The following is a 72,089-nucleotide window of genomic DNA, read 5'->3' as shown; positions in this document are numbered from 1 at the left end:
CTCCTAATTCCTCTGATTGAAATATTGGCTCCTGTGGTTGAATATCTTCCTGTGGTATTACTTTTTTCACTCGTGTTTTAGTTTTTTCTTTTTTTTCCTGTTGTTTTCTTTCTTTTTCTTGCTGTTTTCTTTCTTCCTTTTCCTGCCGTTTTCTTTCTTTCTCTTGCTGTTTTCTTTCTTCCTTTTCCTGTTGTTTTCTGTCTTTCTCCTGTTGTTTTCTGTCTTTCTCCCTTTGTGCAATATCTCTTTGTGTATCTCTTGCTGTTCCTAAAAATCTTCTGTAACGCGGATCCGTTGTCTTCCTTATTGATGTTGTTTGTGTGTAAATTTTATATACCATATCGTACCAACTATCGCGAGTTGCATATCTTTTTTTTCCCACTGCAGTCAAAAATTCAGTTCGACTACTAAAATATTCCTCCGCAAATTGGCCAATCTCATCTATATTATACAATGTCGAGAGGGGCTGCGATATTATTTCCCATCCCTCATCGGTGAAATTTTCTCTTAAATTATCGATATTAAACTTCCCTTTTATCATTGAGATTTTTCTTTCTCCCGGTTTTCCATCTCCAGGTTTTCCTCCATCAGCAATTGCAAGTTGTTGCGCCGCTGCTGCTATTGCTAATCGCTCGGGTAATGTTCGTGATTGATCCTCAATACCTTTCAACATAGGAAAGATTCCCTTTTTCCTGGTATCTGGATCTTTTTCGTCACCATATACAACCTGTTCAATTGTTCCAGTCACTGGCTTCAACCATTTTGCCGAAGTTTCGGAAATTCCATGTTGCATATCCTCGTAACCACGAACATTTTTCTTAAATAATCGCTTCGTCGGAATTAGCTTCTTTAATGCCGCTAATTGCTCTCGCGCTAATCTGGCAGAATGAGGCTCTCCAACTCTACTAACTTTCCGACTCATCTTATTTTCAATGATATTGTTTTATTGTGAAGTAAAATTAACATTTGCAGCCCAATCTTGCAATCGCACATATAATTTTACTACCCCCCCCCTAAATTTTGTTGTTTTTTTTTATGCCTGAAAATGCATCCTGGGGCGAATTTTCGCGGATTAATTTACGTAGGAAGGTTTATTTTTGAAATCTGAGGCTTCTACGGAGAAATGTTTGGTGGGAGGCTTAAATTTATCTGAGCCACCTGGTCTGTACGACTTCCCTGCTGCTAGGTGTGTGTGTGTGTGTCTGTGTGTGTGTGTGTGTGCGTGTGTGTGTGATTTGAATTTTTAACGTAGATTTAACAATTTTTCAGTCATATCGCTACGATGTCTGCAGTGTGGCCGTTGATAGTGATGCCTAGCACTGGGCATCATGTCGCAGACATGTAGCATGATGTCCCACCCAGTCACATTATCCTGACGCCAGGCCGACCAGTCCTAACCCTAACCTCTTAATGCTGAGCGACAAGCGAGGCAGATGCTATTACCCACGACCTCCAGCAGCCAAGGCGGACGCTCTAACCACTAGGCCACCGGAGCGGTCCGAAGCCATAAGACCATATATATATATATATATATATATATATATATATATATATATATATATATATATATATATATATATATATATATATATATATATATATATATATATATAATAACATTCGACAACACATATAAGATATAAAACATATAATGATATGATTACAAAAACAAACACGATGAAATTAGAAAACATAAATAAAACATGCTAAGAATATTTAATTTAGGAAACATTATTAGGTTTTTAAGTTTATTCTTGCAGTCGACATAAGTGAGTTTTTAGAGCCCTCTTGAATGTGATGACTGTATCTTTGTGTCTGAGTTCACTGGGCAATTCATTCCACGTTGTTGGGCCCTGGTATGCAAAAGAATGCTGTTCATATGACTTTGTTTTCATAGTGGAAATAATGAGCATACGATTGTCAGAAGAGGAGCGTAAATATCTTGCTGGTGTGTACACATGGGTGAGGTCAGATAGGTATGTTGGACTAGAGTCCGACAGGGAAATGTGGCAAAGGGAACAAATTTTGTGCTTGATTCTGGCTCGAATTGATAGTTAGTGTAGGATCCAGAGCAGCGGGGAGGTGTGCTCTGATCGTGGTACTCTAAGTATGATACGAGCAGCTGTGTTTTGAACCTTTTGACGTTTCTGGAGTAGATATTAAGATGAACCAGACAGAGATGAGTTACAATAGTCCAGTCTTGAAAGTACTAATAAACACACAAGTGTTTTAGTGGCATCAACTGAAAGATATTTGCGAATTGAGCTGATGCGTCTCAGCTCAAGATATGCAGCCTTGCATATGTTCATGAAATGTTGGAGCAATGTGAGAGTACTGTCCAGAGTAACACCTAGGTTTCGTACTGACTGTGTGAACTTAATGTTGGTGTTGCTGATATTTATTGTTTGAGGTAAAGGATGTGAATGAGAAAGTCTTTGTGTTGTAATCAGAATGGCCTCAGTTGTATCATCATTCGTCTGCAGCTTGTTCATGTCATCCATGATTTCACATCAGAAATGCACCTCTCTACACCTTGGATGGTAGCATCAACTTCAGTTGGGTGGCTAGATTTGTATATTTGGGTGTCATCAGCGTACAATTGGTGAGTCACTGGATGATGATGTATGACACTTGAGAGCGACTGAGTGTATATAATGAAGAGAACAGGTCCAAGAATAGACCGCTGTGGAACACCACAACATTGATCAATTGGGCTGGAGTGTATTCCATTTGCAGATACAATTTGTGTCCTTTTGACCAAGTAGGACTTGAACCACAGTAAGGCTATATCATGAATGCCAAATACATGCTGGAGACAGTGAAGTAATATATCATGGTCTTTTGTGTCAAATGCTGCAGACAAATCAATGAGGGCGTGGACTGTGATCTAACCGCTATCCAGAGCAGAGAGAATGTCATTAACTACTTTTAGAAGAGTAGTTTCAGTACTGTGGCAAGGGCGATATGCAGATTGTACATGGCTAACAAGACTGTTTGAATTCAGATGAGATAAAACTGGGATAGAACAATATATATATATATATATATATATATATATATATATATATATATATATATATATATATATATATATATACAGAGATAGATACATAGTTAATATACACAAGACATAACGGAATATGTTGTCACCGGATTATATAGGAAAATGCTTGATAATATAGGCAGAATTATTATTTAATACAAATAATACTGTCATACAGGTTAGAAAATTTTTAATTCCAGTTAGGATTACGATGTACCTTTCTCGTGTATATGGATATCAGAAGCATTTTCTAATGCATGCTTGTCCTCTGTCAATAATCTACTGCATGCACATTTATATTATAAACTTTCCTCAAGCCATGGCTCTGAGCTTAAGACATGCCGTTCAATAAAAGTCTTGTATGAGGGACATACATCACCCGAAAGTCCGATAAAATGATAGCTTACTGAAATCGTATGGGAAACTATGAAAGAGTTTTGGGAGCGCAGTATTAGTCTGAAACAACAGGAAAATATTTTGCCATGCTAATGCAGTAACCTTTTTATTATATATTCCTATTGTTTTCTACCTAGGGCTTCATTATACAGCATACTCTACAAGAAACAAAGTAATTGAATTTGTGCTTTATTCTAAACTTAATACACAACTTTATATTCATCAATAAAGAGTAACAATAATTATGGTCACATAGCACCACCCAAAGACGTTTTCGAAGTTAGCTTTAAAATAATTTTGTTTTTGTCTACTTAACTTTGAATTTTAGAGTCATATTGTGAATCAACGATCATTGAAACAACTTTTCCAGATGGTCTGGAATAGATTGATTTTTTTGTTGTTTGTTTTTGATTCAACTAAATTCTGCTTTTCTGCTTGTGAGAGACTGGACTTATGGGGCTATTTCCCTACATGTACATGTAATTTGAATAGTTGAATCAACTGAGCCTATGCTTCTGTACATTTGTTGATTGTCTAGAATCATAATGTGGGGAAATATGAATTCTTTTAACAGAAATTCTCAAGAACGTGCCTTTCAAGGAAACTCAAAATGCATGAATGTAAGTATATATATATATATATATATATATATATATATATATATATATATATATATATATATATATATCTTGACATTCTTATTTCCAGCTAAAGAGAATGGTGCGACTGACCTGTCACTTGCATGTTCTTTGTTGGAGATACCCCACCTATGACCTGTATGGCTTCTATCGCTTGCCTATTATTGTATCAAAATAGTTAAAAGGATAAAACTGCAATGCAGCTGGCTTGTGACAGTCAATTTTGTCAACGGAAACGAGACTTCTTCGTCGTCTTGGCTTATTTGCTCTTATGCTCCTAATTTCCTGCCAAAACCTTCAGTTGTATTTGTTTCTTGAATTTAGTGTTTAAAGTTACTTGTAAAATGATACCCCAGACAGCACAGACCATAGTATGGAATATTCTATTTGCGAAATGTTACCATGTTTTTCCTAAATAACTGTTTAAATGATCAGAATAGTAATTTCATGTACAGCATCTCTAACTTTTATATGCGAATTTTAAGCTGATTTCGTTTGCATGTTTGAAAATTTCATTTGTGGCACAGTGAACTCGACCATATTGTCACTTTATCATCTGTACTTTCAAACGGACGAAATAGCATGTTTAGTTCATCCACATATAAATTTAATAAATCGAAAGCTACACCATCTTTTACACGAGCGTCCATTGTTTAATTGCAAAGTAGTTTCAAATACACGTTTCTATTTTTCAACATACGTGTCGTGTAGTATGAAGCTGTGCAGTGTGCAAAATTACTGTACGATTCAGACAATGTCAAGGTAACGGAGAAAAATTGAGTATCTTTACAAAATATTGCTCGAAATAGTATTCATTCACATACAAATACATATATTTACCCATTGAACGGAGTTACGATTTACTACAGGCCAGGCAGCTGTGTATTCACTGAGTGAACGAACTCTTCAAATCCCCGAGTGTGTACGCTATAAAATTTAGTTCTGTGCCTTTTGTGGCTGTGCACAATCATCTGTACACATTACGATCTTGATTGTTTTCTTTTTTTAGTTTCTATTTCTCTTCACATTGATTAAATTAATATCATACACACATATGGCTTAAACATGAAAGATGGTTTTAATGAAGAAAGTAGAGCACTACAAACACTTGGTTAGCTATGACATTTACATGAACGCTAAACCATTCAAGTGCCGGGATATGGAAATCAATGTGGAATATAAACTAAGATATAAACTAAGTGAAAAACCGAAACGCTCTTTTTTATAGATCTTCGCCCCTATCTTGCAACGATAGGCCTGAGAGAGAGAGAGAGAGAGAGAGAGAGAGAGAGAGAGAGAGAGAGGACGGCATTATGAAATTTTCTTGTTTAGTTATTATCTTTAGAACATTATAACAGGTTTAAGAACCAACAACAACAAAACATTAAATACATCCCACCAAGAAATGTACCTTACCATGCCGACATGGTATCAACGATTTTATAAATATTGCAGACAAATAACAAGATGCACACATACCATTACGATGAACCATATTCTTGCAGGTTACTTGGTGTAAATTCAATTTCAAGGTTTTCATCCAACCCAAATTCTGTTTCTGTCGTCCCCTAGATTCCTCGTAGTTTTTTCCGTTATGCGTAAGAGGGGAGGTGGAACAGAAAGCAGAAAGGATTGCGATGAAATTGTGTACCTTATTCAATTCATTTAGAAAACGGTGATTATTAAGACTTGTAATCCTTAGTTTCATAGGTCACTAATGATTAATGTGTGGAAATTCATCATTGATTTATAATCAACAGCACACAGTCATGAGAATGTTTATATATGCATATTATTGCGCCATGGGAGGATCACTATTTGATATGTCAGTAGTACTGGTATATAAATTTGCTTTATACCAACACTGTAATGTGTTGTTATTTTTAATGTGTGATATATATAAATAAGTTTCAGAGTGTGATACGGACTTACTGGTCGAAACCAATGCAGTTTAATCCAAAACATTTTTCTACCAAGTACTGAACAAAGATATTTCTTATTTCCTGTTTCGTTAAGGAAGCCTTTACCTCAGAAAGATCGTATTTTCTGGCAAGTTGAATCAATTCATTATTTTTTGAAAGGATCTAATTGTTCCTAGGTAGGATTTGAAAGAAAGATTTCTATTTTATGACGTTTAAGTAAAAGCTTGCCGATTTCACTCAAAATTTCATCAACTAGGTAAATTCCATTTCTTTTTTAAAGTTTTCTGAAATATTCTAACCAAAATTCAAAATTATCCTTTGGACGAGCTCCACAATTTTTATGTCATGTGTTTAGGCTAGAATAAACAGTAACACAAGAAAAAAATGAAACAAAAACTTACTATTTTAAGAGGAATATTAATAAAAACTTACTATTTTAAGAGGAATATTAATTGCATTTATATATGTCTTTATTGTATGCGTTGTTGTTTTTATTCTATGTAATATGTTTGACGGTGGGTTCTTTTTGTCGTAATAGTAGGTAAAACTGTCCTTAATAAAATGTCTGTTTTCCTGATTAGATCACGTTCGCCATCGTTATCCCTCTTTTCTAAATAATAATTGCTAACGATATCTTCTTTTCCTGTTTATTTGTAATATTCTTTACAACGTCGGTATTTATAAAAGAATGCATTCCTTACTCTAGGTCTTAAATTATGTAAAAGAAAGAAAATAAAAAACCAGTAATTATTAGTAAAATCAACAAGTTATGTATTTCTCTTCTATACGAAGTTACAATTTAAAAAGACACGGTATTGTGAATTAAACTCAAAATAATCCTAAATGTCTTCTCACGAGTCCAAACGTATACAATGTTCTGAATGAATCCTAATAGTCTTGAATATCCCGATGAACAACGCAAGTGCAGTCCAGAATGTCTTTGAATCATTTCATAGCATTTCCCAAGTCATGTGTTCATCAAAGCACCGACTAATTCCATGAATATTTAATTACGTAATTCATCTTGACTGATCTGTACACGGCTGTAACGGCGGGTCATGAATCATTTCCAGAGATCGATCTAATACAGGAATGAATTATCTGGTTTCTCGATTTAATATGTATACACATTTTCAATTGATCTATATTTGAGAAATTCTAATGGAAAATTCCAAACACATAGTACATAATCATGTTTATAGAATATTCTAAGTTCAATCAGCTATATCAGTATGTCAGTATGTCAGTAGCTATGACACTATCTTATTTATAAACTGCCAACATCTCGTTTCAAAATGACATTTATATTAAAGTACAATCTACGATATTTCGGTTAGAATATTATGCATACAATATAGATATGCATAACACAAAATTACAAATATACCTGACGACGTTTCATAATTGTTATTATTGTCTTTTGTGCTACATACTTTCATCACTATATCGCTCGGTAATAAAAATATGCTTTCAACACATGTGTGTAATGAATGATGTGTATTGTTACCGAGTACAGCGTTATCCGAGAGTTGTTTATTGCCGCCTGACTTTATTTCTAAATATTGAGTTCGGCTCACTCAATGTTGCACGATCAAAGTGCTTGCATTGCGAACACTGATGACCTTAAGTCCCCGGTCCTTGAACCATGCCGTAATCAGGGAGCCTATAGAGTCAAGTCAATCAGAAATATCACAGAACAAAAAGGTTTCTTCAGGAAGCTCACAACGTTCTGGGTCTATTCTTCAGTTGTTGAGTTGTGTGAAATATAAAATTTCATTCTTTTGCGCCATCTGTATAATACAGTAGAATTGTTTGATATATTGGACGTTATGTATTCAATCGAAAGTTTGAAGACAGATCTGTCATGTATCGAAATGCTGTTAGGTAGATTATAGTATGGTTCAAGTTAGCCATTTTATAACTGGACAGACGAATTGAAGTTTCTTATACGTTGCATTTATTAAATTTAGGATGAAAGTATGTTCGAGATCTTATAGTTCTGTAAGATTACTCTTGTCGGATACAGATTCTACATCCACTCTTATTAAAATACTAAACACAAGTTAGTTCTGATGAAGTGATCTAATATGTAAGAAGTAACTTCACGTGTGCTCATGCGTAACGTATATCACTGCAATTGTACTTGATCGTGTTTCATGTGCTTACACGGCTCTAGTCATTATATCACAGCTGATTTTGTATGCTGATCTGATTTGTATGTTAAGCTGGTATCATGGATGGCGAGTCGTAAAACTCTTAGCAATTTCGTGTAATCTGTCTGCTGATGCCGGTGGTTACGGTGACTGGAAGGAAGATATGTGTTGCCTAGTGGTGAGAACTAAAGCTTCGGGCCAACGGATCCTAAACAAAGAGGGATTTTGAGAGATCCTTCAGCAGACTGGGAAGGCCGAACCATCGTGTGGGTTTCTTGACCATCTGACGAGATCTGTAAAACCGACACTACTTCGTGATAATCAATTGGACGCCATGAGCTCTATGTTCTTGATTATGAAATTATTTCGCAACACTGTCTGAGTGAACATGCTATCAATATATTCAGTATCACTAAATGAGTGAAGATTCAATATATATGAATGCATCTTATTCTACAGATTCCAAACTTGGATCACTCTTAATATATAACCATCCCCAATTTGACATGTAAATCCGCATATTGCGATACGTTTGGTGGTAGATGAAATGTTTATCTTTTTTTATTCTAAACGTTGATGATCCATGGCGATAGATCCATTCTATATCTGTGCATATGTTCTATGCCTTAAATCTTATAGATTACGCATTTTGAGTTCCATGTTTTGATTAGTTTCAGTTAGGAATTATATCATTTATTTCTCTAATGTTTAACTCGGTATGTATCATTGTGATAAATTGTTGGATTGTATACTCACATGTGTTGTACCAGAATCATTCATTTTTAAACAATATTATACATAAACATCTCATTCACAAGATTGTTTACAGTGTCTTCGCAGATTACACTGGACAACAAATTTTTACAAAAGTCATGTTACTGAAATAAAATTAGTCAATTCTTATCAATTTTTATGTGCTGAACACGAATATGACAGTCAAATTGCAAAATTGGCTCTAGTTTTTTTGTAATCTGCAAGAAATTAATGTTTACATAACGAAATGCATTCCAATAGTAAAAGGTCAACTGTAATAGCCTACCTATAAAAAATCAAGTCATTGACTACATCTTAGATTTCTTCGCCTGTCTCTTGTACAGCTGTTCGGGAGCATCTCTGAGGAGTGTCCAGCAGTAGTCAGCCAGCATTGTAGTGGACCATTTTCCCTGGTATCTTTGTTCCATTGTTGCGATATCTTGATGAAAACGTTCGCCGTGTTCATCACTAACAATACCACAGTTGCTAGGAAAGAAATCCAAATGGGAATGAAGGAAGTGAATCTTTAGAGACATATTGCAGCCAAGTTTCTTATACTTCATCAACATGTCTTCTACTAGTTCCTTATAGTTTTCTGCCCTAACATTTCCGAGGAAGTTTGTAGAAACTAGGCGAAAAGCATTCCATGCTTGTTTCGCGTCACCTTCCAGCAAGTTGTTGAACCGGTCATCTTTGAAAAGCTCTCGAATCTGAGGACCCACAAAAACTCCCTCTTTAATCTTTGCTTCGCTGAGTCGAGGGAATTTTTCATGCAGGTATCGGAATGCTGGCAAAGTCCGGTCAATAGCTTTCACGAAGTTCTTCATCAAACCTAGTTTGATGTGAAGGGGTGGTAGCAAGATTTTCTGAGCCTCAACCAGAGCTGGGTGTTGGATATTCTTCTCTCCAATGGCTACATTCTGCCTGTGAGTCCATTCCTTCCTCATGTAGTGCATTTCCCTTGCTCGGCTATCCCACTCGCATAAGAAACACATGTATTTTGTATATCCTTGCTGCAGTCCCATTAAAAGGGCAACTACCTTCAAATCACCACAGAGGTGCCAGCTGTACTTGTTATACTCAATGGAATTCAGTAGCTGCCTTAAGTTATCGTATGTCTCTTTCATGTGGACAGCATACGCTACTGGAATAGATGGAAGAATGTTTCCATTGTGCAAAAGCACAGCCTTGAGACTCAGTTTCGAAGAGTCCACAAATAGTCTCCATTCTTGTGGGTCATGAGTGATTTTTAAAGCATTCATGAGGCCCTCAATATCGGAACAGAATATCAGATTACTTTCCTTTCTGAAGAAAGGCTCCAATTGCTGGTGGCGCTTTCGATATGCAGTAATTGTGACATCTTCTTCTAGAAGATTCCATTGTTGGAGTCTTGATCCTAGCAATTCTGCCTTGTTCTTTGATAAGTCCAAATCACGAATCAGGTCATTTAGTTCTTCCTGTGTTATTCTGTGTGGGGTTGATGATGCACCACAGTGAAAATCTGGATCACTGCATGCTGATGGACCAGGAGAAGAACAGGTCGACTCACCTTTGTCTTCGTCAGATGAATCAAGAGAATATTCTGCTGGAGGTTCTGGAATAGGAAGTCCCTCACCATGTGGAACTGGTCTCAATGCAGACGGAATGTTTGGGTAGACTATTCTCGACTTCTTTCGCTTTGTTATTCCGCCGGAAAGAGGAGGAACCAAGCAGAAGTAACAGTCATTTAGGTGGTTGCTTGGCTCTCTCCACACCATTGGGACTGCAAACGGCATTGATGACCTTTTGCAATTCAACCACTGTGAAAGCTGTGTTGTACATGTAGCACAGCATATATGCGGAGCCCAAGGCTTGTCTTGGTCACCAACCTTGCATCCGAAGTAAAGATGATATGCCTTCTTCACTTGAGAATTGATACTTTTCTTCTGGTTGGCAAATGTCACTTCCCCACAAATATAGCAAAAATTGTCCGCGGTATTAACACACTTTCGAGGCATTACTGTTCTTTATTGTACGTAAATGGATAAAATAATAAGTTTTATGTAACAGTAGCTTGAACTGTCTCGCACAACGTCTAAAATATTTTAAATGCTGAACCTATCTGATTGGGCTTTATATAGTACACTGCTTACGTCAGCTTCAGCAGCCGCCTGGCATTAGTATAATAGGCCTACACATGTATAGTACACTGCTGACGTCAACTTACTTCAGCAGCCGCATGGCATTAGTATTGCATTGCATCAGAAAATGATGCAATCAACTGTGGATGATGTGAGCATGATGGTATTATGCAATGTTACATCATTATTCCGGATGTTGCTGCAGTCCTACTGGAGAAATTTACACAGTGAAACATAGAAAATGAGGTATATGAATATCTTCAAAACGAGAGCCAATACAAATTTTTCACGGTTATATTCGTGTTCGGCACACCAAAATACTACAGATTAGGGCCTTTTCAAGTCAGTAATGATTTCACTGTTGACCAGTGTTATCTAACCCTCGACTTGGATCTTCCTTCAACACCACTGATAGCATACTAAATAGTATTAACTAACATGTAACTATGTCACATAGCAAAGCTCACAACGTTATTGAGTAAACTAATAGCATACTTAAAAGTATTAATTAACATGTATGTCACATAGCAAAGCTCACAACGATAGCATACTTAAAAGTTTTAACTAACATGTAACTATGTCACATAGCAAAGCTCACAACGTTATTGTGTAAACCAATAGCATGCTCAATAGTATTAACATTACTGTCGAGATAAACTGAAACACGTAATTTTTTTATATGCATTAGGCCTGATCGTCTGCAACGAGAACATAAATTATTTAAATTCCTGCTGAAATGAAGAAGTGGAAGGCTTGGATATAGTGCCACGGCGAAGGCTGTTACAAGAATATATTATTATTTAAACGATTAAGTGAGTGGATTAGCTTCATTACAGACATAGAAGTTTCTATGTGACAGAAATTTTCCATTTTTATGGCAATATGCTTATTTCTGGCCATTGAAAGACACATCGTCCAAAACTATATAAGTTATATGTTATAACTTAACGTTATTTATACCAACAGTTTACAGTATATTGTATCAATTTTCAATGCAACAGTACAAGTGATACTTCTCCATTAGAGAAAGAACTTACAAAGCAAAGGGCTCGGCTAATTGAGCGTCATTTCTGAACGTTAGGCAGTAGAGCGATAATTATGCAGACACTAGAAGCCACGGATTGTTTTCTGAATCAAGTCAAAACCATATCCATGGTAATATACCAGAACAACAATTATTCACAGAGTCGAAAAGTGTGAATAAAAAAATCAACTATTCACGACTACAGCATGTAATAAACATTAAAATGATTTCTCTAAACTCACATGTGATAAGACTTTATATATGTGCATTCACCCGAGTTCACTGAATAATTTGTATTAGATTCCAAGTTAAGCAAAGACCTACTCAAACAATTTAATAAATCAACTCTTAAAGAAACACATCAGAAAAGATCTACTATTAGTGTTATGTTACAGATTTATTGTACGCTTTACCTGGGAGAGACAGAAATTTATAAATAGCAGCAAAAATAGAAATAGCAGTTTTTCGGATCCAGAACACTAGTTTGGACCATCCCAACAAATAGTATTCCCTGTCTTGTATGTAGTTGAAGAAAATACCATGAATGTGGCAAACCACTTTAGAAATCGATAAGTAAGGTCCCAGTAGATTATGAAATATCCAAGTAGCAAATTAATACATTTAGTTGAAATGGCAATTTAGATATTATTAATAAGCTAATGCAATCTACCAACAAGTTTAAGTTTACATTAAAACACAAGCTTAACGAATATGAATGTAATCATTTTTGAAATCTCTCAATGATAAATTGACCCATTGTCTTGAATTCATTCTTCTTCAAATCCCATATAAATCATTTTGAACATTTTCACATTGCTATGTGGGGAAAAAAATCTGAAATTACCATCGTCCTTTTTAATTAAAACAGAAAAAAAAATCTTTTTTGTTTTACACAAAACATCATTCAATTACTATCCGTCATCGTCACTAATTAATCAGTTTCACACACATCTAAAATAGGCTGTTCAAGGGTATAAAAGGTCAGCACATTCAACGCTACAGTACAGGCAACTACCAGTCCGGTGGTGAATTATCTGTCCCGTTTTGTAGAGTTTCTTGACTCACTGGCATCCAGGTAAGTGCAGTTATTAGACATGCTAATTAATATTCATGATTACCTATATAATGCACGCTTCTCCTTTTAATATATACCATACAGACAATTTTAACAAAGTCAATGAATTATGTGCACTGGAAACAGACATGTTTGAAGTATACGAAAAGTTTGTGGAACTTGCTTTGAAGCAAATAATAAAAAAGACTACCTATACGCACTTCTTGTATAACCTTTTAATCTCTTTTTAACCAACTTACGAAGTTACCGCTGAATTCAGCAGAACAATAATTGTATCTAAGACGAAATTTCAAAATAGTACCGTTTTGTAACGAAACAAATGTGTTTTATAAGCAGAACCGTACCTTCAATAAACTATACATCCATCATTACGTTGTCTTTAATAGGTGTAAATATTGTATATATGATAAACAATCCCTGTACTTGTTTTACTTGTTAAATGGTACGACTGTAGAAATAAACGACAGACAGTCTATTGCTTAGAAGACCAATAAGACATGATTACAATTCAAAGTACGAAAGCATTATTCATTTTCATCACTGTATTTGCGCATATGATTTACTTGGCAATTAAATTGCCTCAATCATTGCTGTCGTATTATAGATACCTTTCTATAAACATTGCAAGAAAGTGGACGATAAAATGTATTTGATCAAAACCTTACAATTCACACTTTGCACATTAAAGACCAATGAAATTGAACGTGGAAAATATATAATTAGAGACGAATTGCATTTGTAGACAAGCTGCATCTTAAAGAAATTATTGGTATAGATGCAGCTCACTTACTGGTTTTCGAAAACGGAAACATTTTTTTCTATCGACAATCCAGCTTTTTCGATATAAATAAAGGGAAAATATTTAACAGTTGAACATATCACGTTCAATGTAGTTTATTTTTTTACATTCCATGTAAGTTAGAAACTTACAAAGCAGATATACAAGTATGATGAATATAATGAAATCATTATGAGTGTTTCACACAGAAGACATTCAAATTTTTATCATCTATTTGAAACAGAAGACACTGAAAGTTTCATCTACCATTCTTATATTGTCCGCTAGAGAGCCACTGTGTCTAACTGACGTTTAATAAATATCATGTTCTTGTTAACATTGCGAGAAGTCATGGAGATTGATGTCAGAGGATCTCATTGAGCTTCCTTAACCAATCTTATTAAATGCGTTGCACACATTAACAATTCATTTTCAAATGAATATGTATTTTCTTCTACAACACAGGAGTGTTTATTAATTGCATGATACGAATGAACTCATGCTGTAGAATTCTAAGCAGTCTCTATCACTAAAGAAAACGTCGTTATTTCCTTTTCGAAATCTGTTTAAGAATCATCCAGCTAGTTTGCAACACTCTACACGATTCTAGGTTAATAGAATTCAGGCTACAAGCTCACAGAAATATTTTCAGGCATCGCACTTTCGCAAATCTGGATATCAATATGCGTTTCCAGAACACGGTCATTATCTAATGACACTGGAGCGTCGATCACGAAATTGGAGAATATTACATCAACAATTTCCAGTCTCAGTCTGAAAATCCGAAAATTTAATAACAACATGCACGTAGTTTCGCCGAGTAAACCAACACGACAAAACGAAACATTCGATGTGAAAATGCGTTTCACGAACTTACTTTCTTTTGGCAGCCGAGAATGAAGCTCGCACTAGCTCTTCTAGCTTGCATAGTAGGTGCTGCCGTCGTTACACCCTCAATCGCACATGGAATTCATGGTGGCTACGGTGGTTATGGTGGCTACGGCGGATATGGTGGTTATGGTGGATATGGTGGATACAGCGGTGGCAGGGGTTTGGGCTTTGGATTCGGTGGTGGATTCGGGAGATTCGGTGGTGGATTTGGGGGATACAGCGGTGGACTTGGAGGATACAGTTGGGGACATGGTGGACACCACTTCCCTAAGGGTGGATATAGTTACGGCCATTACCCCAAAAAGTAAGAAATGATATTCTTCACCCTTAATTTATATATCACATCTTGCAGCATGACTACCTACACGAGATTATCATCATCTTGCCTATTTCCATTTCTACTTACTGGTTTCATTTGTTCACGCCTACATTTCGAACTACCATACGAACCTCTGTTATCATTATTCCATCCATATGGTATTGTTTATGCAGTCAACTGGCGTAAATACTCAATTACTTTTCTTTTACAGATATTAAGAAGAAAAGATAGATTAAACGACTGAGGCGTACCCCACCTAAAGCATTGCTATAGTCGTATTTGTTAATACTACCCCAATAAAACTGTTTGACTGGAGAAAATTAGAGGACTTTGTGGTTATTCTGTATTTTTTTTATCTCCCTCTCTCTCTCTTTGTTCCGTTTTGATAATTTTAACCCATACCTATAGCACTTATTCCACATTGACTGCAAATTATATTTGATCAAAAGTTTGCAAAAGCTGTTATCGTTTGAAGTGAACGACACTTGAATCTAATTTTATTTAATTAAAACTTGAAACATTTTAGTAAATGCAAACAATGGAAAGGATTAACACTGATGAAATATGCTAATTGTACGCAGGTAGTAAATTTCTTTATCCTAATATAGATGAAATTTATCTGTATTTCTTAATTACTTGACTTTCGCCATATATGCATGCACAAAACTACTCAACAACGGTGACTCATTGACATCATTATTTAATGTTTAACTAAGAACCACTACCATTCAATGTACATTTAAATTGACCATTCATTGGCCACGAAATCAGTGAATTCATCCTCTTTGGAGACGGTGTCTTGAGGCCACGGGTTTTTGCTCGATAAATAAACGTACGCTTCTTAGACAATGTCTTGAATTTGATACTCTACACAAGGCTGAGATTTCCGTTATTGGTTTTTATTTAAAACGTTCACGCAGGACAAAGTTAAATCATTTAATAAAGTTTTCGGCCTATCCTTGACTCATGTTCCATTGTTTGGTACTTAAATATCCTTGATTTTTGGGGGTTACTTTATTATTCGAGATGATTGGTATTAATAATTTGTGTCTTCAGGAACAAAATTGTCCTACAGAGCGTTAGTAGTTTCAAGGCAAAAGTAGAATGTCACGTTTGTTTAGTCACTGCAAAGGAAAAGAACAAAAAAAACTTAAATACATTGCCACAACTTCAGAGTGAACGTTAATTTAATTGTAAAGGAAATTCGTCACAAAACAGTGACGGTGTATTTTCGTTTAGGTTTTGAAGTATGCTTCGTAAGCTCAATAACAAAAGATCCTACCTCACTCCACAAAATGTGGATCAGTAGGTTGTATAGTGTGTTTTAAAGTCTGTACTCAATATTGTTTGTTAGTGTCCTTCTGCAATAATGGATGTTAGTCGAGTTCGTGTACGTAAATGGTAAATTCTGCATGCAAATATACAAGGTACTGTAGCGTCAGTTATTTAATCGCATATTTCTTGTACTGTGATGTCAAAACGTAATATTTGACTTGATTGAAGTTACAAAATCACAGAAGTTGACTGAAAAGAAAATTTGGAAAGAAAATTTGTAGCGTTGATTGCATGTATTCGGATAAGATTCCAATCTATATTTAATTATATCATTTAGAGTTACCTCTCTCATCATTGTACCAATACGTCGTATAAAGTATATTATTCAATACGAACAGAGCTAATTATTGGAGTTACAAAGATATTTTATATAAAATGAAGATATCAGTCATGATTCTTGAAAACTGTACTATAAGAAAGGGTGGAACATAATGCCATCTCCCAAACAGACATGCAGAGAGAATTGAAGTGTTACAAATCTAACAAAAATTTGACAAATAAAGGAACGTGGTTTCTGTTTGGGGATTACAATTGGAGGTTTACTCACCGTCTCTCTCTCTCTCTCTCTCTCTCTCTCTCTCTCTCTCTCTCTGCATTCACACAAAACGAACGAATGAAAGAACAAAAGAAAGAGCGAGCTAGAGAGTTAACAAACGAACGAACAAACAAACGAAGGAACGAAAGAACAAGAGAACGATCGAGATCGATCGATCGATAACTCGATAGATAGATAGATAAATAGATAGATAGAAAGACAGATAGATAGATAGGTAGATACATACATACATACATACATACATACATACATACATACATACATACATACATACATAGATAAGGAAACTGAGACATAAAAGTACACAAACAGTGCCATAAAAGTATCAGAGAAGGAGAACACTTTTTACAGCCGGGCAAACAGAATATTCTTCAATCCGGTTCTCTTAGAGCACTCGGTGTCCGATACGAAAGACCAAGTGGGTTACAATTTATAGGTGTAATTCTCGGCCTTATCCTTCAATTTGGACGTGACTTTTGTTTAAAGACGTTCGCAAATCCTTGGAAAATGACATTATTTTGCAAGATCTTAGTCAGTTTTTGCTTACTGGGAAGAGACTGCCTTTAAAGGCGTCATTTTCCAGAATGCAACTGAAGGACAAATCTATCATAATGGTGTTATGCATATTTGATTTAATTTATATTTGAATTAATTTAATTGTTTATTTGTTAGTTTTAATTTTTTTATTTCCATTTCAGGATATTGTAATGTAATATGATTTACTCAATTTGACATTTTCCATACATTATTTTGACCTCACAGTTTTTTCGTAAACACTAATAATAGGAACGTTATATCTAATGCTGACCTAGTTCCTAACCTTGTTTCAGAATCAGTGAAAGTGAAGTAAACAACTTTTGTTCATTTTATTTTATTTTATTTTATTCTTTCTTAGTGTATTTCATAAGGTGAAATAGAGGCCATACTATGTGCACGTGATCCTAGACATGTAAAGGTTCTATGTTGTTCTAGAATTATGACCATGTGACCCTCATACGGGAATCTGCTTAAAGGAGTTTGTGTGACCAATTTGAGTTGAATCACTATTTTATTGAATTATTATTTCTTTGTCCTGGAAATATTTAAGTGCTCATACAGAATTCTTGGACAAAGACATCTATTGAAATTTTATTCGAAATTCAAAATTGGAATATTATTTTCTGTGGTTCAACAAAGAACTGTGGTTATGGTGGCTACGGCTACACATTAGTACTACACTGACCACAGCATTTGTCATCTCCTTCCATTTTCGATTTCATTGTCATTCGAACTCATTTTCATTAGGATATTTTATTACTCTGATTTCAAATGTTTAATTCTTTTATTATTCTCGGATTACTGTTGGATTTGATTCGTAGAATCGAAAGTTATTTTTCTCATTTTTGCCTTATATTTTCAAAGGCAAATAAATTATTTGTTACATTTTACTAAGTTTGTTTTCTTCACGTTTTTCTTGTTTCATTTATTAAGATCCTAAACGTAACAAAGAACATTGGAGTGCTCGTCCTTGGGATATATGAATTTTGGTTAAAATATGTCGGGAAACTTTGCTTCTTGAAATTTAAACTCCACTAATTTGGGAAATTGTTTTAAATCCCAAGTATTATTTTACATTTATGAAATCTTTAGTGAAATCAACTGGCTTTATTTTACGATTTCAATAAAGGTGGCAATATTTCTTTCAAATCCTACCCAAAAGAAATTAGACCTTTTGAAAAAAGATGAATTGATTCAACTTGACAAAAATATGATATTTCTGAGGCAAAACTGCCATAACAAAGCACGAAATAAAACATATTTTGGTTGAGTATTTGGTACAAAAGAATCCTTGGATAAAAGTGCTTTGGTTTCGATCAGTAAGTCTGCAACAGGCTATGACATAAAAAGTAAAGAAAATAAAATTAAAACACAAGATGGAATTAGATTTAAGGAAGCTGGAATTTCAGAACATAAAAAAACACAGATGCAGTTGCAATTGGAAAAAAAGAGAAAGAGCAAATGTTATTACAGAATGATAAAGAAGAAAACCAAATGATGTTACAGGAAGAACAAATACAAATGTAATTAAAGAAGAGAGAAAGAAAGACAAATGCAATTACAAAAAGAACACATTCAGTTGCAGAAAGAAGAGAAACAAATGCAGTTGCTATTGGAGATTGGGGAGAGAGAGAAACAAATGCACCGTCAATCTCAGAAAGACGAGACAGAGAGACAGATGCAAATACAAAGAAAGAAGGAAGAGTGGAACTTTCTATTTAGAATACAATAAATGGAACTGGCAAGTGAAAATCACATTCTCACTACACATAAAAATTAAAGATTTGGTGTCACTAGAAATGTTATCTTAGTGCCTCTTTTCTGGAAAAGATGTAGTGAAATAGTTTCCTCGGTTTTAAAAAAATTGCGAAAAATTAAAAATGGCCAAGGTAGCATTGGACTCTATTATTACAATGTGGGCTTACTGGTAAAGCTAGTGATATTTGCCATTCACTGTCACTACAGTAACGTGGTGAATAAGATCTGGTTAAGGAATGCATTTTAAAGGGTTGTGAGTTTGTCTCTGAGGCTTATCGGCAAAATTTCAGAAACTATATAAAAGAGCTGGACAAACTCATGTCGAATTTGCAAGAGAAAAAGAGCAGTTATTTGACAGGTGGTACTTAGCCAAGAAAGTCGATCAAAATTATGAAAGTCTCAAACAACCATTCTTACTTGAAGAGTTTAAGAAATGTATCCAGATTGACATTAAAACTTATCTTGATGAGCATGAGGTAGAAACCTTGGAAAATGCTGTTCGTCCTGCTGACGAATATTTTTTAGTTCATAAAGTTCATTTTCTAAGCAAGTCTTCCACTTAGCTGTCTTCTGGCAGAAGAGTAGTTCAGCCTAATACAACCCCTTCTAAATCGCAATCTGGCACAACTGTTAAACATCAAGCTTCTGATGCACTTGATAAAAAAATTTCTTGTCTATTCTTACCTGTACCTATTGAAAGAACAAAGGACAATCACCTAGCTGTAGATAAGGTTGTGGTTAATCCACTTTAAACTGACAAGCTTCGTTTGGATCAGAAAGTCGATCCTACTGAGAAATAATTCCCTGATTTATACCCAGCATGTGCAATTACTAAAGCTATGGCTAAGAAAGCTCTTTAGAATGATGTTGATCAGAAACTATTATGTTAGCTGTCACATGTGTTGGTCCTCTTTTAACAACTTATTCTCTCTATTCTAATCAGGGTGGCAAACAACAATCACTTGTAGCCAAACAGGAAAAAGATTCTGAGATCTTATGTTTGTTTCAAAGGCCTATTAGGGAAACTGAAGCAACTGACGTACCTGTTTGTTATTTCATTACAAATGGAATTATTATGAGAAAATGTAGACCTCCCGAGGTACCTGCTGGTGACGAGTGATCGGTTAACTATTGTAGTTCCAAATTCTTACAGATCGGAAACACTTAGTCTGGACCATGAAACTCATTTGGCTAGTCATTTAGGGACTAATAAGATTTATTGCAAGATCTTGACTCACCTGTATTGGCTAAAAATCAAAAGTGAAGTTTGTAAATACTGCAGATCTTGTCATACGTCTCAAATGGTAGAAAAACCAAGTTAGAAGATACCTAAGTCTCATCTGCAACGTATTCCTGCTTTTGGCGAACCGTTAATTAGTTATATGCTAGATTATGTTGGTCCCTTACTTATGGCCAAGTCAGGTAGCCAATACTTGTTGTTCATAATATTTGCATCAACAATGTTCCCAGAGCCATTTCTTTTGAGAAATATTAAATCTAAAACATTAGTAAAATCTTTGATAAAGTTTGTTTGCTCAAATTTGGCCTTTATTAATCTGTTCAATCTGGTCTATGCTCAAAGTTTAGGTCTGGAACTTTCAAGCTGATTATGCTTGAATTTGGCATTAAGTAATTCAAGTCACAAGTGAAATTATCTTTTCACAGAACAAGAATGGAGAGAGCTTCTGAGTCTGGTAACAGATTTCTATCTCTCTTGCTCATTCATCAAAATGTCCTTCAGATTGGGTATTACGGCCATTAAAAAATAAAAAGGAAATGATTGAGTTAAATTATAATGATATTACTCCTGGGATCTAAATAAATTAAAATAGTGCCAATATATTGAGAGAGATGTCCAGCTTAAACATTCAATCAATTTAGTTATACCTGTCCCACTCAGTGAAGATTTCAGTTAAAGAATACCATAGGACTCTACTAATATGGGAGTAACAAATCTTCGGAATTCAGAAATTAACAATGATCAGGACCAGAAACTTTCACATTTGTAACGACAAGAAAGGAAGGAACTTAAACATTTATTATTTGAATACAGGCATGTATTTCCACATATTCCTACAATAACAAACGCAATTTTTCATGACAGTGAAATTGTAAATTCTAAACTTGTCAAACAACACCGGAACAGGATGAACATTCTCAGACAACAATACTTGAAAAAAGAAATTCATTATGTGCTGAAAAATTATTTCATTGAGCCAGTGAAAGTGACTGGAGTTCACCATGTATAATTGTTCCGAAACCAGATAAAACTTTCCGTCTGTGCACTGATTAAAGGAAGGTGAACGGTGTGAAAAAACAGATTCAGTTCCATTACCAAGAATCAAGCACTGCATTCATAAAATCGGGAATGCCACGTATGTCACCAAATGTGACCTTCTGAAAGGATTTTGGCACATTCCACTGACGGAAAGAACTAAGTAAATTTCGGCATTCTTGACTTCTGATAGACTTTATCAATATAAAGTGATCCCGTTTGGGATCCAAGGTTCGCCAAGTACTTTTCATCGTGGAATGAATATGATCACTTCTGGTCTATATAATTGTCATGCTTACATAGATGATGTAATCATCTGCAACGATACATGGAAAGAACATTTAGCAGCAATTCGGAAACTAATTGATGCAAGTTTGACAATTAAATTGTCACACAGTGAGCTCTGCCGTAATAGTATAACCTTTCTAGGACATATCATGGGACATGGACAAGTGAAGCCTATAGATGCTAAGGTCAAAGCTCTCTCGGAATTCCCTGTAACTGTTAGTAAAAAGAAATGATGCGACATTTAGGTATGGCTTGTTGTTCCACTTTTTCCATGATTGTTGAAACCCTGCCTATTTTGTAAGCAAGAAAACAAGTTCTTTATAACTGAAAAATGTAAAGAGGCTTTTGTAAGTTAAAGACATACTTAAAAGCGCGCCATTCCTCTCAGCTCCGAATTTCAGCCAATCATTTAAACTGTCCGTTGATGACAGTGATTTTGTGGTAGTAGCAGTATTGATTCAAGAAGACGAAAATGTTGTTGATAACCTATTGTGCTATTTTTCTAACAAACCAAAGAAATTACATAAAAATGATGAAGGAATATTTGGCTTTGATAATGGCATTACACCATCTTGTTACATTAGTTCCCCTCCCTCTTTCATTATTGTGTTCAGTGATCAAAACCCCCATACTTTCATCAGCAAGGTGAAAAATAAAAATAAAAGTCTACTTAGGTTGAGTTTGTTGTAACAGGAATATAATATTGACATCAGGCACATCAAGGGAAAAGATAATTTTATAGCAGTTGCAGGTATAGCAGGTATTATTTCTTGTCCACTTTGTATAATTTATACGCGTTCTTTTTATGTTGTTTCTTTTTTTGAAACTTATATAAAATTAATCTATGGTAAACAGATAACTTTATTATATAACTTTGTCTTTATGGGGGAAGTGTTGTGTATATTTGATTAAATTTAATTGTTTGTTTGTTAGTTTTAATTTTTTAATTTCATTCCAAACGTTTTTAATGTAACATTATTTACTGGATTTGACATTTTTCATAAATTAGTTTGACCTGACTGTTTTTCGTAAACACTAATAAAAGAAACTTTGTATCTAATGCTGACTTAGTTCCTGACCTTGATTCAGAATCAGTGAGAGTGAAATAAACAACCTTTTTTATAAAAACATTTATTCTTTCTTAGTGTAGATGCATAAAGTGAAACCGAGGCCATACTGGGAGTGCGTGATATAAGGCATGTAAAGCTTCTATGTTGTTCCAGAAACATGATCATGTGACCCTCATACGGGAATCTGTTTTCCATCTTAAATTAGTGTAAAACTCTTTTCTATGGAGAATTTAGTCAGTTGGGCTAGCAACCATTGAGACTTCAAGTGTTTTTCTGACCAGTTTGAGTTGAATTTCTATTTTATGGAATTATTCATTCTTTTTTTCCTGGAAATATGTAAGTGTTCATACAGAATTCTTGGACAAACACATTAATTGAAATTTTATTCGGAATTCAAAACTGAAATATTATTTTTCGTGGTTCAACAAAGAACTGTTGACATGTCAGTACGACACTGACCACAGCATATGTTATCGTCTTCCATTTCGGATTTCATCGGGGTTCGAACTCATTTTCTTTAGGACATTTTAATACTAGGCCTTCTGATTTGTAATTCTTTGATCATTCTTGGATTACTTTTAGATTTGATTCGTAGAACCGTAAATTCTTTTTCTCATTTTTACATTGTTTCTCTAAGGAAATAAATAATTTGTTAAATTTTACAAAGCTTGTTGTCTTCCCTTTTCTCTTGTTGCGTATATTAATAGCCTAAACGAAATAACGGGCATTAATTTGTCAGCTGTGCTTAACATATTAAAGAATCAGGTGAAGATCAATAAGGTTTACACTCAATGGATCGATCACTTTATTCATGTTGATATAAAACAGACACGGCTAGATATCGTCATACAACTACTCTCCAAAAATGAAACAGGTGACCACAGATGTTTGAAAGAGTTTGACTAAGGCATGAAACACTAAATTAATTTTTGATCCTCATTCAAGAGAAAAAAGTTTAAATCGACGAAAAAAAGCAGAGACCAAAATAACTACATCAATTCAAATTGTCGAGAGAGTTTTATACATATTATTTTTCAATGGAAAAAGTCATGATATCCAGGTATATTTTCTTGATTCCGCTCTCACTGGAGTGTCAAATATTTCCCAAAATTAAGGAAAAGTGAATAACCAACCGACCGCGCACCCATACATTATGTGACAATCATCTGGCGCATAATGAGAATCAGGCTTCCTAAAGGATGCAACATAAACGCTTTGCCACATCCATTATAGAGAACTGATTTAGCTCTTAGTGATTTTGACCGGAATCAATTACAACGAAGTCCATATGGTTTGATAGCTGCCAAGGCATTAGAATTGCTGAATTCCAGTGTGAAGAGAATGCCAAAATTCTAATTCAAATGGCATTTAATTATTTAATAATAAGATTGAGAATATATTTGCACGCGGAGTTGTTATGTAAATCTGACTTAATATATATTCATTCTAATTTAATTGTTTGTTTCTCATTTTTAATTTTGTTTTTATTTTCTTTACATGCTATTGTAATGTAAATTTATTCAGTGGAAATGATATTTTTTCAGGAAATTGGTTGAACGGAATCATTCTTTCCATAAACACCAGGTTCTGGATTGGAAGCTGACCTTGATTCAAAATTATTAAACAAAGTTCTATTTTATTTACAAATGATTGGCTGTTGTCAAGGTAATGATGGGACTACGTGGGTTAAGAAGTAAACACATTTGCTTTTTTTCTGGGAATAAAATCATTGGTCTAATCAGGGCCATATTATGTGCGCGTGACATAAGCATGATCGCGATACCCCCCTTCTAATTTCGCCACATGGGGAAATTTCGAAACTGCGTCTTATACTAAAATATAACCTTTGTTTTAGAGAGAGATCTCTCAATGTTGGGTTTTTCACACTGATGTCAAGATAATTTGTTGTAGCCAGATCTTGAGCTATACTTTTCTTCAGATCGTTTTGATTTCAAAAGGATTAATTCTTTATTCTCTGGAAATATTTTGAGGAGTGCTCACACAGAAATTTTGGAAAGACACTGCTTTTAATTTTAATTGGGATTTCCAACACCGGAGTGCCATTATTTGTCTTTCTACAAGGAACTGTAGATAAGCACAGTACTGACTAGAGCATACGTCATCCATCCTGGATTTTCCATCAGGATTTGAAATTGAAATTATTAGAACATTTATTACTAGGACTTTTGCAATTTAATTCGCAAGTTCTTATCCTTTTCTATTTTTACAGAATTTTCCAGGAAATTAATTTATTTGTTAAATTTTAGAAAGCTTGTTGTTTTTACCCTTTCTGTGTTACTGTTCATTCGAGCCTAAACACGTAACATAGAAATTGGGAGCTATTCCTAAGGATTTCAGTATTTTGACGAAAATATTTCAGAAAACATTGTCTTATGAAATTTGAATTTCCATAGTTTTTGAAATCTTATGTGAGATCGACAAGCTTTTTCTAAAATGGCAACAAAAGTGGAAATCTTTCTTTTAAATCCTACCCAGGAACAATTAGATCTTTTCATAAAAAGATAATTTGATTCAACTTGCCAGAAAACACGATCTTTCTGAACTAAAGGCTTCTTTAACGAAACAGGAAATAAGACATGTTTTGGTTCAGTATTTGGTAGAAAAGAATGTTTTGGATAAAAGTGCTATGGTTTCAGTCAGTAAGCATGTATAAGACTCAGACAAAACAAAGAAGGAATTGGAGTTAAAATGCAAGATGGAATTGGAGTTGAGGAAGCTGGAGTTTCAGAAAGAAGATAGAGAAAAACACAGCTACATTTGGAGAAAGAGAAAGAACATATGAAATTGGAGAATGAAAGAGAACAAAAGCAATTACAAAAAAACAATGCAGTTACAATATGAGAAAGATGAGGGAGGGAGACAGGAAAGAGAGAAAGAAAAACAAAACAAATGCATTTGCAAGCAGAAGAAAAAAGAAAGAAAGACAAATGCAGGAACAAGAAAAACAAATGCAGTTAGAAGAAAAACAAATACAAATAGCTAAGGAAGAAACAGAGAAAGAGAGGGAATATCAATGTAAAATGAAAGAAATGGAACTGGCAAGTGAAAAAACACATTCTTACATCAAATTCAAATTTAAGTTTAAATCTTGCAAAGAACATTAGATTACTGCCCACTTTAAGAGTAAGAGAAGTAAACAAATATTTTATTCGTTTTGAAAAAGTTGCTGAAAATTTGAAATGGCCAAGGGAGCATTGGACTCAGCTATTACAATGTGTACTCACTGGTAAGGCTTGTGATATTTACCGTTCACTGTCAGATCACCAAAGTGGTGACTATGATGTGGCTAAAGAATGCATCCTAAGGGGTTATGAGTTAGTCCCTGAAGCTTTTCGGGAAAAATTCAGAAACTATAGAAATGAAGCTGGACAAACTCATGTTGAATTTGCCCGAGAAAAAGAGCAGTAATTTGATAGATGGTGCTTAGCCCAGAAAGTTGTGTGAGATTATGAAAGTCTCAAACAACTTGTATTATTTGAAGATTTCAGAAACTGTGTCCATAGTAACATTAGATTGAAACCTTGGTCTGTGCTGCTCGTGCTGCTGATGAGTATTCTTTAACTTCTAAAGTTCCGTTTGTAATTAGGACTTCTACTCAACAGTCTTTTGCCAGAAATGTATTTCAGGATAATACAAGCCCTTCTAAAATTCAAACTGGCAGAACTTCTAAAAATCAAACTTCGGAGAAGCTTGATTCAAGATCCTTGTCTCTTCCTACGTGTACCTATTGCATGAAAAAGGACACGTTATTTCTGATTGCTACAAATTGAAAACTAGGCATCAGAATCAAGACAGACCTATTCCAAATGCTCTTATTTCTAAAAAGTCACGGTCACGGTCGTGTATTGAAAGCAATACATTTGTTGGGTCTAACAAACCCCAGTCTGATTTGATTAAGGAGGATTATGAACCATTCATATCGAAGGGTTCTATATCACTCTTGCGTGATTCGGCCAATCATATCCCTATTAAACTTTTAAGGGACACAGGAGCTTCTCAGAGTCTTTTGTTGACGGGTACTTTGCCGTTTTCTGAGAGATATTCTTCTAATGAGAGCATTCTTATTCAGCGAGTAGTGTGCGACGTTGTTGATGTTCCTCTCCGTTGTGTACATTTGTCATCAGACTTAGATTCAGGACCGGTGACAGTCGGAAGGGTCTGTTTTACCTGTTGAGGGCATTCATTTATTACTAGGCAACGACCTACCTGGAGACAAGGTTGTGGTTAATCCACTTGTAACTCACAAGCCCTGCTTGGATCGGAAAGTCTATCCAATTGAAAAAGAATTCCCTGATGTATTTACAGCTTGTGCAGTTACCAAAGCTATGGCAACGAAAGCTCTTGAGAATCATGTTGATAAGGAAAGTATTTCTTTAACTGACACATGTATTGGTCCGGCTTTTGATGACGTCACTTTTCCTCCTTGTTTGGATCAATCAGAAGGTATCCTCTTTTAACGACTCGTTCTGTTTATTCTAATCAGGGTGATAAACGACAATCACTTATCGTCGAACATGAAAAAGATCCTGTTTGTTTCAGAAGGCCATTAGTGAAATTGAAGCTACTGAAGTTCCTGTCGGTTATTTCATTAAAAATGGAGTACTTGTGAGAAAATGGAGACCTCCCGAGGGACCTGCTGATGATAAATGGTCAGTGAACTGTCAAATTGTAGTTCCAAAACCTTACAGACAGGAAATAGTTTTGCCCATGAAATTTCTTTGGCTGGTCATTTAGGGATCAATAAAACTTATCACAAGATCTTAAATCATTTCTATTGGCCACAACTCAAAAGTGATGTTCATAAATACTGTAGATCTTGTCATACCTTTCAAATGGTAGGAAAACCAAATCAGAAAATTCCCAAGGCTCCTCTACAACCTATTCCTGCCCTTGACGAACCATTTAGTAGAATTATGGCAGATTTTGTTGGTCCCTTTCCTAAGACCATGTCAGGTAACCAATACATGTTGACCATTGTGTGCGTCAACAAGTTTTCCAGAGGCGATTCCCTTGCGGAATATAAAATCTAAAACAATAGTAAAAGCTTTGATAAAGTTTCTTACTCAATGGGTGGCTTCCCAAATGTGTCCAGTCTCATCAAGGCTCAAACTTCATGTCTGGAATTTTCCAACAAGCTATGTATGAATTAGGCATCCAACTATTTAAATCTTCTCCCTATCACACTGAGAGTCAATGTGCATTATAAAGATTCCATCAGACTTTAAAACATATGATTCGATCATATTGTTTTTATACGGGTAAAGATTGGGATGAATGCATTCATTTACTAATGTTTGCTGTTAGGGAATCAATTCAAGAATCTTTAAGTTTCAGTCCTTTTGAACTGGTTTGTGGACACACAGTGGGTGGACCATTGAAGTTATCGAAAGAGAAACTTTCTAATGAAGATTCTGAAATTAATCTTCTTGATAATGTTTCTAATTTTAAATACAAGTTGTCAAAGGCTTGTGAGGTCGCAAGAGCAAATCTGCACTCGGCTCAGTCCAAACTGAAATCAAGATATGATAAAACCTCGAAGGAAAGGAGCTTTCAGCCTGTTGATAGAGTTCTGGCTCTCTTGCCAATGCCACAAAATCCTCTTCAGGGGATGTATTATGGTCCCTACACACTTGACAGGAACAGAAATGATTTAAATTACATCATAAATTCTCCTGGACGGCGTAAGCAAAAACAACTCTATCACAAAAATATGCTAAAAGCGTATATTGAAAGAGATAGCCAGGTTAAACATGCAATTAATTTAGTTGATGCAAGTGATGGTGGGGTTGGAGTAGTTTTGTTTCAAGAAGATGAAATTGGTATTAATTATCCAGTGCGCTATTTTTCCAAGAAATTAAATTAGCAATAAAGGAATTAATTAACAATCGAGAAGGAATGTTTGGCTTTGATTACAACATTTTTAGGTTTACCTTATTTCAGCTCCTTCATCGACTGTTGTATTTAGTGACCACAACCCCTTTACTTTCATCGGCAAGATGAAAAATAAAAATAAAAGACTACTAACGTAGTGTTTGTTGTTACAGGAATATAATAAAGACATCAGGCACATCAAGGGAAATGATAACTTAATGGCAGACGCACTTTCAGGTGTTTAGAAATGAATTATTTCATGTTAACTATGTATAATTCACAAGAGTAGTTCTTATGTTTTTCTTAAAACTCGTGTATAATTAATCTATGGTAGAAAGAAAGCTTTATCATAAAAATCTTTCTTTATTGTGGGCAAAGATATTACATATATCTGACTTAATATTATTTATTTTAACTGAAGTGTTTGTTTGTCAGGTTTTTTATTTTTCTTAAATGCTATTGTGATGTAAATGTATTCAGTGGAAATTATATTTTTTTCAGAAAATTGGTTGAAATGAATCATTCTTTTCATAACACCAGGTCTTGGCCTAGAAGGTTACCTTGATTCAAAATTAGTAAACAAAGATCTTTTTTATTTTAAAATGATTGGTTGTTGTCAAGGTCATGATGGGACTGCGAGAGTTAAGAAGTAAACACATTTTACTTTTATTCCGGGAATAAAATCATTGGTCTAATCAAGGCCATATTCTGTGTACGTGATATAAACATGATCACGTGACCCCCTCCTGGTTTCGCAACTTGGAGAAATTTCGAAACTGCGTCTTCTACTACCATGTCACCTTTGTTTCAGAGAGAATGATCTCTCAGTTTCGGGGGTTTCACACTGATGTCAAGTTCATTTGTTGTAGCCAGATCTTGAGCTATACATTTCTTCAGATCATTTGAATTTCAAAAGGATTAAATCCTAATTCTATGAAAATATTTTGAGGAGAGCTCACACAGCAATTTTGGGGAAAAATTGCTTACAATTTTATATTGGATTTCCAACACCGGAGTGCCATTATTTGTATTTCTACAAGGAACTGTAGATAAGCATATAACTGACTACAGCATACGTCATCCATCTTGGATTTTCAATCAGGATTCGAACTTGAAATTATTAGAACATTTATTACTAGGACTTTTTCAATTTAATTTGTGGATTATTCTTAGATTATCGTTCTATTTGATTCTGGAAACCGTAAGTTTTTTTCCTTTTTTTATTTTTACAGAATTTTCCAGGAAAATAAATTATTTGAAAATTTTAGAAAGCTTGTTGTTTTCACTCTTTCTGTGTTACTGTTTATTCGAGACTCAACACTTAACAGAACACTTTGCGTGCATGTCCTGATGTACTGAATATTAAAAAAGAACTTTGCTGAATAATGCATTAATATTAGGAACTTCTTAAATTCCTCAAGCAAAATAGCAAATCACTACAATTATTCGTGTCGAACAAACAGATATTCACCATTATGTGGAATACTTATCTTCTCATCCCAGGTCATGTAAATGTGGTTATACACTATTGTTACTACTCTATGGTCACAAACTAAAGTAAGAGAAAAAAAGCAAAACCAAAAAGGTTTATAACATTTAACAAACAGCTTAATTATCAAAGCTATAAAAAAAACATGTGAGAGAAACTTACAGTATTTATGAAGTGAATCAACATAATCCCTATGAAGGCCTATGAAAGTTTGAAATGAATGAAGGGTTTCTTATAAATTTCAATACCGGAAATGTCCTGGTCCTCCTCCAAGAAAGGTACGTTGACAATATGGCCTTGTCCTGAACTTCTTCGAATAATTTTTAACAGTTCTAGAATAATATTATAGTAAAAAAATGAGCACTTTATTTTTCCACTAAACATTCCCAACAAAAAAATTCTTCTCGAGAAATATCTAAGTACGACATAGAATACGTCTGCAGACTTACAACTGGAACACAATAAGTGTGAATGACTCGAAAAATCAAAATGAATCTGATTGCTTAATTTGCTCCTTATATACACCAAGATGCTACTGTACTTCGTAAAAGACCACGCGTGACAGTATTCACTTTTGTTTTACGTAGAATTAAGCATAATCACGTGACCTCGCTCAACTAGTGAGAAGACGCACAATTATTCTTATCCTCGAGACATCGATATCCCATCAGTCACTGAGAAACTACGCCATAATCGAAATGGTTCCTCTCATGACTAACTTTAGTAGTATTAATTATCAACACATAGGTAAACATCTATTTATAAATCCAATGCAATATTAAACTCAAGTCACGAAGACTAGATCTAATTAAAGACATTGTGTACACAGTACAGCCAGAAATTAGAATCATACAAAAAAATTGTGTACCAGAAGTTACAAAAAGTATAGATGTTCATAACAATATAACCAGGTGAGAATATATTTACTAATCCTTTCAGCCGACTGAATTCATGTATTAAATTCATTTTTCAATAAAGACTTTACTCTGATTGACAATATGTATGGATCTGGCTATTGCATTCTATCCCTTTAGTCATGTAGAAACGGCTAGACTTCGTCACATATTTATTTAGATTGTGTTTCTAAACTTCAAAATCCCTTAGGTTGCTATCTCACCTGAAAGAAATAAGATGTGGACTCGGAAAGTTTTGCCTTAGCGGCTCTGACCGTTCTATACATTTTAGTGGAAGGTGTAGCCAGCGACCCTTTAACAAAGTTCTCCCTCTCCTCTAAGGCGGGTTTCACTCGAGGCTGCAATATCGATGTTGTATCTGGCTAGCTCCCTGACAATCGAGGCAGTTCTCCTCTGAGGTCTGTCAGTATCACTTCTGTCCAAACGAGGGTGAGAGGAACGATTTTCATCTTTTTCTTTGTAGTGTTTCCACCTCTGATGTAGGGTCTACTCCACCCGCGGTTAGCTGGCTAGGTTAGATGGAGCAGGCAATTTTAGGGAACATTTTCTAACCACTTCCTCAAGCCATGAAGGTGAGCAGTGCGAATCCTAAAAAGGGTCAGCGTATCCAAACATGCCGCATCGTCGCTTGTCCATTGCCTCAAGACTTTATGAACAACGATGACCGATTCAATTGCGAGTTTACTTGGTTTGAAGTGAGAAAGAGTTGCGCGATGTCTTCCTCGAAGTCTGCCAAATCCAATACATGTATTTGGGTAAGCAAACCCTGACTCGCCGAAGGTTTAAACCCGTAGGCTACCCTCACCTGGTTTAGCCCGCCAGTCGAAGCGGTTTACCGGGGTGTGGATGCTACGTATGTTACAGCTCCTTGGAGCCACAGGCGAGAGCTTGGTGCATGTAGAAACCAAAGGTGGGCGAGCTACCCCAAAGGAGGCACGACTGTTCCCCTACCAGGGGTGCTACCCTCCAATACACTCCCGTACACCCCTGTGCAAAGAAGTCAAGCTTGACCATAGCAAAGTACCATATATACTCTACTAATAATTGGTCTATATATTATATTATTTGCAAATCGTCTTTATGTGCATTCAAGTGCAACTTAACTACAAACCCTAAATAGCGAATCTGCGACATTCATTCTGTACCAGTTAAAATGGATCCAGCTCTTGCTCTTGAATTCTCTGCATCAACAAAATTCAATCCAGAGATATGATTTGTGCAGACATCTCTATTCATTTAACAAATCATTTCAAAACGTCTCTTGAAAGCGCTGCTCATTACATCAGTAACATGCTCAACAATGATGTACAGCGTTTAAAATGTCTAAAATGGAGGCATCAATCAACAAAATCAATACGCCAGAACGAAAAAGAATAAATCCCTTCATGAAACCCATATTGCACATTCACAGAAAGTGATGACCCAAATTCAGAACAAAAAGACGACGAACCAGATCAAAATAGCACTGGAATATATTGCGATACCCTTAACGAACAACAGAATGACCCAAGCACTGGGGACGACAGCATAGCACATGTGAAAAAGACATATAAAACCTCAAGCAGTATCTCCACGAACCCGGATGAAAAACACATCGAAGCTAAAGTTGATAATAAATATAAGTGTAGCTCTAACTGTAAGGCAATATGCAGGTCAAAAACAAAATTTAAAAATATGACAATGTGTAACATTTGCATGTCATGGTATTAGCAGAAGAAACCCAGTAGAACTCCGGCTCTGTACTCTATGTAAACATATACCTAAATTTATATTGTCGATTTTACAGTGAATAAACTTACAGTTTATTATACAGTTCATTTATCTTGATTTTCACACATATTACATGACTTGTTTTCGGTGATGAAGATGATGAAAAAGGTTGTCTATGTATGTAATGAGTTATTTCTTCTTTTGGGTTTCTTGTATTAGTGTTGTAACATGATTTTTGCAGATAGCTACAACTTGGTTAACATTCTAGTATCTACCCTAGTTATGATCAGAAATAATATCTGGGTTTAATACATGTTTTAGTTGTATAAGTATTTGTTTCTTATTCTATACATATATAAATTTGTAAATATTGTTATGTATATTGTACGGTATAGTAATTGTATTGTACCAATTATTCTGTTATATTGTACTGTATTGTATATTAAGGCATTGTAAATACCAAACATTAATGCTTCAAATGCATGTTAGAAACGAAATAATTATTTTAAAATCATTGTAACGAATGCCAAACAATGCGGATCTTGTTCATCAGTAGATGATAGAGAAGGCATCAAGGGAGAATTGTTTTTATTAGATGCATTTTCGTCTATGAAGAAAGCATGTGATAGTCAGTGTAGTTCAGTGACGCTATGGCATCTATCATCCGTCGTATTCAGTTCCGACTGTCGGTTTAGCCGTGCAATATACGATTACAGTTCTCAAGATCCACTTATCTCAAATTGCCTAACTGTCCATTCGTTCACATATTCAGACAGCTGCGGTAACTTACGGCGAATATACCACACAGAGAAACCCAGCAGATATACGTCATCATCATTACCATACGGAATAATCTACTCATGGACCCAGTGTGTACAAGATGTGGACAGTACCCACCTAGACGAAGAGGATTAAAACGATATGCCTTAATCATCCGATCCGACAATATAACAGACATAATTCAGCTTTAAGACAACTATTGAAGAAATCTATTGTATCATACTTGTGTCCGAATGTTCGACTAAATATGTATAATTTCTACCTACATTGTCTTAAGCTTATATTCATCAAAAGTTGCCGAAATCACTGGACGTTTCAGAAAAATATTCGACACCCCCATAACGCCAAAGACTTCCTTTCCGTGATTCACGTGCCAGCTTCTCGTCTCATTGGTACAAGTCGCACTCTTATGCATACTTTTAGGAAATGTCGTATGTTGACGAGGATTAGTCCAATTTTTGCATGGTTATTCCACTTCGTTATAAAGTAGATAAGCAAGTCTTTAATGCAACCGACAAACTAGTGAGGAATGTCACATCAGCTTCCTCGTTACTTGACTTGGCGGGTTTTTGTTAAGTTTTTTTTTTGCATCGCTGAGAAGGCTAGAAGTGATCATTTTTGGGATTCTGTGAACCGTATCGCCAAGGTCGTTAGTAAGGCTTTTCACTACAACATGGCTAGCGCCCAGACGAATGACGGAGTCCTGCAACATGGATTTACACAAAATGCACTCCTCCTCTCTCAAATCCCACCCTTGAACACCCACCCGTTAGAAAGCATGCGGCACAAGAGGTGCCTCTCACTACATACGTCAATGTAAACTCTGATTCTCACCTCTTACTCAGGGGTCGTTAATATGAAGGAACATCATTCAACTTGGATACAGTACAGTCATTTCCCTAAGGCGAAAATAGCTATGGCCAGGCGACTTATATATCATACACCCTTACTTCTTGTTGTCAGGATTCAAGAGGAGATATATATAACATTTCTCATTCTCCAACCCCTAGCCACCCGTCGGTGAGTTGTATTTTCCCCGTCCACTGGCGATCCTTGAGTGGGCACCAGACTCCTGTTTCGTTAGATTTGGATTGATGCTAATTGAGTTAAATTTTGGTAGATGAAAGAACATACATTTAATCATTCAATTAGTTTATTAGTGCAAGTCCATATGGCGAGAATGGAAACGACAGAATGCAGTCTGGATGTAGCGACAGGTTCAACCAGTTTTTGGTATTCAGAAATTTTAAACTGCAAATTCAATATTTTAGTAGGAGAACACGAAGAATTTAGAAACCCTGATCCTGAAAACGATAAGTAAGGCATTAGTTTGGAAGACCTGGACAAGGCTTAAGTCAAGAGCAATGCAAAGTATTATATACAAATAGAAGAAACTAATACTTACAGAGTGGTGATAAATTCCAAATCTCCTCTAGAATCCTGTCAACGAGATGTAAGGAATTAGTTTGGATGAACTGGACAAGGTTTAGGTCAACAGCCATGCAAAGTTTGATATAAAAATAGAAGAAGGAAATACTTATAGATTGGTCCTAAATTCCAAATCTTACCCAAACAATAAATGCTTAACTACATGCAGATGAATCCACGAAATATATTAGAAATGCAGATTCATACACAAAGCCAATCGAAGAGTATTAAAATTTTGGAAAAATGTTGGGCTCACAGATTAATTCCAGTAAAAAGAAAATTTTATTACGAGGGAAGTGGAGTAACAATACTCTTGGAAACCCACTAGAATATATATCTTTATCTTGAATTTTTATCTTGTAGAGTGAACTCAAATTGCAAAAAATAACTTATTTGTTTAGCTCAAATATATTATGTATGTAGAATGTATGTATATTAAGCACGATGGAATCAATAATATAATACGAGATTTATATATTTTTCATTACAAGGAAACGAGGCTTGCCGAGTATTATATCACATACAAATACACATATTTGCCCTTTGAACGGAGTTACGATTAACTACAGAGAACTGTTTATCAACCAAATGAAAGGACTTTTCACATCCCTGTCGAGTGTGTCCGCTACAAAATGTAGTTGCATGACATTTGTGGTTATTCACAATCACATTTGCCTCTTAACAATTCGATTGTTTTCTTTTCGCGTTTCAATTTGTATTCACATTGATTAAATCAATATCAGAAACACTTTTGATTTAAACATGAAAGATTGTTTTAATGAAGAAAGAAGAGTACTAGGTTTACAAAAACGAAAGCATAAGCACACACGTACCGGCGCATGGAAATAAGTGTTGCGTAGAAACTAACGAAAAAGACGAACCAGCAAGTGGTAATTTAACACTGCTACTGACCAATAAAGAGAGACAGACAGACACAGAGGCGGAAATTGGACATTTTCATATTTAATTAATCATAATAGTGTTTCAAAACATTATAATAGATTATAGAAACAGCAATAACAACAATAAAATATTATATACATTACAGTATGTGTGTTTTGTAAAAAAGAACTGCATAATATATTGTCGACAGGCTATTTCAACTCTGCATCATTGATTATATAAACAATGTACATAAATCACAAAGACAATTGTTCACTTAACGTTACAACCAACCATATTATTGTATGATACTTGCTTTAAGTTCAGTTTCAAGGTTTCCATCCATTGCAAAATTTTATTTCTCTCTCACTCCAGATTTCTGCGCATTTTGTCCCTTATGTATGAGAGGGGAAGGCAAACGGAAAGCAGAAAGGATTTCAATGTTATTGTGTACAATATCAAATTCATTGAGAAAACGGGACTATTACTAAATTTATCGTTTTTTCATCCGTCACTAAAGATTAGTAGTGGAAATTCATAATTTATCTAGTCTAAGCAGTACACATTTGCCATCATGTTTATTTATGCGTATTATTGCGCCATGTACGGATCACAGTTTGATATAGCAATAGTATTTGTATATCAAATTGTTTATAAAAGGAGAAACAATGCAGAAAGTAATAAAGTATAAAAAAAAAATGTTCCAAACAATATCTTTAGATTAAAAGAAGTCAATTTATATAAATTTAAATTTCATTTCTTTACAGGAACTAAGTACAACAGCTATAGATAGGGTAAATAACTAGGCCAACCTAAGAGTAAGGGTTTGCGTTAGAAGATTTGAGAAAGTAAAACAATAACTTTAGATTAATGAGGACAATAGACCTAAAGTTAAACAAAGATAGTTTTGCATTCTTTAGAGGAACTATATATATATATATATATATATATATATATATGTTGGAAACGATAATCTCAAACAAATTATAGCGAAGGCCATTATAAGAATATATAATATTTTAGACCATTAAGTGAGTGCATTAGCTTCATTACAGACATAGAAGTATCTATGTGACAGAAGTTTGCCATTTCGATAACAATATGCTTAATTCTGGCCATTAAAACACACGTCGTCCAAAACTTTGTAAACTGTATGATATAACTTAACGTCATTGATATCATCAGTATATACAGTATATTGTATGCATTTTAAATACAACAGTACAAGTGATACTTCTCCATTAGAGAAAGAACTTACAAAGCAAAGGGCTCGGCTAATTCAGCGTCATATCTGAAAGTTAGTCGGTAGAGCGATAATTGTGCAGACAATATAAGCCAGGTGATTGTTTTATAAACCAAGTCAAAACCATATATATGGTAATATACTAGAAAAACAATTAATCAGAGTTTAACAGAGTGAATAAAAAATCAACTATTCACGCTCTACAGTATTTAATAAATATTAAAATGATTTCTCTAAGCTCACATGTCTTAACACACGTCTTCCACTAGTTGTGTTCCTTTATTTGTGTTTATTCATCCAAGTTCAATGAATAATTTGTATAATATTCCAACTTAAGCAAGGACCTAGTCAAACAATTTAATAAACTCTCAAGGAAACACATGGGATAAGACATAATATTAGTGTTATGTTACAGATTTGTAGTACGCTATAAATGGAAGAGACAGCAATTTATAAATAGCAGCAAAAATGTCTGGTGACTGAAAATTGATTTTTATATAAATCGACAAATACACGCAAAACAAATTCTTTATATTACGCTTATAAAAGAGATAGAGTGAGTCCTGCCTCAACGTGAGTAAAACAAGAATGCTTTCATGATAGGGCAAATGTCAATTCTTAGTGGAAATTGCTGAACTTTAAATAATGGGAATAAATGGAAATAAAACGATTTTGAGAATGGTTTCCTCGTTTGTATTATATATTCATCGACGCTGGTTTGTTGTTATGGGTTTGAAAGAAAAAATAAATTTAGGCTGGTAAAGAAAACTGTCATATTCAAATTTTTCTGCACGTATGTACTAACCACATGCATTCACTCTGTAACCATTCGTTACTGACAATGCCTGCCTGAGATGTAGCCACTCTGCGCATGTTAAAAAATAGTTATACTTCAATGGTCTTTTAATATGTCATTGTACGAAACGATTTGAATATAATAATGCACCTGTTGATTACACCTAGTTTTACACTATATTATTCAAAATCTTTAATAACAGTAATAATATGTGAACATTAAAATAATATCCGTTTACTCAGTAATGTTGTGACCTTAGATATATGACATAGTTACATGTTAAGGTATGACTCTAAAAAAGGTTAATGTCATGTAATTTGTTTTCTCAGACACAGTTAATGACAATAAATGAGCAGTGATCACAAACTAAGTCCTTTATTTGTGTTAAAATATTGTTCAATAGTCATGTAAGATCTCCAAGATAATAGTCAGATAACAAACCTTATAAGTGGCTTGAACACGAGATCACAATACATAAACAGGCACAAGAAATTCTACCGGATTTCCGCTTCAAATCTTGGAATTGTAAACGACCTTATGTATCGTCTTTATAAACCAATATATATATATATATATATATATATATATATATATATATATATATATATATATATATATATGTGTGTGTGTGTGTGTGTGTGTGTGTGTGTGTGTGTGTGTGTGCCACAATTGTATTGTAGACATAAATGAGTTGCTGAAAAGATTATTCTTAGCGGATGTTACCAAAACAAAACACGGATGTTGATTAAAATGTGATGATACATCAGGATGTCTTGTTTCGTTTTGGCCCTTTGGGAATAAGTATCACAGCAAATGTCCTTCATTAACAACCGTCTCCATAGCCAAGGATGCAGCTTAAATTTTTGTGTGCAATTAACTTTCTAAAAGTAAATTAGTGTAATGTTTATGAAGTAATACATTCATGACATGCTATATGTAGTTGGCATAGAAACAAAATGTCATGCCATGAATGGACATGATACTTTCTTGCTGTTGTAATTTTTTATTATGGACTTAAACAAAGAACTATATGTATGCACATGCCTTAGTTCCCACAAAAAATACAGTCTATTATACATATTACATCTACTTCAATGACCACCGCTACAACAAAAATACATAGATCGCTTGATAAATAAAGGTGGCATTTTAGTAATCCTGGATATTTCAAAAAGAATATTACGATTGCGTCATATTAAATATATAATTTAACATGTGGACTCAAAAATATTATCCATGATTACTAATTATCAATATTTTGCACAATGCGTTTCATCCATATTTAGAACCTAACAGCAATGTAAGAAGAGCATATATTCGTTATTGACACAATGTTATTTCGCCAAACTTATGTGGATATCAATATATTTACAAATGGTGACATACCCTTCGTTGTAGCATTATGAGTACAAAATAGAAGACCATACATGGTCGATTGAAAAAGATTAAAGAATAGCAATGTTACGTATCTAGAACACTAGCTTGGACCATTCCAACAAATATTAGTCCCTGTCTTGTATGCAGTTGAAGAAAATACCATGAATGTGGCAAACCACTTTAGAAATCGATAAGTAAGGTTAAAGTAGATAATGAGATAACCAAGTAGCAAATTAATACATTTAGTTGAAATGGCAATTTAGATATTATTAATAAGCTACTGCAATCTACCAACAAGTTTAAGTTTACATTAAAACACAAGCTTAACGAATATGAATGTAATCCTTTTTGAAAGCTCTCAATGATAAATTGACCCATTGTCTTGAATTCATTCTTCTTCAAATCCCATATAAATCATTTCCAACAATAATACATTGCTATGTGGGGGAAAAAAAATGTGAAATATCCATCGTCATTTTTAATTAAAACAGAAAAAAATATTTTCTTTTTTGTTTTACACAAAACATCATTCAATTACTATCCGTCATCGTCACTAATTAATCAGTTTCACATACATCTAAAATAGGCTGTTCAAGGGTATAAAAGGTCATCACATTCAACGTTACAGCACAGGCAACTACCAGTCCGGTGGTGAATTATCTGTCCCGTTTCGTAGAGTTTCTTGACTCATTGGCATCCAGGTAAGTGCAGTTATTAGACATACTAATTAACGTTCTTGATTATCTATACAACACACGCTTCTCCTTTTAATATATACCATACACACAATTTTAACAAAGTCAATGAATTATGTGCACTATAAACGAGACACGTTTGAAGTATACGAAAAGTTTGTGGACCTTGCTTTGAAGCAAATAATAAAAAAGACACCTATACGCACTTCTTGTATAACCTTTAATCTCTTTTTAACAAACTTACGAAGTTGCCGCTAAATTCAGCAGAACTATAATTGTATCTAAGACGAAATTTCAAAATAGTACCGTTTTGTAACGAAACAAATGTGTTTTATAAGCAGAACCGTACCTTCAATAAACTATACATCCATCATTACGTTGTCTTTAATAGATGTAAATATTGTATATATGATAAACAATCCCTGTACTTGTTTTACTTGTTAAATGGTACGACTGTAGAAATAAACGACAGACAGTCTATTGCTTAGAAGACCAATAAGACATGATTACAATTCAAAGTACGAAAGCATTATTCATTTTCATCACTGTATTTGAGCATATGATTTACTTGGCAATTAAATTGCCTCAATCATTGCTGTCGTTTTATATATACCTTTCTATAAACATTGCAAGAAAGTGGACGATAAAATGTATTTGATCACAACCTTACAATTCACACTTTGCACATTAAAGGCCAATGAAATTGAACGTGGAAAATATATAATTAGAGACGAATTGCATTTGTAGACAAGCTGCATGTTAAAGAAATTATTGGTATAGATGCAGCTCACTTACTGGTTTTCGAAAACGGAAACATTTTTTTCTATCGACAATCCAGCTTTTTCGATATAAATAAAGAGGAAATATTTAACAGTTGAACATATCACGTTCAATGTAGTTTATTTTTTTACATTCCATATAAGTTAGAAACGTACAAAGCAGATATACAAGTATGATGAATATAATGAAATCATAATGACTGTTTGACACAGAAGACATTCAAATTTTTATCATCTATTTGAAACAGAAGACACTGAAAGTTTCATCTACCATTCTTATATTGTCCACTAGAGAGCCACTGCATCTAACTGACGTTTAATAAACATCATGTTCTTAATAACATTGCGAGACGTCATGGAGATTGATCTTATAGTATCTCATTGAGCTTCCTTAACCAATTTTATTAAACTGCGTTGCACACAATAACAATTCATTTTCAAATGAATATGTATTTTCTTCTACAACACAGGAGTGTTTATTAATTGCATGATACGAATGAACTGATGCTGTAGCATTCTAAGCAGTCTCTATCACTAAAGAAAACATCGTTATTTCCTTTTCGAAATCTGTTTAAGAATCATCCAGCTCGTTCGCAACACTCTACACGATTCTAGGTTAATAGAATTCAGGCTACAAACTCACAGAAATATTTTCAGGCATCGCACTTTCGCAAATCTGGATATCAATATGCGTTTCCAGAACACGGTCATTATCTAATGACACTGGAGCGTCGATCACGAAATTGGAGAATATTACTTCAACAATTTCCTGTCTCAGTCTGAAAATCTGAAAATTTAATAACAACATGCACGTATATTCGCCGAGTAAACCAACACGAAAAAACGAAACATTCGATGAGAAAATGCGTTTCACGAACTTACTTTCTTTTGGCAGACGAAAATGAAGGTCGCACTAGCTCTTCTAGCTTGCATAGTAGGTGCTGCCATCGTTACACCCTCAATCGCACATGGAATTCATGGTGGCTACGGTGGTTATGGTGGCTACGGCGGATATGGTAGTTATGGTGGATATGGTGGATACAGCGGTGGCAGGGGTTTGGGCTTTGGATTCGGTGGTGGATTCGGGAGATTCGGTGGTGGATTTGGGGGATACAGCGGTGGACTTGGAGGATACAGTTGGGGACATGGTGGACACCACTTCCCTAAGGGTGGATATAGTTACGGCCATTACCCCAAAAAGTAAGAAATGATATTCTTCACCCTTAATTTATATATCACATGTTGCAGCATGACTACCTACACGAGTTTATCATCATCTTGCTTATTTCCATTTCTACTTACTGGTTTCATTTGTTCACGCCTACATTTCGAACTACCATACGAACCTCTGTTTATATTCCATATCATTATTGTATCCATATTGTATTGTTTAAGCAGCCAACTGTCGTAAATACTCAATTACTTTTCTTTTACAGATATTAAGAAGAAAAGATAGATTAAACGACTGAGGCGTACCCCACCTAAAGCATTGCTATAGTCGTATTTGTTAATACTACCCCAATAAAACTGTTTGACTGGAGAAAATAAGAGGACTTTGTGGTTATTCTGTATTTATTTTTTTCTCCCTCTCTCTCTTTGTTCCATTTTGATCATTTTAAGCCGATCCTCAAGATTTTATTCCACATTGATTGCAAATTATATTTGATCAAAAGTTTGCAAAAGCTGTTATCGTTTGAAGTGACCGACAATTGAATCTAATTTTATTTAATTAAAACTTGAAATTTTTAAGTAAATGCAAACAATGGAAAGGATTAACAATTATCAAATCTGCTAATTGTACACAAGTAGTAAATTTCTTTATCCTAATATAGATGAAATTTGTCTGAATTTCTTAATTACTTGAATTTCCCCATATATGCATGCACAAAGCAACTCAACAACGGTGACTCATTGACATCATTATTTAATGTTTAACTAAGAACCGCTACCATTCAATGCGCATTTAAATTGACCATTCATTGGCCACAAAATCAGTGAGTTCATCCTCTTTGGAGACAGTGTCTTGAGGCCACGGGTTTTTGCTCGATAAATAAACGTACGTTTCTTAGACAATGTCTTGAACTTGATACTCTACACAAGGCTGAGAGTTCCGTTATCGGTTTCTATTTAAAACGTTCACGCAGGACAAAGTTAAATCATTTAATAAAGTTTTCGACCTTTCCTTGATTCATGTTCCATTGTTTGGTACTTAAATATCCTTGATTTTTGGGGGGTACTTTATTATTCGAGATGATTGGTATTAATAATGTGTGTCTTCAGAAACAAAATTGTCCTACAGAGCGTTAGTAGTTTCAAGGCAAGAGTAGAATGTCACGTTTGTTTAGTCATTGCAAAGGAAAAGAACAAAAAAAAACTTAAATACATTGCCACAATTTGTCTTATCGACATTTATCTTTCTTTTTGCTACAAACCGTGCCTTATCCAAACGTCACGTGCTTGAAAAACTTCAGAGTAGACGTTAATTTAATTTTAAAGGAAATTCGTCACAAAACAGTGACGGTGTATTTTCGTTTAGGTTTTGAAGTATGCTTCGTAAGCTCAGTAACAAAAGATCCTACCTCACTCCACAAAATATGGATCAGTAGGTTGTATAGTGTTTTTTAAAGTCTGTACTCAATATTGTTTGTTAGTGTCCTTCTGCAATAATGGATGTTAGTAGAGTTCGTGTACGTAAATGGTAAATTCTGCATGCAAATATACAAGGTACTGTACCGTCAGTTATTTAATCGCATATTTCTTGTACTGTGCTGTCAAAACGTAATATTTGACTTGATTGAAGTTACAAAATGACAGAAGTTGACTGAAAAGAAAATTTGGAAAGAAAATTTATAGCGTTGATTGCATGTATTCGGATGAGATTGCAATCTATATTTAATTGTATCATTTAGAGTTACCTCTCTCATCACTGTACCAATACGTCGTATAAAGTATATTATTCAAAACGAACAGAGCTAATTATTGGAGTTACAAAGATATTTTATATAAAATGAAGATATCAGTCATGATTCTTGAAAACTGTACTATAAGAAAGGGTGGAACATAATGCAATCTCCCAAACAGACACGCAGAGTGAATTGAAGTGTTACAAACCTAACAAAAATTTGACATATAAAGGAACGTGGTTTCTGTTTGGGGATTACAATTGGAGGTTTACTCACCCTCTCTCTCTCTCTCTCTCTCTCTCTCTCTCTCTCTCTCTGCATTCACACAAAACGAACGATTGAAAGAACAAAAGAGAGAGCGATCTAGCGAGTGAGCGAACGAACGAACAAACGAACGAAGGAACGAAAGAACAAAGGAACGATCGAGATCGATTGATCGATAAGTCGATAGATCGATAAATAGATAGATAGAAAGACAGATAGATAGATAGATAGATAGATAGATAGATAGATAGATAGATAGATAGATAGATAGATAGATAGACAGATAGATAGATAGATAGATAGATAGATAGATAGATAGATAGATAGATAGATAGATAGATAGATAGAGAGAGAGAGATAGATAGATAGATAGATAGATAGATAGGTAGATAGATAGATGGATGGATAGATGGATGGATGGATGGATAGATAGATAGATAGATAGATAGATAGATAGATAGATAGATAGATAGATAGATAGATAGATAGATAGATAGATAGATAGATAGATAGATAGATAGATAGATAAGGAAACTGAGACAAAAAAAGTACACAAACAGTGCCATAAAAGTATCAGAGAAGGAGAACACTTTTTACAGCTGGGCAAACAGAATATTCTTCAATCCGGTTCTCTCAGAGTACTCGGTGTCCGATACGAAAGACCAAGTGGGTTACAATTTAAAGATATAATTCTCGGTCTTATCCTTCAATTTGGACGTGACTTTTGTTTAAAGACGTTCGCAAATCCTTGGAAAATGACATTATTTTGCAAGATCTTAATCAGTTTTTGTTTACTGGGAAGAGACTGTCGTTAAAGGCGTCATTTTCCAGAGTGCAACTGAAGGACAAATCTATCATAATGCATATTTGATTTAATTTATATTTGAATTAATTTAATTGTTTCTTTGTTAGTTTTAATTTTTTATTTCCATTTCAGGATATTGTAATGTAACATGATTTACTCGATTTGACATTTTCCATACATTATTTTGACCTGACAGTTTTTTCGTAAACACTAATAATAGAAACGTTATATCTAATGATGACCTTGTTCCTAACCTTGATTCAGAATCAGTGAAAGTGAAGTAAACAACTTTTGTTTATTTTATTTTATTTTATTCTTTCTTAGTGTATTTCATAAAGTGAAATAGAGGCCATACTATGAGTACGTGATCCTAGACATGTAAAGGTTCTATGTTGTTCTAGAAACATGACCATGTGACCCTCATACGGGAATCTGCTTTCCGTCTTACATTAGTGTTAAACTCTTTTTTATAGAGAATTTACTCTATTGGGCTATAAATCATTGACACTTAAAGGAGTTGTTTATGTGACCAGTTTGAGTTGAATCACTATTTTATTGAATTATTAGTTCTTTGTCCTGGAAATATTTCAGTGCTGATACAGAATTCTTGGACAAAGACATCTATTTAAATTTTATTCGAAATTCAAAATTGAAATATTATTTTCTGTGGTTCAGCAAAGAACTCTGGTTATGGTGGCTACGGACACACATTAGTACTACACTGACCACAGCATTTGTCATCTCCTCCCATTTTGGATTTCATTGTCGTTCGAACTCATTTTCATTAGGATATTTTATTACTCTGATTTCAAATGTTTAATTCTTTTATTATTCTCGGATTACTGTTGGATTTGATTCGTAGAATCGAAAGTTATTTTTTGCCTTGCATTTCCAGAGGGAAATAAATTATTTGTTACATTTTACTAAGTTTGTTTTCTTCACGTTTTTCTTGTTTCATTTATTAAGAGCCTAGGAACACTGGAGTGCTCGTCCTTGGGATATATGAATTTTGGTTAAAATACGTCGGAAAACTTTGGTTTCTTGAAATTTAAACTCCACTATTTTGGGAAATTGTTTTAAATCCCAAGTATTATTTTACATTTTTGAATTCTTTAGTGAAATCAACAGGCTTTATTTTACAATTTCAATAAAGGTGGCAATATTTCTTTCAAATCCTACCCAAAAGAAATTAGACCTTTTGAGAAAAAAAAAATATGAATTGATTCAACTTGACAAAAATATGATATTTCTGAGGCAAAACTGCCATAACAAAGCACGAAATAAAACATATTTTGGTTGAGTATTTGGTACAAAAGAATCCTTGGATAAAAGTGCTTTGGTTTCGATCAGTAAGTCTGTAACAGTCTATGACATAAAAAGTAAAGGAAATAAAATTTAAACACAAGATGAAATTAGATTTAAGGCAGCTGCAACTGCAGAAAGACAAAAAAAACACAAATGCAGTTCCAATTGGAAAACAAAGAGAAAGAGCAAATGTTATTACAGAATGATAAAGAAGAAAACCAAATGATGTTACAGAAAGAACAAATACAAAGGTAATTAGATAAAGAAGAGAGAAAGAAAGACAAATGCAATTACAAAAAGAACAAATTCAGTTGCAGAAAGAAGAGAAACAAATGCAGTTGCTATTGGAGAATGGGGAGAGAGAGAAACAAATGCACCATCAATCTCAGAAAGAGGAGACAGAGAGACAGACGCAAATACAAAGAAAGAAGGAAGAGTGGAACTTTCTATTTAGAATACAATACATGGAACTGGCAAATGAAAAGCACATTCTCACTTCACATAAAAATTAAAGTTTTGGTGTCATTAAAAATGTTATCTTAGTGCCTCTTTTCTGGAAAAGATGTAGTGAAATATTTTCCTCGTTTTTAAACAAATTGCGGAAAATTAAAAATGGCCAAGGTAGCATTGGACCCTATTTTTACAATATGGACTTACTGGTAAAGTTAGTGATATTTAAAATTCACTGCCACTACAGCAACGTGGTGAATAAGATCTGGTTAAGGAATGAATTTTAAATGGTTGTGAGCTTGTCTTTGAGGCTTATCGGCAAAATTTCAGAAACTATATAAAAAAGCTGGACAAACTCATGTGAATTTGCAAGAGAAAAAGAGCAGTTATTTGACAGGTTGTACTTAGTCAAGAAAGTCGATCAAAATTATGAAAGTCTCAAACAACCATTCTTACTTGAAGAGTTTAAGAAATGTATCCAGATTGACATTAAAACTTATCTTGATGAGCATGAGGTAGAAACCTTGGAAAATGCTGTTCGTCCTGCTGACGAATATTTTTAGCTCATAAAGTTCATTTTCTAAGCAAGTCTTCCACTTAGCTGTCTTCTGGCAGAAGAGTATTTCAGCCTAATACAACCCCTTCTAAATCGCAATCTGGCACAACTGTTAAACATCAAGCTTCTGATGCACTTGATAAAAAAAATCCTTGTCTATTCCTACGTGTACCTATTGAAAGAACAAAGGACAATACTTAGCTGTAGATAAGGTTGTGGTTAATCCACTTTAAACTGACAAGCTTCGTTTGCATCAGAAAGTCGATCCTACTGAGAAAGAATTCCCTGATTTACACCCAGCATGTGCAATTACTAAAGCTATGGCAAAGAAAGCTCTTTAGAATGATGTTGATCAGAAACTATTATTTAAGCGGTCACATGTGTTGGTCCTCTTTTAACAACTTATTCTCTTTATTCTAATCAGGGTGACAAACAACAATCACTTGTAGCCAAACAGGAACAATATTATGAGATCTTATGTTTGTTTCAATGGCCTCTTAGTGAAACTGAAGCAACTGACGTACCTGTTTGTTATTTCATTACAAATGGAATTATTATGAGAAAATGTAGACCTACCGAGGTACCTGCTGGTGACGAGTGATCGGTTAACTATTGTAGTTCCAAATTCTTACAGATCGGAAACACTTAGTCTGGACCATGAAACTCATTTTGGCTTGTCACTTAGGGATTAATAAGATTTATTGCAAGATCTTGACTCACCTCTACTGGCCAAAAATCAAGAGTGAAGTTTGTAAATACTGCACATCTTGTCATACGTCTCAAATGGTAGAAAAACCCAATCAGACGATACCTAAGTCTCATCTGCAACGTATTCCTGCTTTTGGCGAACCGTTAATTAGTTATATGCTAGATTGTGTTGGTCCCTTACTTATGGCCAAGTCAGGTAGCCAGTACTTGTTGTTCATAATATTTGCATCAACAATGTTCCCAGAGCCATTTCTTTTGAGAAATATTAAATCTAAAACATTAGTAAAATCTTTGATAAAGTTTGTTTACTCAATTTGGCCTTTATTAATCTGTTCAACCTGGTCTATGCTCAAAATTTAGGTCTGGAGCTTTCCAGCTGATTATGATTGAATTTGGCATCCAGCAATTCAAGTCACAAGTGAAATCATCCTTTCACAGAACAGGAATGGAGGGAGCTTCTGAGTCTGGTAACAGATTTCTATCTCTCTTGCTCATTCATCAAAATGTCCTTCAGATCAGGTATTACGGCCATTAAAAAAATAAAAAAGGAAATGATTGAGTTAAATTATAATAATAGTTCTCCTGGGATCTAAATAGATTAAAAGAGTGCCAATATATTGAGAGAGATGTCCAGGTTAAACATTCAATTCATTTAGTTATACCTGTCCCACTCAGTGAAGATTTCAGTTAAGGAATACCATAGGACTCTACTAATATGGGAGTAACAAATCTTCGGAATTCAGAAATTATGAATGATCTGGACCAGAAACTTTAACATTTGTAACAACAAGAAAGGAAGGAACTTAAACATTTATTATCTGAATACGAGCACGTATTTCCGCATATTCCCACAATAACAAACGCAATTTTTCATGACAGTGAAATTGTAAATTCTAAACTTGTCAAACAACACCGGAACAGGATGAACCCTCTCAGACAACAATACTTGAAAAAAGAAATTCATTATGTGCTGAAAAATTATTTCATTGAGCCCAGTGAAAGTGATTGGAGTTCACCATGTATAATTGTTCCGAAACCAGATAAAACTTTCCGTCTGTGCACTGATTAAAGGAAGGTGAACGGTGTGAAAAAACAGATTCAGTTCCATTACCAAGAATCAAGCACTGCATTCATAAAATCGGGAATGCCACGTATGTCACCAAATGTGACCTTCTGAAAGGATTTTGGCACATTCCACTGACGGAAAGAACTAAGTAAATTTCGGCATTCTTGACTTCTGATAGACTTTATCAATATAAAGTGATCCCGTTTGGGATCCAAGGTTCACCAAGTACTTTTCATCGTGGAATAAATATGATCACTTCTGGTCTAGATTATTGTCATGCTTACATAGATGATGTCATCATCTGCAACGATACATGGAAAGAACATTTAGCAGCAATTCGGAAACTCATTGATGCAAGTTTGACAGTTAAATTGTCACACAGTGAGCTCTGCCGTAATAGTATAACCTTTCTAGGACATATCATGGGACATGGACAAGTGAAGCCTATAGATGCTAAGGTCAAGGCTCTCTCGGAATTCCCTGTGACTGTTAGTAAAAAGAAACTGATGCGACATTTAGGTATATCTTGATGTTCCACTTTTTCCATAATTGTTGAAACCCTGCCTATTTTGTGTGCACGAAAACAAGTTCTTTATAACTGAAAAATGTAAAGAGGCTTTTGTAAGTTAAAGACATACTTAAAAGCGCGCCATTCCTCTCAGCTCCGAATTTCAGCCAATCATTTAAACTGTCCGTTGATGACAGTGATTTTGTGGTAGTAGCAGTATTGATTCAAGAAGACGAAAATGTTGTTGATAATCTACTGTGCTATTTTCCTAACAAATTAAATAAGCACCAAAGAAATTACGTAAAAATGATGAAGGAATATTTGGCTTTGATAATGGCATTACACCATCTTGTTACATTAGTTCCCCTCCCTCTTTCATTATTGTGTTCAGATCAAAACCCCCTTACTTTCATCAGCAAGGTGAAAAATAAAAATAAAAGACTACTTAGGTTGAGTTTATTGTAACAGGAATATAATATTGACATCAGGCACATCAAGGGAAAAGATAATTTTATAGCAGTTGCACTTTCCCGTGTATAGAAAGGTATTATTTCTTGTCCACTTTGTATAATTTATACGCGTTCTTCTTATGTTGTTTCTTTTTTAAAAACTTGTATAAAATTAATCTATGGTAAACAGATAACTTTATTATATAAATTTTTCTTTGTCTTTATGAGGGAAGTGTTGTGTATATTTGATTAAATTTAATTGTTTGTTTGTTAGTTTTAATTTTTTAATTTCATTGTATACGTTTTTAGTGTAACATTATTTACTGGATTTGACATTTTTCATAAATTAGTTTGACCTGACTGTTTTTCGTAAACACTAATAAAAGAAACTTTGTATCTAATGCTGACTTAGTTCCTGACCTTGATTCAGAATCAGTGAGAGTGAAATAAACAACCTTTTTTATAAAAACATTTATTCTTTCTTAGTGTAGATGCATAAAGTGAAACCGAGGCCATACTGGGAGTGCGTGATATAAGGCATGTAAAGCTTCTATGTTGTTCCAAAAACATGATCATGTGACACTCATACGGGAATCTGTTTTCCATCTTAAATTAGTGTAAAACTCTTTTCTATGGAGAATTTAGTCAGTTGGGCTAGCAACCATTGAGACTTCAAGTGTTTTTCTGACCAGTTTGTGTTGAATTTGTATTTTATGGAATTATTCATTCTTTTTTCCTGGAAATATGTAAGTGTTCATACAGAATTCTTGGACAAACACATTAATTTAAATTTTATTCGGAATTCAAAACTGAAATATTATTTTTCGTGGTTCAACAAAGAACTGTTGACATATCAGTACGACACTGACCACAGCATATGTTATCGCCTTCAATTTCGGATTTCATCGGGGTTCGAACTCATTTTCATTAGGACATTTTAATACTAGGCCTTCTGGTTTGTTATTCTTTGATTATTCTTAGATTATTTTTAGATTTGATACGTAGATCCGTAAATTCTTTTTCTCATTTTTACATTGTTTCTCAGAAAGAGATTGACTAAGGGATGAAACACTAAATTAATTTCTGATCCTCATTCAAGAGAACAAAGTTTAAATCGACGAAAACAAGCAGAGACCAAAATAGCTACATCAATTCAAATTGTCGAGAGAGTTTTATACATATTATTTTTCAATGGAAAAAGTCATGATAGTCCAGGTATATTTTCTTGATTCCGCTCTCAATGGACATTTCAAAGTGTCAAATATTTCCCAAAATTAAGGAAAAGTGAATAACCACCCGACCGCGCACCCGTACATTATGTGACAATCAACTGGCGCATTACGAGAATCAGGCTTCCTAAAGGATGCAACATAAACGCTTTGCCACATCCATTATAGAGCACTGATTTAGCTCTTAGTGATTTTGACCGGAATCAATTACCAACGAAGTCCAGATGGTTTGATAGCTGCCAAGGCATTAGAATTGCTGAATTCCAGTGTGAAGAGAATGCCAAAATTCTAATTCAAATGGCATTTAATTATTTAATAATCAGATTGAGAATCGGAATATATTTGCACGAAGTTGTTATGTAAATCTGACTTAATATATATTCATTTTAATTTAATTGTTTGTTTGTCAGTTTTAATTTTGTTTTTTTTTCTTTACATGCTATTGTAATGTAAATTTATTCAGTGGAAACGATTCTTTTTCAGGAAATTGGTTGAACGGAATCATTCTTTCCATAAACACCAGGTTTTGGAGTGGAAGCTGACCTTGATTCAAAATTATTAAACAAAGTTCTATTTTATTTACAAATGATTGACTGTTGTCAAGGTAATGATGGGACTACGTGGGCTAAGATAGTAAACATATTTGTTTTTATTCTGGGAATAAAATAATTGGTCTAATCAAGGCCATATTATGTGCACGTGATATAAACATGATCGCGTGACTACCCTTCCAATTTCGCCACATGTGGAAATTTCGAAGCTGCGTCTTATACTACAATATAACCTTTGTTTTAGAGAGGGATCTCTCAGTGTTGGGTTTTTCACAATGATGTCAAGATAATTTGTTGTAGCCAGATCTTGAGCTATAATTTTCTTCAGATCGTTTTGATTTCAAAAGGATTAATTCTTTATTTCCTGGAAAAATTTTGCGAAGTGCTCACACAGAAATTTTGGAAAGACACTGCTTTCAATTTTAATTTGGATTTCCAACACCGGAGTGCCATTATTTATCTTTCAACAAGGAACTGTAGATAAGCACAGTACTGACTACAGCATACGTCATCCATCTTGAATTTTCCATCAGGATTTGAAATTGAAATTATTAGAACATGTATTACGAGGACTTTTGCAATTTAATTCGCAAGTTCTTATCCTTTTCTATTTTTACAGAATTTTCCAGGAAATTAATTTATTTGTTAAATTTTAGAAAGTTTGTTGTTTTCACCCTTTCTGTGTTACTGTTCATTCGAGCCTAAACACGTAACATAGAAATTGGGAGCTATTCCTAAGGATTTCAGCATTTTGACGAAAATATTTCAGAAAACATTGTCTTATGAAATTTGAATTTCCATAGTTTTTGAAATCTTATGTGAGATCGACAAGCTTTTTCTAAAATGGCAACAAAAGTGGAAATCTTTCTTTCAAATCCTACCCAGGAACAATAAGATCTTTTCATAAAAAGATAATTTGATTCAACTTGCCAGAAAATACGATCTTTCTGAAGTAAAGGCTTCCTTAACGAAACAGGAAATAAGACGTATTTTGGTTCAGTATTTGGTAGAAAAGAATGTTTTGGATAAAAGTGCTATGGTTTCAGTCAGTAAGCATGTATCAGACTCAGACAAAACAAAGAAGGAATTGGAGTTAAAATACAAGATGGAATTGGAGTTGAGGAAGCTGGAGCTTCAGAAAGAAGATAGAGAAAAACACAGTTACATTTGGAGAAAGAGAAAGAAAATATGAAATTGGAGAATGAAAAAGAACAAAAGCAATTACAAGAAAAACCAGTGCAGTTACAATATGAGAAAGATAAGGGAGGGAGACAGGAAAGAGAGAAAGAAAACAAAACAAATGCATTTGCAAGCAGAAGAAAAAAGAAAGAAAGACAAATGTAGGAACAAGAAAAACAAATGCAGTTAGAAGAAAAACAAATGCAAATAGCTAAGGACGAAACAGAGAAAGAGAGGGAATATCAATGTAAAATGAAAGAAATGGAACTGGCAAGTGAAAAACACATTCTTACATCAAATTCAAATTTAAGTTTAAATCTTGCAAAGAATATTAGATTAGTGCCCACTTTAAGAGTAAGAGAAGTAGACAAATATTTTATTCGTTTTGAAAAAGTTGCTGAAAATTTGAAATGGCCAAGGGAGCATTGGACTCAGCTATTACAATGTGTACTCACTGGTAAGGCTTGTGATATTTACCGTTCACTGTCAGATCACCAAAGTGGTGACTATGATGTGGTTAAAGAATGCATCCTAAGGGGTTATGAGTTAGTCCCTGAAGCTTTTCGGGAAAAATTCAGAAACTATAGAAAAGAAGCTGGACAAACTCATGTTGAATTTGCCCGAGAAAAAGAGCAGTAATTTGATAGATGGTGCTTAGCCTACAAAGTTGTCTGAGATTATGAAAGTCTCAAACAACTTGTATTATTTGAAGATTTCAGAAACTGTGTCCATAGTGACATCAGATTGAAACCTTGGAATGTGCTGCTCGTGCTGCTGATGAGTATTCTTTAACTTCTAAAGTTCCGTTTGTAATTAGGACTTCTACTCAACAGTCTTTTGCCAGAAATGTATTTCAGGATAATACAAGCCCTTCTAAAATTCAAACTGGCAGAACTTCTAAAAATCAAACTTCGGAGAAGCTTGATTCAAGATCCTTGTCTCTTCCTACGTGTACCTATTGCATGAAAAAAGGACACGTTATTTCTGATTGCTACAAATTGAAAATTAAGCATCAGAATCAAGACAGACCTATTCCAAATGCTCTTATTTCTAAGAGGTCACGGTCACGGTCGTGTATTGAAAGCAATACATTTGTTGGGTCTAACAAACCCGAGTCTGACTTGATTAAGGATGATTATGAACCATTCATATCGAAGGGTTCTATATCACTCTTGCGTGATTCGGCCAATCATATCCCTATTAAACGTTTAAGGGACACAGGAGCTTCTCAGAGTCTTTTGTTGTCGGGTACTTTGCCGTTTTCTGAGAGATCTTCTTCTAATGAGAGTGTTCTTATACAGCGAGTAGTATGCGACGTTGTTGATGTTCCTCTCCGTTGTTTACATTTGTCATCAGACTTAGATTCAGGACCCGTGACAGTCAGAAGGGTCTGTTTTACCTCTTGAGGGCTTTGATTTATTACTAGGCAACGACTTAGCTGGAGACAAGGTTGTGGTTAATCCACTTGTAACTCACAAGCCCTGCTTGGATCGGAAAGTCTATCCAATTGAAAAAGAATTTCCTGATGTATTTACAGCTTGTGCAGTTACCAAAGCTATGGCAACGAAAGCTCTTGAGAATGATGTTGATAAGAAAAGTATTCCTTTAGCTGATACATGTATTGGTCCGGCTTTTGATGACGTCACTTTTCCTCCTTGTTTGGATCAATCAGAAGGTATCCTCTTTTAACGACTCTTTCTGTTTATTCTAATCAGGGTGATAAACGACAATCACTTATCGTCGAACATGAAAAAGATCCTGTTTGTTTCAGAAGGCCATTAGTGAAATTGAAGCTACTGAAGTTCCTGTCGGTTATTTCATTAAAAATGGAGTACTTGTGAGAAAATGGAGACCTCCCGAGAGACCTGCTGATGACAAATGGTCAGTGAACTATCAAATTGTAGTTCCAAAACCTTACAGACAGGAAATAGTTTGGCCCATGACATTTCTTTGGCTGGTCATTTAGGGATCAATAAAACTTATCACAAGATCTTAAATCATTTCTATTGGCCACAACTCAAAAGTGATGTTTCGAAATACTGTAGATCTTATTATACCTTTCAAATGGTAGGAAAACCAAATCAGAAAATTCCCAAGGCTCATCTACAACCTATTCCTGCCTTTGACGAACCATTTAGTAGAATTATGGCAGATTTTGTTGGTCCCTTTCCTAAGACCATGTCAGGTAACCAATACATGTTGACCATTGTGTGCGTCAACAAGTTTTCCAAAGGCAATTCCTTTGCGGAATATAAAATCTAAAACAATAGTAAAAGCTTTGATAAAGTTTTTTACTCAGTGTAGGCTTCCCGAATCTGTCCAGTCTCATCAAGGCTCAAACTTCATGTCTGGAATTTTCCAACAAGCCATGTATGAACTAGGCATCCAACTATCTAAATTTTCTGCCTATCACCCTGAGAGTCAATGTGCATTATAAAGATTCCATCAGACTTTAAAACATATGATTCGATCATATTGTTTTGATACGGGTAAAGATTGGGATGAATGCATTCATTTACTAATGTTTCCTCTTAGGGAATCAGTTCACGAATCTTTAAGTTTCAGTCCTTTTGAACTGGTTTGTGGACACACTGTGGGTGGACCATTGAAGTTATTGAAAGAGAAACTTTCTAATGAAGATTCTGAAATTAATCTTCTTGATAATGTTTCTAATTTTAAATACAAGTAGTCAAAGGCTTGTGAGGTCGCAAGAGCAAATCTGCACTCTGCTCAGTCCAAACTGAAGTCAAGATATGATAAAACCTCGAAGGAAAGGAGCTTTCAGCCTGTTGATAGAGTTCTGGCCCTCTTGCCAATACCACAAAATCCTCTTCAGGCCAAGTATTATGGTTCCTACACAGTTGACAGGAACAGAAATGATTTAAATTACATCATAAATACTCCTGGGCGGCGTAAGCAAAAACAACTCTGTCACAATAATATGCTAAAAGGGTATATTGAAAAAGATAGCCAGGTTAAACATGCAATTAATTTAGTTGTACCTGTCCCACTCAGTGAAGATTTAAGTGAAGGAATATCATCAGATTCTACTGATGTTGGAGTGACAAATCTTAGGAATTCGGAAATTATAAAAGATCTGGACCAGAAACTTTCACATTTCCAAGAGCAGGAAAGAAATGAACTTAAACAGTTATAATTTGAATATGAGCACTTATTTCCAGATGTTCTACAATCACAAAAATATTTTTCCATGACGCTGAAATTGTAAATTCCATACCTGTCAAACAACACCCGTACAGGATGAACCCTCTCAAACAGGAATACTTGAACACGGAAATTCAGTATTTGCTGGACAATGATTTTATACAGCCCAATAAAAGTGACTGGAGTACATCATGCATTCCGTATGTGTACTGATTATAGGAAGATGAATAGTGTGACAAAAAACGTCATTCCCATTACCAAGAATCGATGACTGTATTAATAAGATTATGAATCCCAAGTATGTCACCAAATGTGACCTTCTGAAAGAATTTTGGCAGATTCCACTAACGGAAAGAGCAAAGGAAATTTCGTCATTCGTGACTATAGATGGACTTTATCAATATAAAGTAATGCCGTTTGGGACGAAAGGGTCGCCAAGTACATTTCAACGCCTGATGAATATGATTACCTCTGGTCTAGACAATTGTGATGCTTATATTGATGATTTCATCATCTACAACGACACATAGAAAGAGCATTTAACAACAATTCGGAAATTCTTTAACAGACTCACAGATGCATGATTAACAATTAATTTATCTAAAACTGAGCTAGCCGCGCTAGTGTATCTTTTCTAGGACATAGTGTGGGACATGGACAAGTTAAACCTATAGATGCTAAGGTCAAGGCTATCTCTGAATAACCCGTGCCTATCAAAAAGAAGCAACTAATGCGATTTTTAGGTATGGCCGGAGACTATCGAACATTTTGTTCCAATTTTTCCATAATTGTTGAACCCCTGACAAATTTATTGAGCAAACCAAACAAGTTCCTTTGGACTGAAAAATGTCAGGAGGCTATTGACTAGTTGAAAGCCAAACTTAAAAGCGTCCAGTTCTTACAGCTCCAAATATCAGCCAATATTTTAAACTGTCTGTTGATGCAAGTGATGGTGGGGTTGGAGTAGTTTTGTTTCAAGAAGATGAAATTGTTATTAATTATCCAGTGTGCTATTTATCCAAGAAATTAAATTAGCAATAAAGGAATTATTTAACAATCCAGAAGGAATGTATGGCTTTGATTACAACATTTTGAAATTCGCCTTAGCTCAGTTCCTTTATCGATTGTTGTATTTAGTGACCACAACCCCCTTACTTTCATCGGCAAGATGAAAAATAAAAATAAAAGACTACTAACGTACAGTTTGTTGTTACAGGAATATAATATCAGGCACATCAAGGGAAACGATAACTTAATGGCACATGCACTTTCAGGTGTTTAGAAATGAATTATTTCATTTTAACTATGCATAATTCACAAGAGTACTTCTTATGCTTTTCTTAAAACTCGTCTATAATTAATCTATGGTAGAAAGAAAGCTTTATCATAAAAATCTTTCTTTATTGTGGGTAAAGATATTACATATATCTGACTTAATATTATTTATTTTAATTGAAGTGTTTGTTTGTCAGGCTTTTTATTTTTCTTACATGCTATTGCAATGTAAATTTATTCAGTGGAAATGATATTTTTTTCAGAAAATTGTTTGAACTGAATCATTCTTTTCATAAACACCAGGTCTTGGCCTAGAAGGTTACCTTGATTCAAAATTAGTAAACAAAGTTCTTTTTTATTTTAAAATGATTGGTTGTTGTCAAGGTCATGATGGGACTGCGAGAGTTAAGAAGTAAACACATTTTACTTTTATTCCGGGAATAAAATCATTGGTCTAATCAAGGCCATATTCTGTGTACGTGATATAAACATGAGCACGTGACCCCCCACCCCCACCCCCGTCTGATTTCGCAACTTGGAGAAATTTCGAAACTGCGTCTTCTACTACCATATCACCTTTGTTTCAGAAAGAATGATCTCTCAATTTCGGGGGTTTCACACTGATGACAAGTTCTTTTGTTGTAGCCACATCTTGAGCTATACATTTCTTCAGATCATTTGAATTTCAAAAGGATTAATTCCTTATTCTCTGGAAATATTTTGAGGAGAGCTCACACGGCAATTCTGGGGAAAAATTGATTACAATTTTATATTGGATTTCCAACACCGGAGTGCCATTATTTGTATTTCTACAATAAAATGTAGATAAGCACATTACTGACTAAAGCATACGTAATCCATCTTGGATTTTCAATCAGGATTCGAACTTGAAATTATTAGAACATTTATTACTAGGACTTTTTCAATTCAATTTGTGGATTATTCTTAGATTATCACTCTATTTGGTTCTTGAAACCGTAAGTTCTTTCCTTTTTTAATTTTACAGAATTTTCCAGGAAAATAAATTATTTGAAACTTTTAGAAAGATTGTTGTTTTCACTCTTTCTGTGTTACTGTTTATTCGAGACTCAACACTTAACAGAACACTTTACGTGCATGTCCTGACGTACTGAATATTAGGAGCTTCTTCAATTCCTGAAGCAAAATAGCAAAACATTACAATTATTCGTGTCGAACAAACAGATATTCACCATTATGTGCAATACTCATCTTCTCATCCCAGGTCATGTAAATGTGGGTATACACTACTGTTACGACTCTGTGGTCACAAACTAAAGTAACAGAAAAAAAGCAAAACCCACAACGTTTATAACATTTAACAAACAGCTTAATTATCAAAGTTATAAAAGAACATGTGAGAGAAACTTACAGTATTTATGAAGTGAATCAGCATAGTCCCTATGAAGACCTATGAAAGTTTGAAATGAATGAAGGGCTTCTTATAAATTTCAATACTGGAAATATGCTGGTCCTCCAAGAACGGTACGTTGACAATATGGCCTTGTCCTGAACTTCTTCGAATAATTTTTAACAGTTCCATAATAATATTATAGTAAAAAAATGAGCACTTTATTTTTCCACTAAACATTCCCAACAAAAAAATTCTTCTCGAGAAATATCGAAGTACGACATAGAATACGTCCGCAGACTTACAACAGGAACACAATAAGTGTGAATGACTCGAAAAATCAAAATGAATCTGATTGCTCAATTTGCTCCTTATATACATCAAGATGCTACTGTACTTCGTAAAAGACCCCGCGTGACAGTATTCACTTTTGTTTTACGTCGAATTAAGCATAATCACGTGACCTCGCTCAACTAGTGAGAAGACGCACAATTATTCTTATTCTCGAGACATCGATATCCGATTAGTTACTGAGAAACTACACCATAATCAAAATGGTTCCAATCATGACTAACTTTAGTAGTATTAATTATCAACACATAGGTAAACATCTATTTATAAATCCAATGCAATATTAAACTCAAGTCACGAAGACTAGATCTAATTAAAGATATTGTGTACACAGTACAGCCAGAAATTAGAATCATACAAAAAAGCATTGTGTACCAGAAGTTACAAAAAGTATAGATGTTCATAACAATATAAACAGGTGAGAATATATTTACTAATCCTTTCAGCCGACCGAATTCATGTATTAAATTCATTTTTCAATAAAGACTTTACTCTGATTGACAATATGTATGGATTTGGCTATTGCATTCTATCCCTTTAGTCATGTAGAAACGGTTGTACTTTGTCACATATTTACTTAGATTGTGTTTCTGAACTTCAAAATCCCTTAGGTTGCTATCTCACCTGAAAGAAATAAGATGTGGACTCGGAAAGTTTTGCCTTAGCGGCTCCGAGTGTTCTATACATTTTAGTGGAAGGTGTAGCCAGCGACCCTTTAACAAAGTTCTCCCTCTCCTGTAAGGCGGGTTTCACTCGAGGCTGCAATATCGATGTTGTATCTGGCTAGCTCCCTGACAATCGAGGCAGTTCTCCTCTGAGGTCTGTCAGTATCACTTCTGTCCAAACGAGGGTGAGAGGAACGATTTTCATTTTTTCTTTGTAGTGTTTCCACCTCTGATGTAGGATCCACTCCACCCGCGGTTAGCTGGCTAGGTTAGATGGAGCAGGCAATTTTAGGGAACATTTTCTAACCACTTCCTCAAGCCATGGAGGTGAGCAGTGCGAATCCTAAAAAGGGTCAGCGTATCCAAACCTGCCGCTTCGTCGCTCGTCCATTGCCTCAAGACTTTATGAACAACGATGACCGAGTCAATTCTGCGTTGCATTGGTTTGAATTGAGAAAGAGTTGCGCGATGTCTTCCACGAAGTCTGCCAAATCCAATCTTTACATGTATTTGGGTAAGCAAGCCCTGACTCACCGAAGGTTTAAAACCCGTAGGCTACCCTCACCTGGTTTAGCCCGCCAGTCGAAGCGGTTTACCGGGGTGTGGATGCAACGTATGTTACAGCTGCTTGGAGCCACAGGCGAGAGCTTGGTGCATGTAGAAACCAAAGGTGGGCGAGCTACCCCAAAGGAGGCACGACTGTTCCCCTACCAGGGGTGCTACCCTCCAATACACTCCCATACACCCCTGTGCAAAGAAGTCTAGCTTGAACATAGCAAAGTACCATATATACTCTACTAATAATTGGTCTATATATTATATTATTTGCAAATCGTCTTTATGTGCATTCAAGTGCAACTTAACTACAAACCCTAAATAGCGAATCTGCGACATTCATTCTGTACCAGCTAAAATGGATCCAGCTCTTGCTCTTGAATTCTCTGCATCAACAAAATTCAATCCAGAGATACGATTTCTGCAGACATGTGTATTCATTTAACAAATCATTTCAAAACGTCTTTGAAAGCGCTGCTCATTACATCAGTAACATGTTCAACAATGATGTACAGCGTTTAAAATGTCTAAAATGGAGGCATCAATCAACAAAATCAATATGCCAGAACGAAAAAGAATAAATCCCTTCAGAAAATCCATATTGCACATTCACAGAAAGTGATGACCCAAATTCAGAACGAAAAGACGACGAACCAGATCAAAATAGCACTGGAATATATTGCGATACCCTTAACGAACAACAGAATGACCCAAGCACTGGGGACGACAGTATAGCACATGTGAAAAAGACATATAAAACCTCAAGCAGTATCTCCACTAACCCGGATGAAAAACACACCGAAGCTAAAGTTGATAATAAATATAAGTGTAGCTCTAACTGTAAGGCAATATGCAGGTCAAAAACAAAATTTAAAAATATGACAATGTGTAACATTTGCATGTCATGGTATTAGCAGAAGAAACCCAGTAGAACTCCGGCTCTGTACTCTATGTAAACATATACCTAAATTTATATTGTCGATTTTACAGTGAATAAACTTACAGTTTATTATACAGTTCATTTATCTTGATTTTCACACATATTACATGACTTTGTTTTCGGTGATGAAGATGATGAAAAAGGTTGTCTATGTATGTAACGAGTTATTTCTTCTTTTGGGTTTCTTGTATTAGTGTTGTAACATGATTTTTGCAGATAGCTACAACTTGGTTAACATTCTAGTATCTACCCCAGTTATGATCAGAAATAATATCTGGGTTTAATACATGTTTTAGTTGTATAAGTATTTGTTTCTTATTCTATACATATATAAATTTGTAAATATTGTTATGTATATTGTACGGTATAGTAATTGTATTGTACCAATTATTCTGTTATATTGTACTGTATTGTATATTAAGGCATTGTAAATACCAACATTAATGCTTCAAATGCATGTTAGAAACGAAATAATTATTTTAAAATCATTGTAACGAATGCCAAACAATGCGGATCTTGTTCATCAATAGATGATAGAGAAGGCATCAAGGGAGAATAGTTTCTATTAGATGCATTTTCGTCTATGAAGAAAGCATGTGATATTCAGTGTAGTTCAGTGACGTTATGGCATCTATCATCCGTCGTATTCAGTTCCGACTGTCGGTTTAGCCGTGCAATATACGATTACAGTGCTCAAGATCCACTTATCTCAAATTGCCTAACTGTCCATTCGTTCACATATTCAGACAGCTGCGGTAACTTACGGCGAATATACCACACAGAGAAACCCAGCAGATATACGTCATCATTACCATACGGAATAATCTACTCATGGACCCAGTGTGTACAAGATGTGGACAGTACCCACCTAGACAAAGAGGATTAAAATGATATGCCTTAATCATCCGATCCGACAATATAACAGACATAATTCAGCTTTAAGGCAACTATTGAAGAAATCTATTGTATCTTGCCTGTGTCCGAATGTTCGACTAAATATGTATAATTTCTACCTACATGGTCTTAAGCTTCTATTCATCAAAAGTTGCCGAAATCACTGGACGTTTCAGAAAAATATTCGACACCCCCATAACGCCAAAGACTTCCTTTCCGTGATTCACGTGCCAGCTTCTCGTCTCATTGGTACAAGTCGCACTCTTATACATACTTTTAGGAAATGTCTTATGTTGACGAGGATTAGTCCAATTTTTGCATGGTTATTCCACTTTGTTATAAAGTAGATAAGCAAGTCTTTAATGCAACCGACAAACTAGTGAGGAATGTCACATCAGCTTCCTCGTCACTTGACTTGGCGATTATTATTTTTTTTAATTTTTTTTTGCATCGCTGAGAAGGCTAGAAGTGATCATTTTTGGGATTCGGTGAACCGTATCGCCAAGATCGTTAGTAAGGTTTTTCACTACAACATGGCTAGCGCCCAGACGAATGAAGGAGTCCTGCAACATGGATTTAAACAAAATGCACTCCTCCTCTCTAAAATCCCACCCTTGAACACCCACCCGTTAGAAAGCATACGGCACAAGAGGTGCCTCTCACTACGTACGTCAATGTAAACTCTGATTCTCACCTCTTACTCAGGGGTCGTTAATATGAAGGAACATCATTCAACTTGGATACAGTACAGTCATTTCCCTAAGGCGAAAATAGCTATGGCCAGGCGACTTATATATCATACACCCTTACTTCTCGTTGTCAGGATTCAAGAGGAGATATATAACATTTCTCATCCTCCAAGCCCCTAGCCACCCGTCGGTGAGTTGTATTTTCCCCGTCCACTGGCGATCCTTGAGTGGGCACCAGACTCCTGTTTCGTTAGATTTGGATTGATGCTAATTGAGTTAAATTTTGGTAGATGAAAGAACATACATTTAATCATTCAATTAGTTTATTAGTGCAAGTCCATATGGCGAGAATGAAAACGACGGAATGCAGTCTGGATGTAGCGACAGGTTCAACCAGTCTTTGGTATTCAGAAATTTTAAACTGCAAATTCAGTATTTTAGTAGGAGAACACGAAGAATTTAGAAACCCTGATCCTGAAAACGATAAGTAAGGCATTAGTTTGGAAGACCTGGACAAGGCTTAAGTCAAGAGCAATGCAAAGTATGATATACAAATAGAAGAAACTAATACTTACAGAGTGGTGATAAATTCCAAATCTCCTCTAGAATCCTGTCAACGAGATGTAAGGAATTAGTTTGGAAGAACTGGACAAGGTTAAGGTCAACAGCCATGCAAAGTTTGATATAAAAATAGAAGAAACAAATACTTATAGATTGGTCCTAAATTCCAAATCTTACCCAAACAATAAATGGTTTACTACATGCAGATGAATTCACGAAATATATTAGAAATGCAGATTCATACACAAAGCGAATCGAAAAGTAATGTTGGGCTCACAGATTAATTCCAGTAAAAAGAAAATTTTATTACGAGGGGAGTGGAGTAACAATGCTCTTGGAAACTCACTAGAGTGTGTATATATATATATATATATATATATATATATATATATATATATATATATATATATATATATATATATATATATATATATATATATATACATATTGAGAGAGAGAAAGAGACAGACAGAGATTGTTATCTTGTAGAGTGAACTCAAATTGCAAAAAATAACTTATTTGTTTAGCTCAAATATATTATGTATGTAGAATGTATGTATATTATGCACGATGGAATCAATAATATATCACGAGATTTATACATTTTTCATTACAAGGAAACGAGGCTTGCCGAGTATTATATCAACATATTTGCCCTTTGAACGGAGTTACGATTAACTACAGAAAACTGTTTATCAACCAAATGAAAGGACTTTTCACATCCCTGTCGAGCGTGTCCGCTACAAAATGTAGTTGCATGACATTTGTGGTTATTCACAATCACATTTGCCTCTTAACAATTCGATTGTTTTCTTTTCGCGTTTCAATTTGTATTCACATTGATTAAATCAATATCAGAAACACTTTTGATTTAAACATGAAAGATTGTTTTAATGAAGAAAGTAGAGTACTAGGTTTACAAAAACGAAAGCGTAACCACACACGTACCGGCGCATGGAAATAAGTGTTGCGTAGAAACTAACGAAAAAGATGAACCAGCAAGTGGTAATTTAACATTACTACTGACCAATAAAGAGAGACAGACAAACACAGAGGCGGAAATTGGACATTTTCATATTTAATTAATCATAATAGAGCTTCAAAACATTATAATAGATTATAGAAACAGCAATAACAACAATAAAATATTATATACATTACAGTATGTGTGCTTTGTAACCAAGAACTGCATAATATATTGTCGACAGGCTATTTCAACTCTGCATCATTGATTATATAAACAATGTACATAAATCACAAAGACAATTGTTCACTTAACGTTACAACCAATCATATTATTGTATGATACTTGCTTTAAGTTCAGTTTCAAGGTTTCCATCCATTGCAAAATTTTATTTCTCTCTCACTCCAGATTTCTGCGCATTTTGTCCCTTATGTATGAGAGGGGAAGGCAAACGGAAAGCAGAAAGGATTTCAATGTTATTGTGTACAATATCAAATTAATTGAGAAAACGGGACTATTACTAAATTTATCGTTTTTTTCATCCGTCACTAAAGATTAGTGAGTGGAAATTCATAATTTATCTAGTATAAGCAGCACACATTTGCCATCATGTTTATTTATGCGTATTATTGCGCCATGGACGGATCACAGTTTGATATAGCAATAGTATTTGTATATCAAATTGTTTATAAAAGGAGAAACAATGCAGAAAGTAATAAAGTATAAAAAATGTTCCAAACAATATCTTTAGATTAAAAGAAGTCAATTTATATAAATTTAAACACGGAAAAATTTGATTTCTTTAGAGGAACTAAGTACAACAGCTATAGATAGGGGAAATAATTAGGACTACCTAAGAGTAAGGGTTTGCTTAGGCGGACTGGACCCAACAAATCGATACGTTAGAAGATTTGAAAGAAAAAGTAAAACAATAACTTTAGATTGATTAGGACAATAGACCTAAAGTTAAGCAAAGATAGTTTTGCATTCTTTAGAGGAACTATATATATATATATATATATATATATATATATATATATATATATATATATATATATATATGGTAGAAACGATAATCTCACAAAAAACATAGCGAAGGCCATTACAAGAAAATATCATTTTTTAAACCATTAAGCAAGTGGATTAGCTTCATTACAGACATAGAAGTTTCTATGTGACAGAAGTTTGCCATTTCGATAACAATATGCTTAATTCTGGCCATTAAAACACACGTCCTCCAAAACTTTGTAAACTGTATGATATAACTTAACGTCATTGATATCATCAGTATATACAGTATATTGTATCCATTTTAAATACAACAGTACAAGTGATACTTCTCCATTAGAGTCGGTAGAGCGATAATTGTGCAGACAATATAAGCCAGGTGATTGTTTTATAAATCAAGTCAAAACCATATATATGGTAATATACCAGAACAACAATTAATCACAGAATCGAACAGAGTGAATAAAAAATCAACTATTCACGCACTACAGCATTTAATAAATATTAAAATGATTTCTCTAAGCTCACATGTCGTAACACACGTCTTCCACTAGTTGTGTTCCTTTATTTGTGTTTATTCATCCAAGTTCAATGAATAATTTGTATAATATTCCAACTTAAGCAAGGACCTAGTCAAACAATTTAATAAATAAACTCTCGAGGAAACACATGGGATAAGACATAATATTAGTGTTATGTTACAGATTTGTAGTACGCTATAAATGGAAGAGACGGCAATTTATAAATAGCAGCAAAAATGTCTGGTGACTGAAAATTGATTTTTATATAAATCGACAAATACAAGCAAACCAAATTCTTTAGATTACGCTTATAAAAGAGATAGAGTGAGTCCTGCCTCAACGTGAGTAAAACAAGAATGCTTTCATGATAGGGCAAATGTCAATGCTCAATGGAAATTGCTGAACTTTAAATAATGGGAACAAATGGAAATAAAACGATTTTGAGAATGGTTTCCTCGTTTGTATTATATATTCATTGACGCTGGTTTGTTGTTATGGGTTTGAAAGAAAAAATAAATTCAGGCTGGTAAAGAAAAGTGCCAGATTCATATTTTTCTGCACGGATGTACTAACCACATGCATACACTCTGTTACCATTGATTACTGACAATGCCTGCCTGAGATGTAGCCTCTCTGCGCATGTTAAAAAATAGTTATACTTCAATGTTCTTTTAATATGTCATTGTACGAAACGATTTGAATATAATAATCCACCTGTTGATTGCACCTAGTTTTACATTATATTATTCCAAATCTTTAATAACTGTAATAATATGTGAACATTAAAATAATATCTGTTTACTCAATAACGTTGTGACCTTAGCTATGTGACATAGTTACATGTTACGGTATGACTCTAAAAATGGTTAATGTCATGTAATTTGTTATCTAAAAGTTAATGACAATAAATGAGCAGTGATCACAAACTAAGTCCTTTATTTGTGTTAAAATATTGGTCAATAGTCATGTAAGATCTCCAAGATAATAGCTAGATAATAAACCTTATAAGTGGCTTGAACACGAGATCACAATACATAAACAGGCACAAGAAATTCTACCGGATTTCCGCTTCAAACCTTGGAATTGTAAACGACCTTATGTATCATCTTTAAAAATCAATATATATGTGTGTGTGTGTGTGTGTGTGTGTGTGTGTATGTGCCACAATTGTATTGTAGACATAAATGAGTTACTGAAAAGATTATTCTTAGCGGATGTAACCAAAACAAAACACGGATGTTGATTAAAATTTGATGATACAGCAGGATGTCTTGCTTCGTTTTGGCCCTTTGGGAATAAGTATCACAGCAAATGTCCTTCATTAACAACCGTCTCCATAGCCAAGGATGCAGCTTAAATTTTTGTGTGCTATTAACTTTCTAAAAGTAAATTAGTGTAATGTTTATGAAGTAATACATTCATCACATGCTATATGTAGTTGGCATAGAAACAAAATGCCATGCAATGAATGGAAATGATACTTTCTTGCTGTTGTAATTTTTTATTATGGACTTAAACAAAGAACTATACGTATGCATATGCCTTAGTTCCCACAAAAAAACTGTCTATTATACATATTACATCTACTTCAATAACCACCGCTACAAGAAAAATACATAGATCGCTTGATAAATATAGGTGGCATTTTAGTAATCCTGGATATCTCAAAAAGAGTATTAGCGATTGCGTCGTATTAAATATATAATTTAACATGTGGACTCAAAAATATTATCCATGATTACTAATTATCAATATTTTGCACAATACGTTTCATCCATAGTTAGAACCTAACAGCAATGTCAGAAGAACAGCATATATTCGTTATTGACACAATGTTATTTCGTCAAACTTGTGTGGACATCAATACATTTATAAACGGTAACATAACCTTCGTTGTAGCATTATGCGTACAAAATAGATGACCATACATGGTCCAGTTGAAAAAGATTTAAGAATAGCAGTTTTACGGATCTAGAACACTAGCTTGGACCATTCCAACAAATATTAGTCCCTGTCTTGTATGCAGTTGAGGAAAATACCATGAATGTGGCAAACCACTTTAGAAATCGATAAGTAAGGTTAAAGTAGATAATGAGATAACCAAGCAGCAAATAAATACATTTAGCTGAAATAGCAAGTTAGACGTTTTTAATAAGCTAGTGTAATCTACCAGTAAGTTCAAGTTTAGATTGATGCATAAGCTTAATGAATATGAATGTAATCCTTTTTGAAAAAAAAAACTCAATTATAAAAAGACCCATTGTCTTGAATTCATTCTTCTTCAAATCCCATATCAATCATTTTGCAGAATTTCAGATTGCTTTGTGGGGAAAAAAATCTGAAAATATCATTGTTCTTTTTAATTAAAACAGAAAATAAAATATTTTCTATTTTGTTTTACACAAAACATCATTCAATTACTATCCGTCATCGTCACTAATTAATCAGTTTCACATACATCTAAAATAGGCTGTTCAAGGGTATAAAAGGTCAGCACATTCAACGTTACTGCACAGGAAACTACCAGTCCGGTGGTGAATTATCTGTCCCGTTCTGTTGCGTTTCTTGACATCATTGGCATCCAGGTAAGTGCAGTTATTAGACATGCTAATTAACATTCATGATTACCTATACAATACACGCTTCTCGTTTAATACTAAACATACAATTTTAACAAAGTCAATGAATTATGTGCACTGGACACAAGACACATTTGAAGTATACTAAAAGTTTGTGGACCTTTCTTTCAAGCAAATAAAAAGAGACACCTATGCACATTTCTCGTACAACCATTTAATCTCTTTTTGACCAACTTGCAACGCTCCTCCGAATTCAGCTGAACAGTAATTTTATATAAGACGAAATTTTAAAATAGTGCCATTTTGTAACGAAACAAATGTGCTATATAAGCAGAACTGTACCTTCAGTAAACTATACTTGCATCATTACGTTGTCTTTAATAGGTATAAATATTGTATACATGACAAACAATCCATGTACTTGTTTTACTTGGTAAATGGTACGACTGTGGAAATAAACGACAGAGAGTATATTGCTTAGAAGACCAATAAAACATGATTACAAATCAAACTACGAATGCATTATTCATTTTCATCACTGTATTTGAGCATGTGGTTTACTTGGCAATTAAACTGTGTCAATAATAGATGTTGTAAGTCGTTTTATAAATAAAACTTTCTAACCAATTGCAACAAAGTGGACGATAAAAAGTATTTTATCAAAACCTTACATTTCACACTTTGGACATTTTAAAGACCAAACAAATTCAACTTGGAAAATATAAAATTAGAGACGAATGGCATTTGTAGACAAGTTGCATCTTAAAGAAATTATCGGTATAGATGCAGTTCACTTACTGGTTTTCGAAAACGGAAACACTTTTTTTCATATCGACAATAAAAATTATTCGATATAAATAAAGGGGAAATATTTAACAGTTGAACATATCAGGGTTAATGTAGTTTATTTTTTACATTCCATGTACGTTAGAAACTTGCAAATCAGATATACAAGTAAGATGAATATAATCAATTCATAATTAGTGTTGGAAATAGACGACATTGAAAGTTTAATCATCTATTTGAAACAGAAGACACTGAAAGTTTCATCTACCATTCTTGCATTGTCCACTAGATAGCAAATGCATCTAACTGACGTTTAATAAACATGTTCTTGCTAACATTACGAGACGTCATGGAGATTGATCTTATAGTATCTCATTGAGCTTCCTTAACCAATTTTATTAAACTCCGTTGCATATAATAACAATTCATTGTCAGATGAATTTATATTTTCTTCAATGACACATGTAGTGTTTATTAATTGCATAATATGAAATGAACTGATGCTGTAGCATTCTAAGTAGTCTCTATCACTAAAGAAAACATCGTTATTTCCTTTTCGAAATCTGTTTAAGAATCATGCAGCTCGTTCGCAACAATCGACACCATTCCAGGTTAATAGAATTCATACTACAAGCTCACGGAAATATTTTCAGGCATTGCACTTTCGCAAATCTGGATATCAATATGCGTTTCCAGAACACGGTCATTATCCATTATTCAATAGGAGAATATTACTTTAACAATTTCCTGTTTTAGTCTGAAAATCAGAAAATTTCATAACAACATGCACGCAGATTCACCGCGTAAACCAGCACGACGAAACATTCAATGTGAAAATGCGTTTCACGAGCATACTTTCTTTTGGCAGACGAAAATGAAGGTCGCACTAGCTCTTCTAGCTTGCATAGTAGGTGCTGCCGTCGTTACACCCTCAATCGCACATGGAATTCATGGTGGCTACGGTGGTTATGGTGGCTACGGCGGATATGGTGGTTATGGTGGATATGGTGGATACAGCGGAGGCAGGGGTTTGGGCTTTGGATTCGGTGGTGGATATGGGGGATACAGCGGTGGACTTGGAGGATACAGTTGGGGACATGGTGGACACCACTTCCCTAAGGGTGGATATAGTTACGGCCATTACCCTAAAAAGTAAGAAATAATATTCTTCACCCTTAATGTATACATCAGATCTTGCAGCATGACTACCTACACGAGTTTATCATGATCTTGCCCATTTCCATTTCTACATACTAGTTTCATTTTTCTGCGACTATCATTATTGTATCCATATTTTATTGTTTAAGCAGTCAACTGGCGTAAATACTCAATTACTTTTCTTTTTACAGATATTAAAAAGAACAGATAGATCCAACGACTGGGGCGTACCGCACTTGATGCATTGCTATAGTCGTATTTGTTAATACTACCCCAATAAAACTGTTTGACTGGAAAAACTAAGAGGACGTTTTGCTTATTATGTATTCATGTTTATCTCCCTCTCTTTCTTTGTTCCGTTTTGATAATTTTAACCCATACCTAAAGTCCTTATTCCACATTGACTGCAAATTATATTTAATCAGAAGTTTCCAAAAGCTGTTATCGTTTAAAGTGAATGGCACTTGATTCAAAATGTTCTTTAATTAAAACTTGAAATTTTTAAGTAAATGCAAAAAAAGGAAAGGATTAACACTGATTAAATCTGCTATTTGTACGCAAGTAGTAAATTTCTTTATCCTAATATAGATGAAATTTATCTGCATGTTTAAATTACTTGACTTTTTGCATATATGCATGTATAAGGCACACTCAACAACGGTGATTCACTGAAATCAGTATTCGACGTTCAGCAAAGAACCATTACCATTCAATGCGCATTTAAACGTACCATTCATTGCCCACGAAAATAGTAAGCTAATCCTCTTCTGAGACGGTCTCTTGAGGCCACGTATCGTTGCTCCATACGTAAACGTACCTTTCTTATGTCTGGAATGTGATACTCTACACAAGGCTAAGATTTCCGTTATCGGTTTTTATTTAAAACTTTCACGTAGGACATTGTTAAATCGTTTAATAAAGAGATTTTCGTCCTCTCCTTGACTCATGTTCCATTGTTTGGTACTTAATCATCCTTGATTTTGTTGTGGTACTTCATCATCCGAGATGATCGGTATTAATAATTTGTGTCCTCGTGAATAAAATATGGCGCCATAAATTGTCCTAGAGAGCGTTAGTAGTTTCAAGGCAAGACTAGAATGTCACGTTTTTAGTCACTGCATATGAAAAGAAAACAAATTATGAAATACATTGCCACAACTTGTCTTATCAACATTTATCTTTTTTGCCACAAACCGAGTGGACGTTAATTTTTAGTGTAAAGGAAAGTCGTCACAAAAAAATTGACGGATGTATTTTCATTTATATTTTGAAGTATGTTTCTTAAAACTCAGTAACAAAAGATCCTACCTCACTCCACAAAATGTGGATCAGTAGGTTGTATAGTGTTTTTTAAAGTCTGTACTCAATGTTGTTTATTAGTATCCTTCTTCTCTAATGGATGTTAGTAGAGTTCGTGTACGTAAATGGCCTATTCTGCATGCAAATATACAAGGTACTGTACCGTGTTATTTAATATCATATCTCTTGTACTGCGCTGTCAAAACGTAATATCTGACTTGTTTGAAGATACGAAACGACAGAAGTTGACTGAAAATAAAACAAAATTTGGAAAAAAAATGAGTAGTATTGATAACATGTATTCAAATGAGAAGAAAATCTATATTTAATTGTATCATTTAGCATTAGCTCTCTCATCCTTGTACCTATACGTCGTTATGCGCAAAGTATATTATTCAAACCGAACAGAGCTAATTATTGT

General features: G+C 34.5%; 2 protein-coding genes and 1 long non-coding RNA gene across 3 annotated transcripts; all 3 read left to right on the top strand.

The window, feature by feature from the left end:
• The first annotated feature begins 13,059 nt into the window (after positions 1 to 13,059).
• LOC149795221 (uncharacterized) lies at positions 13,060 to 15,435 on the top strand. The gene is made up of 3 exons (XM_089964054.1): positions 13,060 to 13,124; positions 14,793 to 15,097; positions 15,324 to 15,435. Exons 2-3 carry the CDS (start codon positions 14,799 to 14,801, stop codon positions 15,328 to 15,330), a joined length of 306 nt encoding a protein of 101 aa, XP_089820180.1. The 5' UTR covers positions 13,060 to 13,124; positions 14,793 to 14,798; the 3' UTR covers positions 15,331 to 15,435.
• A 24,647-nt stretch (positions 15,436 to 40,082) lies between these two features.
• On the top strand, positions 40,083 to 42,464 carry LOC149795220 (uncharacterized). Its single transcript, XM_089964053.1, has 3 exons — positions 40,083 to 40,143; positions 41,812 to 42,116; positions 42,353 to 42,464. The coding sequence occupies exons 2-3, from the start codon at positions 41,818 to 41,820 to the stop codon at positions 42,357 to 42,359; spliced, it is 306 nt and encodes a 101-aa protein (XP_089820179.1). The 5' UTR covers positions 40,083 to 40,143; positions 41,812 to 41,817; the 3' UTR covers positions 42,360 to 42,464.
• Positions 42,465 to 68,371: 25,907 nt separating this feature from the next.
• On the top strand, positions 68,372 to 70,664 carry LOC149795219 (uncharacterized). Its single transcript, XR_016422097.1, has 3 exons — positions 68,372 to 68,431; positions 70,080 to 70,363; positions 70,561 to 70,664. It is a non-coding gene; the product is annotated as an uncharacterized LOC149795219 (long non-coding RNA).
• Positions 70,665 to 72,089: the final 1,425 nt, after the last annotated feature.

The sequence above is a fragment of the Sinohyriopsis cumingii genome, chromosome 7, assembly GCF_028554795.1.
Source record: "Sinohyriopsis cumingii isolate HCF-2022 chromosome 7, ASM2855479v2, whole genome shotgun sequence".
Lineage (NCBI taxonomy): Eukaryota > Metazoa > Mollusca > Bivalvia > Unionida > Unionidae > Sinohyriopsis > Sinohyriopsis cumingii.
Note: the sequence above shows the minus strand (reverse complement) of the source record. Positions and strands in the feature narration are given on the sequence as shown.

Bases quoted from the DNA above. Each gene is read 5' to 3' on its own strand.
- LOC149795221 (XM_089964054.1), top strand. From the start codon at position 14,799: ATGAAGCTCGCACTAGCTCTTCTAGCTTGCATAGTAGGTGCTGCCGTC.
- LOC149795220 (XM_089964053.1), top strand. From the start codon at position 41,818: ATGAAGGTCGCACTAGCTCTTCTAGCTTGCATAGTAGGTGCTGCCATC.